Source organism: Haliotis cracherodii, unplaced genomic scaffold, assembly GCF_022045235.1.
Source record: "Haliotis cracherodii isolate W230 unplaced genomic scaffold, xgHalCrac1.p SCAF_38, whole genome shotgun sequence".
NCBI classification, from domain to species: Eukaryota; Metazoa; Mollusca; class Gastropoda; order Lepetellida; family Haliotidae; genus Haliotis; species Haliotis cracherodii.
This window is the reverse complement of record NW_027266295.1, coordinates 616,339-688,427: the sequence shown is the minus strand read 5'-3', so window position 1 is coordinate 688,427 and position 72,089 is coordinate 616,339. Positions and strand designations below refer to the sequence as shown.

The 72,089-nt window shown below is 40.5% G+C and overlaps 1 protein-coding gene across 1 annotated transcript; it reads left to right on the top strand.

Annotated features, from left to right (window-relative positions):
- The first annotated feature begins 17,618 nt into the window (after nt 1–17,618).
- Nucleotides 17,619–44,823, top strand: LOC139477938 (atrial natriuretic peptide receptor 1-like). Its single transcript, XM_071260386.1, has 17 exons — nt 17,619–18,255; nt 19,161–19,523; nt 21,866–22,017; nt 24,385–24,519; nt 28,243–28,378; nt 29,007–29,101; nt 30,995–31,113; nt 32,933–33,044; nt 33,676–33,744; nt 35,085–35,165; nt 36,174–36,278; nt 37,663–37,734; nt 39,551–39,713; nt 40,959–41,108; nt 41,926–42,094; nt 42,428–42,580; nt 44,688–44,823. The coding sequence occupies exons 1-17, from the start codon at nt 17,619–17,621 to the stop codon at nt 44,821–44,823; spliced, it is 2,847 nt and encodes a 948-aa protein (XP_071116487.1).
- The last annotated feature ends 27,266 nt before the right edge of the window (nt 44,824–72,089 follow it).

The following is a 72,089-nucleotide window of genomic DNA, read 5'->3' as shown; positions in this document are numbered from 1 at the left end:
GACGATCAGAAACAATAAATAAAGTTCACTCAATTGCTATGACATAAAACCAGTCAATTATAATATATCTGAGCTATGGTTTAAAAGGGTATATGATAAAAATGTTTGGTGGAGTTTTGTTCATGACCTACGACGCTTGCTCTCACTCAGGGAACAACACTGGCATCGGTATAAACATACATGCAATGTCAGAAGTGAGTGAGTGACTGGGACAGACAAACCAAAGGTTGATATAACGACCAACGTCTCTGATTTCTGACACCAAATTGAAATCGATACTTAAAGAACTACATTGTAAAATCAGTAAATAACCCACAAGGACAACACACAATTAACACATTGTATGAAATACACAGGTTTGGGGGTTCTGTCATACAAGGCATTACCATGGGTCGAAATATGTGGCAGCAGCAACTAAATGATAGGCTATGTTACTAAAAGTAAAACTCCCCAATATCTGGTATTGTCTCAGTTGAACAGCATTAATGAGGTACGTGGTCATCATAACTATGCTTCTTCTATTCGTTCCATATTATTTTCTCACGGATTTGGAGTAGTTTGGCTCAGTCAAGCTGTAGGCGACAAACCATCATCCATAAATAGTTTTAAAAACGTTTTGATAAATATGTTTTACCAATCATGGAATAGAACTACAATTTCTAGTTCTAGGTACATCCTGTATAAAGAGTTTAAAGTCTCCTGGAACCAGAAAAATACCTTTCCATTATTATTTAAATAAAGTATCGAAATGTTATGATAAGGCTCAGAGCCGGGCTACTAAGACTTAAGGTAAACGAAGGTAGATGGGCTGATATTGATTTACGTTTACGGCTCTGCCCCATGTGTGAAACAAGTATAGATAATGAATATCATTTTACTTTAGAATGTTAATATTACAACAATATTAGACAACTGTATTTACCAACAACTGTTTGCCATAATCCAAATATGCATAAATTTAAAACGCTGCTGTCATCTTCAAGCAAACAATTACTTGGAAAACTATGTAAATACCTGTATTTTTACATCTATGAAAGAAGACGTAATTATGAAAAGTCAGTAAATCTGTAAATTTGTACCTGACATTACCTTTTTTTTCATGTACCACACAATTTTAAATGTATGAATTGTATATGGACTAGTGGCCTAAGTACAAATAAAAGACTTCTTCTTCTTCTGTTCGGGTCATGCTGAAAGCAAGCAGAACAATTGGGTGTTTTCCGATAGGTATCACGTCCGCATGTAGACATTGCAAGTCAAGTCGGAGAAGGCAGGCCTCGAATCGCTCTTGTCTCCATACTTCTAAAGGCACAGACAGCCTTCTAGAAACTGCTGCCTCGAAGCGTCTTGAAAAGTGCAGTTTGACGGTGGTCGATGACTGTCGGTAAGCCATCTCCCCTCAACATGTTAATTGAACATATTACTCTACAGCTATAAAATAAATATCAGAACAAAAGTGTAGGAACAAATCAATAAGTGTAGTCATACTGTGACTGCAAGTGGGTATATTTAGCAGTGCGTGCATCTTGAACTAGGCCAATAATGCTTTAAGTACTACATGTGGCCAAGGGTTCTTGCAACGTGGGTGTGCGTGGCCCCCATCTTGACCATCCCAATTGCTCGCTCACGTCGTTCTGATGTTAGTCTTGGCATTTATAATGTGGATGTTTGAAATTGCTACTGTGGAGTTTATACCCCTGTGGCACGTGCATTTCTATCAGCAGTGACATCACGTGATTTTACATTTTTCGCATTTTATCAAAAACACGTGCGCATTGCCGGTAAAAATTACAGGTACAACAACGATGCGTTTGGGCTGTGTGTTTGTGTCTATTTGGGTTTGATCCAGTACAACTAATTTAAAATCACATTATTTTCAAATGTGCAAAGTTTCTTTTTGCGGTTCAGATTACTTTCGTCTAATATTATTCTCCCTGATGTAAACTACTTAGTCACACTAATATGGTAAATAATTGCTAGGCTTATTGGAAGCGTCCATCTGAAATTACATGGAAACTAAACCTACAGGTCTTTTTGAAGAAAATTAGTATTCCGACGGTGAACTCTATATCGATTTACGAACTGCTTAAACACCCATCTGTACCTGTGTAAATAAAGAAGGTCCGATTCTTTGATTCGAGTAATCTCTACAACTATGGCAGAATAGTTTATAATACAAATATTCTTTTAATTATTCCAGGCACGGTTCGAATGTAACAGTGTGTTAGGAAAATGTGTCCCCCACTTTTTAAATTACAGGACATTTGAATTCCAGATCAATGTAGCCATGGGTATATGGGTGGGAAACATAAGGGAAAGGGATTCCGTCGTGAAATATGTACACTGGATCTCTACATTATGTTGTACATACATATCAGCTAGCCACCACAACTACATATTGTGTGTTAACAGGCACAAAATAAACTCTACCTCTCAGTTGTTTTTATGTTTGAATTTCAGACATAGGTTAGAAGATGTCCTGGGGCCTTTCCCAACCCTACTAGAAATAAGTCCGCTGCTAGAAGCCCGAGGTTACTATGTGACGTGTAGTTGCTGTCCAACATATGTGGGCATAAGACCGTCCGGTCCTATTCTAAGCCCTCGAGAAATAAGTCCGCTGCTTTAGGCCCGAGGTTACTATGTGACCAACATCTCCGGTCCTATTCTAGCCTCCTTTAACTTTCAGAATGGGTAGGTCCGACAAGCACATACTATGCCTTCAGACAGAGCTTAAAAACTGAGGAACAAAATAAACTATAATATTGATTTTATGATATGTTCGACGTTCACTTGAAAATATCTTCAGTTAGCGATATTATGTCCACACCATCAACTGCACTGACCCACAGTCAGCATTTATAGAAACTGCTACGTGAATTTATTTTTAAAATACAATGTGATTTCAAACATTTTAAAATTAAGCAGCTGATGGGTATCTTAAATATATTATCTTTGGAAATCAAAACATTTGCCTTTTTTGGCACAAATTTACAACGTTTCCAACATGATAGGGGTCAAGTGGTTGCAAATATTATCTTCTACCCCAGTCTTCATTAAAGCAATTTATTTATTTACAAAAGTATGTTGGTATGGGGTTTTGTATGAGACAGGCTATTTTTTTCAGTCAGCGATTCAAGGCATGCATGTAACCTTTTTTTCTCTGAAAGGAGGATTCAATACTTTTTTTTACCAATAACACATTAATTTCCATCATCCAGAATGTCCAGTGAAGGATTTCCTTATATTTTGTTGCACTTGTAGGGATTCCGGGTACAAATACACGCACCCAGGAGACTGTGAATGTAGTTAGTGTCGACTTAATGGATCGGGTGGTCAGGCTTGGTGACGTGGTTCATTTCATGTAATCGTACCCCAGTTGTGTCGACTTAATGGATCGGGTGGTCAGGCTTGGTGACGTGGTTCATTTCATGTAATCGTACCCCAGTTGTGTCGACTTAATGATCGGGTGGTCAGGCTTGGTGACGTGGTTCATTTCATGTAATCGTACCCCAGTTGCCTGCATTGTCATGATGTCAGTCACCGGATTTTCTGGTCCAGACTTGCATATTTACAGATTATTTATAGAGTGAGTGAGTCAATATATAAAGTCACATCGGTGGTTTTAAAGCCATATCGTGAATAATTGGGATATAGCGGCGTTAAACAACAAACAAAAATATTATTTTTGGGTAAACGGAGATGAACTATTTATTTCCAATATTTCTAGAACCAAATTATATTTGTCCACACCAATATCTGAGGCCGACGCTGTACCCCATACGCTATAATCACAACCCACTCTTGTCAATCCCCTGAAATCATTATGTATACTTGTTAGGATGATATCGATTTTGATCTGGAAGCGGCACGATTATTTCTCACCTGAAGAGGTCTGACAATCTCTGTACTGCCTCATCAAAGGATGTACCGTGGTCAGTTTGCGGTAAGTGTTGATTTGTCTCCCCGAGTAGGAGGGCGTGGTCAAGGAAGCCTTGAAACGTGTGTCATACAGTCGCGTTATGTTGACCACAACGACACAGGGCGTCGTGTGCATACCACGTCGTTGCACCCCCACAACTACAACGACTTCATGGAAGAAGTAAAGGGCTGGACTACACACACGTGAAAGGAGACATCATATGATATTGACCATCTGTGATGTGGAAGTTGTTAAATTCGAACAAAATGAAATTATCTCTGTGTCTGTATGTTTCTACGTTATTATGGCCTGTGATCCATTCTGCCATCTTTCAAGCCAAAATTTGCTCCATCGTCGTCAACAACACCTTCCTCCCCTACGACATCAGACGGGCTGGCCCGGCTATAGATATGGCGCTAGAACATGTGCGACGTATCTACGACGGCATCATTGACTTTTCTTTCGTCTTCCGTGACGGCGGCAGCGTGTGCGGCCCCGCCGTTGTCGGCACCGAGGCAGCTGATGTCTACCACAACGGGGCTCCAACGGTATTCATTGGCCCAGGTATGGGATGATCACAATTTGAATGTTTCTTGTTTAACGCCGCACACGGCAATATTCCAGCCACTTGACGGCGGTCCGTAATAATCTAGACCAGATAATCCAGTGACTGACATCATGAGCATCGATCTACGCAGCGGGATACGATGACATGCGTCAACCCAGTCAGGCTGGTCACCCGATCCGGTTAGTCGCCTCTTGCGACAAGCAATTGTGGTTGAAGACAAGTTCTTATCTAGAGATTTGGATTGAGATGTGTTAATAGTTTCATGTAGGGCTGGGACGAGTCCAGATTTACTACCCGGGTACCCACTGTTGGCTGCAAAAGGTAGGTACAAAATGTCCGATTAGAAATAGTCTGACCGTAGCCCTGGCAAAATGTATTTAGATACATGTATGTATAAAACGATCTGGTCATACATAAACTCTGAAGTTGGCCGAAGTTTTATCTTTATTCAAACATATATAAGTCATGAAGAAACGCGAACATAAGTGACTTGTGTAACCATGTAGTTATAGTGATGTTTTGTCATGAAACAATACATCACGTGACTAACCACTGGTCCGGGTAGTCTTGTGGGTACCCGGGTCCTACTCAGTACCACCCGTTCCGAGTATCCGACTTACCCGTCCCAGCACTGAGTGAGTGAGTTATCTAAAGTTATATCGGCAATATTTCAGGAATAATGTGGCTTGAACAAGTTATACAATATTCATAAAAACTGTCGACGAAGGACAGTATTATAACGAGCAGTATATCACAGAGACTTAAAATTAGTTGTAGAACATTACAAATATCTGATTATTAGGATGCGACATGACGGGGCTATAGATCGCCAGCAACAAGATTAAAATCACCATACAGTCCCAGCACTTGTATCGTGCATTATCATACCAGCATCATTTGGTTCATTTGAAGACACGAATGTGTGTAAGGTATACATAATATTAGTTCGAATTAATGAAACTAATTGTAATGCCCTTTAAAGCCCCATGATATTTCCGCTACAAGTTAGCTTGCATGTGTCTGTACCCGGTCCTGGCCGCGTGGTCTATGTCCACACATTCCCCTGTGAGGAGGTGTGTAAACTGTTTAAACGTAAAGCTTGTCACATGTGTCTGTACCCGGTCCTGGTCACGTGGTCTATGTCCACACATGCCGTGTGAGGAGGTGTGTAAACTGTTTAAACGTAAAGCTCGTCACATTTGTTTGTGTATTCAATCATGTTTTGTTTGTTTGTTGTTTAACGACGCACAAAACAATATTACAGCTATATGACGGCGGTCTGTAAATAATCGAGTCTGGACTAGACAATCCAGTGATTGATATCATGAGCATTGATCCACGCAATTGGGATACGATGACATGCATCAACCAAGTCAGCGAGACAGACCACCTGATCCCATTAGTCGCCTCTTACGACAAGCATAGTCGCATTTTACCACAAGCAAAGGTTGCTGAAGGCCTATTCTTTCATGTATCTTCACGGGGAGTAAACAATCATATGTTTCAGAGTATTTGTCAATTATGTTTGAGTTTACAATCAATACTTGTCATTTATTGTGATATGTAAATATAAAACATCTCATGGAAAACATACTGTAACTTAAATGGTGAATAATAATATTGAAATCGCATTAAAAGAGAATAGATACATGTTATCCTGTGTATAGATGCTCATGATATCAATCACGGGATTGTCTGGTTCAGACTCGATTATTTACAGACCGCCGTCATGTAGCGTGAATATTGCTGAGTGCGGCGTTGAACAAAAACAACAACCCAAGTTTTACTTGCATCACATGTTTTAGACTAGTTGACTTATATCATTTGTCTGACCAACATTCATCGTATCCCTCAATATGAATTTGACCAGCCAATGGTTTTCTGCCATGATGTTAAATCTTATGACAGCATACATCTAATCCAGTTGAGCACTGCTGCGTGCCAAGTAACTGCATTACGACATCCTCCTCTTGTTTGAGCAGTGGTGGGTTTTTAATTTGGAGTCAAGCAGTCTAACTTCATATAATTTTGCATGTTGTCAGCGAAAAAATCATTTATTTAAAAATGCAACAAAAATCGTTCTGCACCACACCACCAAAGACAATAAATTCCATCTTGGCTTCAATTATAACCTGCTTTGTTTGGGAACGTACCATTGGTTGGGTGTCTTTAGTGTATTTTCTGACAAGAGGTAAGATTTTAGTCAGGGGTCAAATTTCGTGACCTTTTGGTGCCCTATGTAAGTACTGTGTTGTATTACCCACCAGTGTGTAGAGCATCCAGCTACCGACATGTTGAGAGGTCATACGTCACTATATGACATATGCTTGTAAAGTTATTTCATTTTTTAGTTTCCCCTACCCCGAAATCTGGTCCCGTGGATTCGACTCAGGGGTCCCCCTTTATGTGGTGAATACTACCACTAAGCTGTAATGTATGTGCTATTCGCGTCAGTGGCGTTAAACCTTAAAGGAGGCGCTCCCGTAGTAATGTATGTGCTATTCGCGTCAGTGGCGTTATACATGTACCTTAAAGGAGGCGGTCCCGTAGTAATGTATGTGCTATTCGCGTCAGTGGCGTTAAACCTTAAAGGAGGCGCTCCCGTAGTAATGTATGTGCTATTCGCGTCAGTGGCGTTAAACCTTAAAGGAGGCGGTCCCGTTGTAATGTATGTGCTATTCGCGTCAGTGGCGTTAAACCTTAAAGGAGGCGCTCCCGTAGTAATGTATGTGCTATTCGCGTCAGTGGCGTTATACCTTAAAGGAGGCGGTCCCGTAGTAATGTATGTGCTATTCGCGTCAGTGGCGTTAAACCTTAAAGGAGGCGCTCCCGTAGTAATGTATGTGCTATTCGCGTCAGTGGCGTTAAACCTTAAAGGAGGCGGTCCCGTAGTGATGTATGTGCTATTCGCGTCAGTGGCGTTAAACCTTAAAGGAGGCGGTCCCGTAGTAATGTATGTGCTATTCGCGTCAGTGGCGTTAGACCTTAAAGGAGGCGGTCCCGTAGTAATGTATGTGCTATTCGCGTCAGTGGCGTTAGACCTTAAAGGAGGCGGTCCCGTAGTAATGTATGTGCTATTCGCGTCAGTGGCGTTAGACCTTAAAGGAGGCGGTCCCGTAGTAATGTATGTGCTATTCCCGTCAGTGGCGTTATACCTTAAAGCTCTGCACGCTAACGTCGAACCCATTCGACAGAGGTGTCCATCCCCGTGCATCTGATGTCGAACCCATTCGACAGGCGAATAGCATAACAACACCCCAAAATAAAACTCGCCATATCTATTTACCAAGAAGGCTTTGCGTAACATTTAAATTACGTATGACATGCATAAATGCTCAGCTTGCTCAATATCAAAACGTTCAGTCATTTATTTACCTCAAAAAGAAAATATCGCGAGTTAAAAAAGTTTCGGCCAAACTTCTCGGCACACATCTACCAGGAACGGCCATTGTTGACTTTTGGCACTTCACGTTGAGTGGCATGCAGTCCGATATTTTCTTTATAATTTCATCATTTTTCCTATTTGATCATAATTTTTTGTTTGCTGACGAAAGGAAAACACTCATGTTCCTTTATTTCTAAAAATTAGCAACTTTCGGTGTAATTAATTGTAAACAAAAACAATCTGAATCGTAACATCATCGATTGGATGGAACTTGTACGATCATGGCAACGGTAGTAAACAAACAACTCCACATGCATAGTTATCCCGTTAGACTATTACAATCATTTTGTTACATCTAACTTAATTTTCTAGAATTATTGACACGCATGTATAAATCTTTGTAAAAAGAATTTCATTTTTAAAGAGTTTGCAAATGATTTCGTTTGATAAATTTTCCGACACATTGCCAAGCCGACAAACGTCAGTGATACGTTTGGGCGTGGCCTAACTCGCGATTTGTTGAGTCGAACAAAGTCAACAAACACTGCGAAAAATGACAAATATTGGATGATACGCAAAATCTGAACTGATATACATTCTAGGTAAACCATTCAATAGCAAAATAATGCATTTTACGAGAAATAATCAAAATACTTGCAATTTTAGCTATCATTTCTGAAACCGGAAGCACGTACCGCATGTGACACATGGAAGCAAAATATGCAAAAGTTGGTAAGCTATCATAAAGAAATTCCGAAATAGATTCCAATTCAAAAGAAAATACATAATTTACTATTTTTCGTCAACTATTTACTATTTATTGATCTGGAGAGCAGTCTTCACTCTTATTTGTTTCATATTTCTTCGTGATTGTCGCCATAAAATGTGTAAGTCTCAATCCGAAACTGTAATGGATTTCACGCTCGATGATTTTAATTTTAAAACATTTTCTATAAACGAGCGCAACGGAGAGCGATCCAACGTATTGATATGCCATAATAATAACATAATATTGTTATTGGTCTAACATTACAAAAAGAACAATTTAAATATTAAAGATGTTGTTGAAAACTTTCTGAGAACCTCCCGTCCTCTGAACCGATAACATTTTGGTACACAACGAGGTAGTGTAAATATATATAGATTCTAGGCTCCTATTTATATATATGTGTGATTTTGTACCCAAAACAAATTAAATTGTACCCAAAATACTTTGTGAATTTGTACCTAAGAAAATAAGACAATAGATCTATAATTATATTTATGTTTTAATGTAGATGAACAGAACACATAATAAAATATTTCATCAAGTTCCAAATATGATTATGACTGTGATCCTTGAAATTGATTGTTTAGTTTTGAGAGAAAACTGACGTCTTGTCACTGAAGGAAAGGCCAGTTAAGTTGGTTAAACCTAAGTTAGAATGAATTGTTTTGATAGGAAAGTGATATTATGTTAAGTTTAAGACACCAAATTAATGTATATCTTTGAAATAATTCTAGGTAGATCTACAAAATCACATACCCATTTGGGTAACAAATTACTAGAAATTTTGGGTACAAAAGTCACCACTGTACATTTCAACTTATTTTCGTGAATCAATGGGATAAAAAAAATTCGTCTGAATGATTCCTTTTCTCATTTTTTAAGACAAGAATTTGTTTTACATAACAAAACAGGCAGATCTACACGGATCACGTTTAGTCCTAAAAATGTGAAAAATATGGACACCTCAGAAATGAGGGCTTACAAGGTTATAATTCTACCTAACTAGTCACATGGTTTCACTTAGATCTAGGTCTATCTAAGAAAAGTCCTTATGAAAATCTGTTTTTATTTTTTTTATGACACTTACATTTCTGGCACTTAGACAAAGAGTATTCAAGGAAAGACAGATATCTTTTTGAATGAAAATATGACTTTCCTTTATAATTCTTTTTTCATGATGACAGGGGAACTTTTATACACACCAGCTGAGGAAGTTGTGATACTGTGATTGCATACAAAGAAAAAACAGTTTGGAAGCAGTACTTGTATCTATAAAATAGACCACATAAGGTGAACAAAAGTAATGGATTGGCTGACTGGAAAAAATACATCTGGCAAGGGTAAACATGTACACAGGCATGTTTCTTTTCATTCCAACCAGAAGACTGAGATAGCATTTTCTAAGAAACCTATGGCAAACTTACCAGCTTATGTGCCACCATGGTTCTTGTGATTAAACAAATAAAAATGTCATGTACTGTTACAAGTACTGTTACTGTAATTAAATTAAATTAATTCCTATTAAATTATATTTCAGAATTGTTTTATTTGGAAACAAACCACATAATGCACAAAATTAATGTCCATATGAGTTTAGTATGTATATGTTAAGGATCTGATTTAATCATTATTCATGGAATACTAACATTAAAATGATGACATCAGAGAGTTACTTATTCACATAGTTGATTTTCAGAGTGCAAGATAATAATTGTTGAATAAATATGTTTAAACTAAAGATAATAATTGAAGTTTGATCAGTTACACTGTGTTGATGCAAAGACTAATATTTACTGTCCCCACACACCATCATTGTGGGAAAAATAACTATTAAATATAACTTAAAATTTTAAAACCTGTAAAAAGCTGTAAATAATTAAACAATTACAAATCTATCATCAATGCGCAACCATGGTGGTCTTCATATTTTTGGAATAAATTTAGAAATCCTTCGTGAAACTGTTCTAAAATCATACTAGAATCTATGAATGTATTCCCGAAAGGAAACCTATCCTAAATGTAATGTGGAACTAACACCGAAAATATGTACGTAGAATTTTATTGCTTATATATACCCTATCATTTTCAGCAACGCGGGGATGTTATTTTGAAACACGTTTTGTCAACCCCATTTTCGCGCACCTGTTGTTGAGGGTGATCTTGCTGATCGACGATATCCATAGACGTATTACGTGGGATACACTTGTTGTAGTGAAACTTATCAGCATGTACATCGCAGAAATATGAATCATGTCCCATTTATATTCACAACATTGAATGGTGATTCTTAAATATCAACAGAAGTTCAAATAAAAGATACCGAGAAACTTGCATGTGGCATGTTGATTTATCGTCTACCGTTTCCGGGTCACGGGAGCATGCAAGGTCAAACGGATTAACTAATACGCGAATTATATCGTCAAAGTCACATTTTTATTTCATGTTAGTGGTGATTACTGATACTGTGTATCGACTTATATTTTTGCTGTATGTGATAGGCGAACTATTTAAAAATTTACTGTAATTGTTTTGTTTCGAAAGCTTATCAGCAGACTACCCCTGTCTGTGACATCACATCCGGTGACCTTTGCACTAATTGAAATAGTGCTGTCAGAATTCACGATCTTTATTTTCATTTTTCTCTCGTCATATTTATTGGAATAAGACGAATAAAACATTCTTCGATTGAGAAGATCGTCAACTTTCGCCAAGTTATATTTATAAAGGCAATGTAAACTTTGTTGATATTAAAATAGCAATAAGTTATGCGGAGGTCGGGCGAAGCGCGCCATGTTTGATTTTAGGACGTCTACTAGCATCATGACACGGGTTGTTTATTTCTGTATATCGTAAATATTCAACCAAAACGCTTGAAATTAGGATTAGTCAATATTTATAAGTCATTAATTGTTTCCTGCAAATTTTATAACATGACACGTCAGATTAACCCGAATATTCGTATTTCTGCAACCGACATGATGACCTCGAAAATTAAGTTATTTTTCTGTTTAACGTTTAGATAATAAATTCACTGAAATGGTTCATAATTTACCATCGCGCTGATATATGCCGATTATAAATCCCGAATTTTTACTCAATTAAAATTATGATATCGGAGATATGATTATTGAAATCAATTTGCAAAAATGTTACGATATTAGAGGGTTCCTAGCATGAAATGCAAACCACCTTCAATAACGCAATTCAGGTAAGTTCAAGAAAATTAACAAATTTTGTGTTCGCTTTGGTCTTAACCTTGGTATGATTGAAAACACCAGGATATTTTTATATAGAATTGTGTAGTTTTCTATCGGGAATAAATGTGCAAAATATTTCTTCAATTGGCCCTTGATTAATGAGGCACCGACTGTTTGAAATCACCCACCCTCTTTAGAGCGCCTTATGCTAAAATTAATCCAGCAGGCAGGGGTAAGAAGTGTGAAAATAATTCAGCAGGCTAAAGGTTAAAGGAGGCGGTCCCGTAGTAATGTATGTGCTATTCCCGTCAGTGGCGTTATACCTTAAAGGAGGCGGTCCCGTAGTAATGTATGTGCTATTCGCGTCAGTGGCGTTATACCTTAAAGGAGGCGCTCCCGCAGTGATGTATGTGCTATTCGCGTCAGTGGCGTTATACATGTACCTTAAAGGAGGTGGTCCCGTAGTAATGTCTGTGCTATTCGCGTCAGTGGCGTTAGACCTTAAAGGAGGCGGTCCCGTAGTAATGTATGTGCTATTCGCGTCAGTGGCGTTAGACCTTAAAGGAGGCGCTCCCGTAGTAATGTCTGTGCTATTCGCGTCAGTGGCGTTAGACCTTAAAGGAGGCGCTCCCGTAGTAATGTCTGTGCTATTCGCGTCAGTGGCGTTATACCTTAAAGGAGGCGGTCCCGTAGTAATGTATGTGCTATTCGCGTCAGTGGCGTTGAACCTTAAAGGAGGTGGTCCCGTAGTAATGTCTGTGCTATTCGCGCCAGTGGCGTTAGACCTTAAAGGAGGCGGTCCAGTAGTAATGTATGTACTATTCGCGTCAGTGGCGTTAAACCTTAAAGGAGGTGGTCCCGTAGTAATGTCTGTGCTATTCGCGCCAGTGGCGTTAGACCTTAAAGGAGGCGGTCCAGTAGTAATGTATGTACTATTCGCGTCAGTGGCGTTAAACCTTAAAGGAGGCGGTCCAGTAGTAATGTATGTGCTATTCGCGTCAGTGGCGTTAAACCTAGAACACTAAAGGTAGATATTGAGCGTTCATTACAAACGCTGCTTAATCCGAAACCTCAAACTAAAAGACATTTACAGATGGTACATGTTTTTACCCTATCTGGTGCTCGGCATTAAGGGGCTAAAACAAGGACTGGTCGGCTCAGTGTCAGTTTACGTGTGTGAGAGGGGTATTCATGTTACACTGCGGCATGGTACCTCCGCGGACTAGCACTGTAAATTCGGACTGGTACAAACACGCGCACACACACACACACACACACACACACACACACACACACACACACACACACACACACACACACACACACACACACACACACACACGCACACACGCACGCACACGCACACACACGCACACACACACACACACTTGTGTATGTACGTCGTTGTATAATTGGAATAATTCTGAAACACGACAATAAAGCCTTGTTCACCTCACCTTAACAATATATTGTTTGTTCGTGTCCCTACACAAAGGTAGACAACAACAAATATGGAGCAAGGTAAAACAAAGTATTGATGTTTCTCCCGTACGGGGCTGTGTTTAGTCTCATATTCAGTGTTGTGTTAATACGGCAATGTGTGTCCTGTACATATTACTGTTTAACACATCTTACATATACCTTTAGATCATTAATGTGGCAGAGCAATAGACTTAAAAGCCTCTAAAAAAACTATTGTTTGATGTCTGTATTGAACAACACTGTGTTACAAACTCTAACGTCAAGAAGTACTTTTGATATAACAGTTTTTACATTAAGTTTGCGTATTAACCGTTTTTGTAAAAGAATACATTAAGAGTAGCAAACGGAAACTTCAATGTAGAAACGATTTTTGAAACATTTAAGGTTAATTTCTCTCTTATCACCCCTTACATGTTCTTTATTTTTCTTATAAATGAAGTTTGATTGGATAAATAAGGTTCGTTTGGCTATTATTACATTTTATATAGGTTTTGCTCATTTTCCCATAATTATTTGTACATTCTTTTATTCTTCTGCCAATTTAGTGTGCTTTCTCAGCAACTACAGATAGTAGAACCATCAAACTGAAACACTGCACCTTTTATATTCCAGCTACTGCTAAAAAACGACCATCAGATCGTTGTTTGCAGGTTTTCCTTAAGTGGTCATAACTAACAAGTCATTTAGCTGATTCTTTTCAATCCTGGTATGCAAGTTGTTTTCAATATGACTTTATTTTCGGAAACACTTTGCTTCCATGGCAACGGCAAGGTGACCTCTACAAAGCTGATTGATTGATATTTAGAGATTTCGTTCAAATTTTGCATTAAGATGCAATGTATTTCAGGTCTCAACGGAATATGTTTTCTTACAATGGCAACATAAAGGAGGAATCTGATTTGTCAAAATGTAGATGTCTAGCTTCCTTCAAAGATACTTAGAAATATTTTTGGACAGAAAACACACAAAAATAGGTTTCTGTTACAATGACAACGAAATGTATGCATCGTTTAAAATTGTTATTAGCTACAGGGGGCAAGGGTGGCCCAGTCGTCTAAGGCGCCGCGATTAACTGTGCAGAGTTGCGTCCCCTGGGCACGCTAGAAATCTATGATTGTGGGTTCGAACCCCGGTTCGCCCCGATTATGTTTCTAGGTTTGTGAGTACCATACCCGTGCTCGTGGGTTCCAACGAAGTGGTAAACGTCTGATACATGCAACACTTTGGGATGTCCTCCCACACGCCGCGATATAACTGGAATGTTGTTAAAAGCGGGTTAAACTCAACTCACTCCCTCAATTATTGGCTACATTTTGAGGCCACAAGCTCTACGATGACAATGCAACAGTTCGCCGAATGGTCAAAATGTGGATATGTTCCGATTTCCTATTACCATGCCCTCTGAAATGAGTCCTCTGATTGGTCGACCAGTAGATAATTAACCCTATTTAAAATTATTCTCCAAGGCTTATAGGTGTTCTTTATGCAACTAGGTGTGGATGATCAGCACACGATCCATGTACTCTATACAGGGCATATGCCTGATATTCTGTTTGCGCTGTTGTCAAAAAGTTGGGCACTCACTGTTTGAAGGTTTAAACTCCCATGAATTCAAACAAAGTGAAGGTTATTTATGATGTCACTATTCTTTGAACACACAATGCCATTTAGAAAGTGATCCAATGTAACAAAGGTTATATTTGAGATAACACTCTCTGAGTAAAGTACAGATTATCTTTCTTTTGGGGTTGAGCTCCGTCCGAGATTCTAATCCACACTGCCAGAGTGAGGCACCTAATCGCAAGCATACAAAGTCAGCGATCTAACCCACTCAGCCACCGTGGCTTCCACAAAAATAAAAGTCCGACAACGTGTAGTCTAGATCACATACTGTGTGTACCCCTCTGACATGATTTTTATGAAATGTTGATAAGAAGTTTTTTTCAATATCGCCAGGATGACAATGAGTTTAATGTCCACGAAAAAGACCCGAACAGATGCCCTGGGTATCAATATCGATAGCATTGTGGGGACATTTTGGCTTCCCATGATCAATGTTTGTTTGTTGTTTAACGCCGCACTCAGCAATATTCCAGCTGTATGACGGTACATGATCAGAGATAACACTAGAATGTATTGTGTGAGCCGTAGTAAATTCCCGTCACAGATACAGATACGGTGGCTTCGAGTACTGTTGAACCTGGCAGAGTTATGCCTCATTTTCTTTGTGCCTGTTTACATCTCTCCGCCATGTTGTTACACAGCGGAGATTTCATTGTCGCTTCATACGACAGGTAAGTTTTCCAATCGAATGATTTACGTCATACATAACAACATAATTATAAATATATATGTTATTATGTTGTTCGGATATATAAATCCTTATCTCTCAAGGATCTTTTAATAATATGAATTGTCATTTAATTATTGGGTTTTTAAAAAAAGTGAAATTGTATAATAAATTTTGATAACATGTTTTGCATAAAATAAATGACCTTTTAATATTGGTAGAATGAATTTATATCTGAGTTTGTTACTGGCTGTATCCTCAATGGGGGCTGATGAAGTGTAAAATTATTGTACCCCTGAGAGGATATCGTACGTTCATGTCTCTTAAAGACTATTTCCGCCTACTGCTCATTTAAACGTAGAATATTTGTAATTTTAATTGTGGCTAACTTTGCGTACAGTCGCCAGCTACTGAAGGGATGATGTAAAGTCCCCATGTCCCCAGCATGGCGGTCTCCCTTCAGTGGCTGATCTATCTACAGCCCGTTCTTATCTTGTGTTGCTATGTTAAACGATTTTTTATGATTCCATACCAGTTTTATATCTTTTTCTGTGATAAGTCTAGTTATTTAACTGTCCTTCGTTGGCAGGTTTTGATATAAGTTTCAGTGTATTTGTTATGTTTCACCCTTGATAGTCACGCTATGTCTGAAATATTACCGATGTGACTTTAAACTCACTCACTCACTCACTCGTTCTGATACAAGGCACTATTTGGATTCCTCACATAAAAGCTGTCAAAAAACGTTTCGGTACATAACCCGTGCAAAAAAGAAAAACCTCTCTACATTTTAGAGTTTAGCCACCAAAACAGAAACTTTGACAACATTTGGGACTTTCTGATTTTGAAACCCTATTTTTTTTAATTTACAGCATATGGTAGAAAATCCAATGCTATACAACTCTGTAAATTGCAATGTCAGACGTTGACCCATTTATCAGATCTTATCAAAATGTGCTTCTGAAAAATAACGCGGAAACTAGGGTTTCAGCGGTTATATAGTGAATCATAATTGTCCAAGTTTGTATTCAGATATGTGGCGGGTTCCGAGTTGTATTCATTTCGCTGCCGTGTGGTGATAAATTGTATACCACTTTTGTTCGTACAACTAATTGCATACAAGTTGTACCAACTAGTTGTATCGTGTGATTGCCCTTTACCCTACTTAGGGTTACTACACACGTCCTCTGCTTGCCCTATATGTAAGTAAAACAGTCATGTAAAATAACAATGTTCAATCTCATCAAGCCCCAGTCGTTGTTTAAATGCTATTTTCGGTGTTTCCTGAATTGTCACCGACAACCCTTTCACAACAATGAAGCAAGCCAATGTCGCTTCCTCCAGTTTCTGTGCTAACCCCAAATAGATCGCGAATAATCTTCTCATGGTAGAATAGGGATAAACATTCTGTGTTTTCAATCTAAACCCTCTAAACTGAACATTTTAAACCTAACGCGGCCTGTTCGGTTTCGAATTCAATACAGAGGGTTAAATCTAACCTTGCTCTACATTGAAACCACCGGACGCTTATCTGCTAAAGTAAAATCGAATCGGTCAATCCTCACTGAGTCATACTATAATCCAAGACGTAAACCCACATTCACAGTAAGTTGTCTAATCACCCATGTGATTGATCCTGGTGACGTACTTCATATAAATCTATAGTATTATTTCCAGACCCGTGTATCTGCTCCCCTCTCATTGTTCAGTTTCTCGTAGTCTTCTGTCTCTCTGGATCCCCGTGTCTCTGACAGAGGAAATCTTCTGTGTTTTGTTATCTTTGGTAATGAGCTATCTAAACTCATCACAACGCTACAAGCCTATTGTAATTGTCACACAAGAAGTGTTGACGCTGGATAATGAGGAGTCCTCGGTCAATGAGGACAGGTCATTGATGCTTAAAGCCAGCTGCTAATATACAGATGGTTCGTTCTGGTACGTTGTTACATCTCATACTAGCATCAGTCGTGATGAAAGAGCGCTTTGATTATTTCTGATATATCACATGATGCAGGTATTAGATGGTTGCCAGGTTGATGACGGAGAAAAGTCCGCTGTGATGCAGGTATTAGATTGTTGCCAGGTTGATGACGGAGAAAAGTCCGCTGTGATGCAGGTATTAGATGGTTGCCACCTTGATGACGGAGAGAAGTCCGCTGTGACGCAGGTATTAGATGGTTGCCACCTTGATGAGGGAGAGAAGTCCGCTGTGACGCAGGTATTAGATGGTTGCCAGGTTGATGACGGAGAAAAGTCCGCTGTGATGCAGGTATTAGATTGTTGCCAGGTTGATGACGGAGAAAAGTCCGCTGTGATGCAGGTATTAGATGGTTGCCACCTTGATGAGGGAGAGAAGTCCGCTGTGATGCAGGTATTAGATGGTTGCCAGGTTGATGACGGAGAAAAGTCCGCTGTGAGGCAGGTATTAGATGGTTGCCACCTTGATGAGGGAGAGAAGTCCGCTGTGATGCAGGTATTAGATGGTTGCCAGGTTGATGACGGAGACAAGTCCGCTGTGATGCAGGTATTAGATTGTTGCCAGGTTGATGACGGAGACAAGTCCGCTGTGATGCAGGTATTAGATTGTTGCCAGGTTGATGACAGAGAAAAGTCCGCTGTGATGCAGGTATTAGATGGTTGCCAGGGTTATGAAACCTCCGCACAATTTGGCGCTGACAAATCCAGAAACGTATCACAGCACATCTGATTTTTGAACCCAGCATCCTGTATCTGGCACGGCTTAGAGACACAACTCGGCACAGCGAATTGTCGCTCCCCAAAATACTGGTTCCTTTTCCTTATTGTGTTGTTAATAAACAGTTATTTTGAAGGCATCCATAACCCCTGTATGTTATATAAGTGGAGTATTAGTAGGGGTATCAATAGGTTTTGAGCCCAGCACAGTTCTGAAATATTTTCGTAAGTTTTAATTTTTTCACATAGTCCCCATGCAGTTCAAGATACTTGTTCTCTCCAGAACTTGCATTGTCTTTTGTACAAGGTCCAACCCTAGTGTGTGAGCCAGCCCTCAGTAGAAGCAACCAGTTCTTGGTCCTCGTTAAATCGTCAACTTTGAAAACAACAGACAAACATTAGGGTTCGTCTTCGTCATACGTCATATATGCCAAGTGCATGTATAGGGTAAGACGGAGACAGGTATGCTGACATAAGGAGCGTCATTATTTCATAGGTTGGCTTTTAAGCCAATTGTAGCAATATTCCTGCAAAATCACAATCTGTGGCAGCACAATTTGTTGCGGACTTGTTCAGTGAGTGAGTGAGTGAGTGAGTGAGTGAGTGAGTGAGTGAGTGAGTGAGTGAGTGAGTGAGTATTGTTTTACACCGCTTTTAGCAACATTCCAGCAATATCCAGCAATATCACCAAACAGTGGCTTCGCATTCACCCATGTTGGTAGCCGTACTCCGACCGTCGTGACGGGAACGAAACAACTAGAAGGCTATCCACCGCCCATCGTCACCAGGACTAACATGGGTGCAGGGTGTATGATATCTGGTAGTGATGTTCTCCATGTTTTCCACCGTTTCACAGGATGCAGTCTGGCTGTGGAGCCTCTGAGCTACATGGCAGCCAAGTGGAACATCCCTGTCATCACTCCGGCAGGCTCCGCGGGGATCCTGGCAGACAAAACCCTGTTCCCGACGCTCACCAGACTCTCATTCGGGATGCAGGAGTACGCGGAGATATATCTGCACGTGCTTCACATGTACAGCTGGAAGCACGTGGCTCTCGTCTATGACAAAGATGACGTCTTCTCCGGCATCATTGGCGCAACATTCTACAACATTTTCAGATCGACTGACCTTGCACTTGCTCATCATCCCGTTAGGTCAAGGTCGTTTGGTGCAGATGATTATCGGGAAGTGTTACAGAAGGCGAACCAGGAGGCGAGAGGTATGTTATATATGAACTACATAAGCGGTAACCTTTGTAACCTTGGCTGAATGTATTAAAACTCCGTTATCACATAGGATCTACATTATAGCACAATGGTAATGTGCAAATTGAGGAAATACTGTGGCTGGCTGGTTGGTTGGTTGGTTTGTTGTCGCAATATTCTAGCTCTAAGAAGTCAATCCAGTGATTGACATCAAGAGCATCGATCCACGCAATTGGGATACGATGACATGCATCAACCAGTTAAGCGAGCCCGACCACCCGATCCCGTTAGTCGCCTCTTACGACTAGCATAGTCGCCTTTTACAGTAAGGGGGGGGACAACTGGACTAGCCGCGCCCCCTGTATTAATAAGTACATAGAGCTTATCACGCGTGTGTGTTTGGGGATGGTATCCTACATTATGTATAAACATTGTATTTAGCGAGCAGTTGCGAACTACGTAATGTTTCCTCGTGATGTACTGTATTTACCATCCTAAAACACGTACGCATGATAACCACTTCATCAAATTTATAACGTCATTCTTAAATTCCCTCATCCAAAAGAATATTTATCATCTCTTAGCAACGATACCTAGACATTGCAAGTTTTTTCCGATTGTGGGCATCTATGTATAATGTCAACACTCAGTGATTAGTCAGTTGGTCAGTAAATATATCAAAATAGATTCACATCAAGCAGTTTAACATTCTAGAAAAGACTCCGCAAGTCTAAAACAGATGACCACCTCGCTAACATTGCTTCGAAATCTATGTTTGCAAAACTGACTACACGTTATAAAGATCTCATCTGTGCCTTTCTTAGACACTGATTATGGATATCTTATATACACTATAATCTTTGTAATGGTAACAATTATCTCAGCAATGTGTCCTCAAATCCGATGGCTAATTGTGGCACGATCGGCGATAGACACGCAAGGCGACGCCATGAGTGACGGTGTGTTCCCACTTGGTATTGATTGTGGAAACTTATGGATATGAACCATATGAACCTGAACTAATATATATTTATTTATGTACCAGTTGCAATATGTCTGGACATGACACTCACTATGCCTGCAGCAGTCTATAGTCTGGAACTAATATTGTCTGAATCCCCATTGTTAATAAACAATATGAACCTGAATTGATATATATTTATTTATGTACCAGTCACAATATGTCTGGACATGACACTCACTATGCCTGCAGCAGTCTATACCAGACTCTAAAACTAATATTGTTTTAATCCCCATTGTTCATAAACCATGTGCACCTGAACTAATAATTATATATTTATTTATGTACCAATTGCAATATGTCTGGACATTGTTCGAGGTCTAGCACCACCTGGCGACAAAGGGAGACCACCCATGTACCTCCTGACTTTCTTATATTTACATATTTATCTGTGAATTACCCCAACGCTAGGGTACCGGTTTTACCCTTTGGCTCTACCTAGCCAAGAATCTTACACACAGAGATGTTAGTCATGCAATCGTTTCAGCATATAGGATACAGATGAGTTTGATGATGGGGATGCAGGAGCATCCACGTCAGCGAGCCTGACCAACCGATCCCGTTAGTCGCCGCTTTCAACAGGCATAGTCGCCTTTTTACAGCAAGCATGGGTTGCTGAAGACCTATTCTAATCTTCACGGGTCTATAATTACAAAAAATATGCAACCCAAACATTTCTCATTTCCCCTTTAACATTAATACGAACTTATTTTTGTTCTTTACAAATATTAATTTCTTGCATTTAGCGGTTTGGTTTAACTTTATGTGGTCATGGTACCACACGAACGTTTAAAAGTGAAAAATAATTATTTCAAATTTCGTTTGTCGTAGAATTCATATTTGTATGTTGGAATAGTATGTTAAATGTCTTAGCATCATTCGAGTGCAACCTTCGATAGAAAAGCTTGAAAATAACGAAAAATAGTGTATTGATTGATAAAATAGGCAAATTCCGCGATCGTTCTGCAATTCTGCGGTTGGTCATATTCTCTGCAAATCTTTCCACGAGAATTCGGAGAACTTGATTGTTCGATACAATTACATGATGAACAGAAATCCTTTACCCCAAAATCTGCATCCGGGTATGTGTAGTCCATGTAAAGTATTGGATTTAATAGTCTAAGACCTTCAACGGGTCCAGGCTGTTGCGTGTCACTGTCACCCAGCAGTGTGAGATGTTGCTCATGCAATCAGTCACCGGTTTTCTTGGACGATTAATCACAGGCGGCCGCGATGCTGAGTGCCTTTCGCTGACTGTATGGCAAGAGTGTAATCATCCAATTCATATCATGAGGTAACCTGCACCCGTCCCCATTTGACTCTTTGCTTTTACAGTGATCATCCTCCTGGCAGCTCCTGCCACCATCCGGGTCTTACTCCTTCACGCGCATGCGCTGGGATACACGACTGGGGAGCATGTGTTCCTATCAACTATTCCTGTTGACAAAAAGTTGGATATCTGGCAGAGGAATGATGAAAATGACGAGGTATGTAGGCTCAGAGAACAAGGCACCGCCCATTTCATATCATATTCATAAGTGAGGGGGGAGGGAGAGGAAGGCTGGGTTAATTTTGAAAACATATTGAAAACATATTGAAACAAATGACTAAAAAATGAATAACAATTGAAGCAGGGACCAAAATAATATTCTGTTTCAGACAGAACTTTTAGTCCCTCCAGAATAGCTAATCGACCCGTGAAGACCGGGTCAGAAAAGCTCTTCAGCAACCCATGCTTGCCGTAAATGGCGACCATGCTTGTCGTAACAGGCTTTTTAGGCGATTGACGGGATCAGGTGGTCAGACTCGCTGACTTGGGTGATGCATGTCATCGTATGCCAGTTGTGTGGTTCGATGCTCATCATGTCAATCACTGGATTGTCTGGTCCAGACACGATTATTTACAAACCACCGTCATATAGCTGTAATACTGCTGAATGCGGCGTTAAAAAACAACCAACCAAACAAAGAATAGCCAATGATTAGTTCCAATGTATTTTAACTGGTTTGCGATTATCATGTTTGGTTTCAAACCAGAGCATTTATGGGGCTCAGATGAGTCAAAATACAATGGCCACATTGTCGGAGCTCTTATAAATATCTGACAGATGTCGGAGATCTAAGACGCCGCTAAAGAACATGCTGATGTATGCCTCGCGAGCGTCAGGATAGACTGAAGATGGGTTGGATACCGAGATTCTCTTAAATGCCGTAATTCACTGTGCAGAGTAACGTCCCTTGGTCGTGTCAGTATCCGTGGGTTCGTATCAGCGGATCATAATTATGACCCCTGGTTTGTCATCTCTATACCTTTCTGTGGGTTCAACCAAAAGTTGCAAATGCCTTTGTCTCTGTGGTCTAGTGGGTTAGCGTCTGTCCGGAGAGCGGAAGGTCGGGGTTCGAACCCCGTCAAGTATACCAAAAGATTTGTCTATAAAAGCAGTGTTCGGCTCGACTCACTATACTGTATCTGAGTGAGGTGTCTATGTTAAACTGCGGTATTGCATCTTAGTGTGCCAGCACTAGACCCGTGAAGATCCGGGATATATTAGGTCTTCAGCAATCCATGCTTGCCGTAAAAGGCGACTATGCTTGTCGTAAGAGGCGACTAACGGGATCGGGTGATCAGGCTCACTGACTTGGTTGATGCATGCCATCGTATCCCAATTGTTCATGATGTCAATCACTGGATTGTCCGTCAAGACTCGGTTATTTACAGATTATTCATATAGCTGGAATATTGGTGACTGCGGCGTTAAACAACAGACAAAGAAAGGAATTGCCAGCCACACACACACACACACACACACACACACACACGCACGCGTGGCTCCAACTAGTGCCCGGATGACCGTGTCAATCGTGGCGGAAGTCGTGGAGCGTTGCAGACAGACAGACAAATTGTATTTAACATAAAGCCAATTGCGCAAAACACATACAGTATACAATAATTAGCTGTGATGTATCTGGAATATTCTCTGCTGTCATTTTGCCCTGATCACTTCGCTTTTCTTGCCCGGACCAGCTTCAATAATGTGGAGGCCGTCAAACTGAGTGAGTGAGTATAGTTTTACGCCGCCTTTAGCAATATTCCAGCAATATCACGCCGGGGAACAGATTGTACCCATGTCGGGAATAGAACCCGAGTCCTCGGCGTGACGAGCTAACGCTTTAACCACTAGGCTTCCCGACCACCCCAGCTGACAAACTGCTACCTGTAGCCTAGAACACACGTATACTACTGAAAGGATGTTTCAGAACACCCGGTATTATGTCATGTGGCTGTCGTACATCTGTCATGGCTGGCGGGTATTGCAAGTCAGAGCCTTCTGATTGTGGGAGTTCTTTTTTTTTTTTTGTTGTTGTTTACTGTTTGTTGTTTAACACCGCACCGCAATATTCCAATAATCGAGTATGGACCCGACAATCCAGTGATTGACATCATGAGCAGTGATCCACGCAATTGGGATACGATGACATGCATCAACCAAGTCAGCGAGTCTGACCACCCGATCCCGTTAGTCACTTCTTACCACAAGCAAAGTCACCGTTTTCGGCAAGCATGGGTTACTGAAGACCTATTCTACCCCGGATCTTCACTGGGAGACAAGCATGGGTTGCTGAAGACCTATTCTTACCCGGATCATCACGGGGAGACAAGCATGGGTTGCTTAAGACCTATTCTACCCCGGATCTTCACGGGGAGACAAGCATGGGTTGCTGAAGACCTATTCTTACCCGGATCTTCACGGGGTGGGTAAATATGAATAGCTACATGGTTAGCTGATTTATTGAAGACCATCTGAAAATAATATTTCTAATCCGATTATTTGTTCCTATTGTATTTTGTTCAGATCGTTAAAGGGGCTTGTCGAACTGCTGTCTTCATCGCACTCAGTGAGAGCTTCGACTTGGATTACGTCACCTTCAAGAAGAACATTGTGGAGAGAGCACTGAGAGACTACAATCTAGACTTTGGGAAAGCCGAGGTAAATACTAAAGTGAGGTGCAAAAGAAAGTTTACCTAGCTCGTATTCCTGTAATTGAAAATTGAGAGAACTGTCGTCAAATTTGATTGTCTATCTAACTATCTCCAATTCCTGCAACAGTCTATACAATGTAATCGGTAAGTGTTTAATTTTGTATAAAAATACGTTGGTTTAAATTCTCAACCACATGACCCCATCAATGTTATACATGTTTAGTGTGCAGACAAAAAGCAGATGTATTGATTTTTAAAGATAAGAAGTCCAAAAACCCACCAGCAGTAACTATTATGCGAGGTTTTGAAAAGATTAAAATAGATTATATTTTAAAAGTTAACATACTGTAAAACTATTAGTTTAGTGCCGACTGAGAGCCAGTACATGCCATTGTTTGGACATGATATCGTTACATTAAGTCGATTTCAATCGGAAATCAAATAAATGATAAAATTAACTGTGAGGCAAAGATTCTGTTCATCCTCAGCTGAGACCAGAAAAGTCTAGTTTTGATAGATATAAGGTATACTATACACGTAGGAAAAGTGGCCTAGCAATCTAAAATACCGCAATTTGCCGTGTGATGTAGAGTTGCGTCCTTTGGTCATGACAGGATGCGCTGAGTGTGGGTTCGAATCAGTCATTCACGTTAGGATTATTGTATTGTCAGCTCAAAACACTTTCTCCTGGTGTTCAAGATCCACTATCTGTGTTATTTCGGCCTTATCCATCTTCCTGAGGCAAGGGCGTTATCTTACTATAAAGTCCAGTTTCCACCCTTGCGGAACTAGGCTGGAATTCCGGAGTTGACTGGATTAACGAGTGTATTCAAAGTACAATCAAAATCGCGTAAAGAACTAGACATCCGGTTCGTTAACAACATGCATTTCAACACGCAGATTTTGGTCGACTGCAGGATTTGCAAAGCATGTGTACCGTCAACTTGGTGTGGACATATATTTTGCAAATCTTTTTAATCAAGGTGCTTCAGTGATTTGATGGACTTTGCTTGGTAAGACACATTTTATTACACTATAGATCTTAAATATTGATCAGATCGTCTTGACAGGGCGCCGCCATTTTGTTTGAAGAAATGCAAGTGATGTAAGAAATGGATTCTGATTGGTCAATAGTGGGATATAGAAAGGACATAACTCGTAATAACTACGATCGAGCCTGGACATTTTTATGGCCTTTCCTCCCAGCTGCCACGCCGTGATGTAAAGTAGCATTGACCCTACTCGCTCATTACTGTACACACGGCCTTGGGTTGATGGCAAAACACGAAGTTCTAATGGACAGCAGAAATAAACGTATTGACCAAACAGAGAAACGAGAAATTAATACAAATAGGAGTGCCCACATAATGTGTGTTGTCTTCATTAATCACGACACAGCCATGTAACAATATTAGATTTCGATATGTTGGTAAGAGTGTTCCATCTGGCAAAGGTATGGTTGAATGGCAACATCATCAACATTTGGCCTGATGGACTTCCCCAGTGTATAATGGTGGTGTCGTGAGTGTTTAGGTAATATTGGAACAGCGTGCAGCTTAATGGGGGACAGGTTTGTTTTTGCATTGTGACTGAGATATTAAACACCCAAGGCACAGAAGATACTTCACCCAACCTAACCTGCATTGTCGCACCAGACAGAATGGATCCGGAAGCCAGGCTCCGTTATTTAGTTGATGTGTGTCGCCGTGAGTATGAGTATGGGTCAATGCCCCCTTTAGCAATATTCCAGCAATGTCACGGTGGGGGAAACGTAATATAGGCTTCACATATTCTACCCATGTTGGGAATCGAACCAGGTCTCCGCATGACGAGCGAACCCTTTTACCACTGGGCTACCCAAGCGCCCCAGTGTGTCATCGTATACCCATGACGGGATCCAGATTCGTTTCTATACAGACGGATATGGAATACCAGAAGGGAAGTTGTCGCATTGTCGTGCTCTGGTTAATTTTGACACTTTGTGCTTGTATTTGGCCTATTGATGAGTGCGGCGGTAACAGACCAGCCTTGATGACACAGACACGCACATATATGTGCTGACAAGAATCATAATCTGAGATTTGATGTATGTTTACTAGAATTTATACTCATATTTTTTGTCTGTTTGTTTGTTGTTTTACGCCGCACTCAGCAATTTTACATGAAAAATAATCTGTAAATGGTCTGTAAAATAATCGAGTCAATCCAGACAATCCAGCGATTGACGTCGTGAGCATCGACGCAATTGGGAAACGATGACATGCATAAACCAAGTTAGAGAACCTGACCACCTGATCCCGTTTGTCGCCTTTTACGGCAAGCATATTTGACTTTTACGGCAAGCATGGTTTGCTGAAGACCTATTCTACCCCAGATTGTCACGGGACTTAGCGTCATATACATCTGGTATATAAGATTTTGTTGTTTTATCATTTACAACCTCTGTTCATCATGAGATCCAAGCACGACGAGAGGCGGTCGGGTAGCCTAGTGGTTAAAGCGCTCGCTCGTCACGCCGAAGACCTTGTTCGATTCCCCATATGGACACAATGTGTGAAGCCCATTTCTGGTGTCCCCTGCCGTGATATTGCTGGAATATTGCTCGTTTGTGGAACTCCCTAACACTGCCATGACAACATTATCATGAAGTTTGTGGAACTCCATAACACTGCCATGACAACATTATCATGTAGTTTGGGGAGCTCCCCAACACTGCCATGACAACATTATCATGTAGTTTGTGGAACTCCCCAACACTGCCATGACAACATTATCATGTAGTTTGTGGAACTCCCCAACACTGCCATGACAACATTATCATGTAGTTTGTGGAACTCCCCAACACTGCCATGACAACATTATCATGTAGTTTGTGGAGCTCCCTAACTCTGCCATGACAACATTATCATGTAGTTTGTGGAACTCCCCAACACTGCCATGACAACATTATCATGTAGTTTGTGGAACTCCCTAACTCTGCCATGACAACATTATCATGTCGTTTGTGGAGCTTCCCAACACTGCCATGACAACATTATCATGTAGTTTGTGGAACTCCCTAACACTGCCATGACAACATTATCATGTCGTTTGTGGAACTCCCTAACACTGCCATGACAACATTATCATGTAGTTTGTGGAACTCCCTAACACTGCCGTGACAACATTATCATGTAGTTTGTGGATCTCCCTAACACTGCCATGACAACATTATCATGTAGTTTTTGGAACTCCCTAACACTGCCATGACAACATTATCATGTAGTTTGTGGAGCTCCCTAACACTGCCATGACAACATTATCATGTAGTTTGTGGAACTCCCTAACACTGCCATGACACTGCCCCATGACTTTCTCTTGCTACGTGGTACAGTCGACTTAGGCACCGGGATTAGCTGTGCGCAGTTATGTCCCTTAGGTGTGCCATAAGCCGATGATTGTGGGTTTGAATCCCAGATTCACCCTGACTAAGTATCTAGGTTTGTCAGCACCATACCCACACCCGTGGGTTTCACCAAAGTAGTAAACATCTGAGACCTGCATCACTTCAGGATTTCCTCCCTCATCAAGCCAACACGCTCTGATATAACTTGAATACTGTTCAAAGCGTTAAACCCCACTGACTCTCTCATTGTGTTTATTGCGGTAAATGATTGTGTAGTTTTGGTTAAGGACATAACGAGTGTTATACATGTATTTCTGACATCATATACTCCATGTAATATTTCAGCCAACCGTTTTGCTGACTGGATTTTATGACGCCATCATGATCTATGCTGACGTCATCAACGAGACGCTGGCCCAGGGAGGTGACCCGACAGACGGAAGTGACGTCACGCGTAGAATGTGGAACAGAACTTTTAATGGTACGTCCTCTGAATCCTTCAACTTTCCTTTCATTGGGAACTGATCAGTTTGATATCATTATAACAGTGTCGTACCATGGTAAACATGTGGAGGTCATTTACAAATTTGACGCTTCATTGACAAAACGTATGTAATCACATCTTTGGAAAAGATTAAGTTTGCAATTTTCGCCACAATTTTACAGTTATCGCATAACACACAACTGTTAACGGGTATCTTAGAAATCTTATCTTTGAAAATTTACATTTCAGATATGAGATATATCATTGAAACAATATGTTGTTAGACAAAATTACCCAGTCACAGATTACTTTTTGAAAATTGGTGCAAGAATGCGTGATGGTTAAATAGACATAATCAACAGTCAATTATTATTATTATTATTATTATTATTATTATTATTATTATTATTATTATTATTATTATTATTAACAATAACAGTCAGTCCAGACACACATACACTGGCTAAGCACTGCGAAATCACATTGCCTATTAATATGAAATAATTATCAAGACAAATCGCCATCACAAGAACAAAGGTATTCATCAAGTATCAATGCTCCTATTGAATACAAACTAATACACCAGCGAACTTTGATAATCGTTTTTTATTTGTCCCTGTTCCAGGAATTGGCGGCCGTGTTTCCATCAACGACAACGGCGACAAATACACTGACTTCAACTTGTTCGGTATGCAAGACACAACGAATGGGATTTTTGAGGTGTGTATTGTTTACATCTAGGTCTTGTCACGTGTGTTGTCTTCGACGTCGACAGTTTAATCACAAATACAGAAGGACATTTCCATCAGTGTACAACTGAGATAGATTACCTGTGTGAGTACAACTGAGATAGATTACCTGTGTGAGTAGAACTGAGATAGATTACCTGTGTGAGTAGAACTGAGATAGATTACCTGTGTGAGTACAACTGAGATGGATTACCTGTGTGAGTACAACTGAGATACATTTCCTGTGTGAGTACAACTGAGATAGATGACCTGTGTGAGTAGAACTGAGATAGATTACCTGTGTGAGTACAACTGAGATACATTTCCTGTGTGAGTACAACTGAGATAGATGACCTGTGTGAGTAGAACTGAGATAGATTACCTGTGTGAGTAGAACTGAGATAGATTACCTGTGTGAGTAGAACTGAGATAGATTACCTGTGTGAGTACAACTGAGATAGATGACCTGTGTGAGTAGAACTGAGATAGATTACCTGTGTGAGTACAACTGAGATACATTTCCTGTGTGAGTACAACTGAGATAGATGACCTGTGTGAGTACAACTGAGATAGATGACCTGTGTGAGTAGAACTGAAATAGATTACCTGTGTGAGTAGAACTGAGATAGATTACCTGTGTGAGTAGAACTGAGATAGATTACCTGTGTGAGTACAACTGAGAACAGAAAACGTTAACGCCAGACAATAATATTGTCGGCCAGAATATTCCACTAGGTGTAAATGCCAAACTTGAGGTGAATATTAGATGAATGGATCAGAGGATCAGTGATGACACCAAGTGTTCCCAGACTAAGTAAGCATGTACGGCTCTAGGCCCAAATAGAACACATATGAGACGTCTACCTCTTGTTGAAACGATCCATTAGTTTCACAAATGGACACTCTTTCCGCCGACATTCTCTTGATCCCACATTTCAATTAACGCACATTTGACGCATGTATTTTATATTTGGACACATCGCTACTACTGATACTACTACTACTACTAATATTACTACTACTACCACTACTACTACTACCTCTACTGCTACTACCTCTACTACTACTACCTCTACAACTACTACTACTACTACCTCTACTACTACTACTACCTCTACTACTACTACTACTACTACTACTACTACCTCTACTACTACTACTACTTCTACTATTACTACTACTACTACCTCTACTACTTCATACTACTACTACTACTACTACTACTACTACTACTACTACAGATAATATTGTGCACATTAATAACGCGCCAAGTCCACACTCTAAAGCATGTCAAAGCTCAACATTATTACCGAGGTTGATCGATCAGTGTGCACGGGATTTACATTCAACCGTGAGGCGGCAGAAAGTGAACAGCCACAGGACGATCTCAACCTACCGGGTACCCATTCATTGCCGGATGAACAGAGGCGTATTTGGAAGAAAGTCACTTGCCTTTGGGGACGCCACATGTTCTACATGTATTCTGGCTCCTCATAGAACTCGGCCACCTGTTCCCCTGTTGAAGATTGAGAGTGTGAGAGACTGAGAGAGTGAGTGAGTGAGTTTAACGCCACTCCCAACAGTATTCCAGTTATATCACGACGTGTCAACTTAATATGGCAGTTCTAAGAAAGTGATGCAGGTCTCAGACGTTTAATTACCACTTTGGTAAAACCCATGAGAAACTGTATGGTGCTGACAAACCTAGAAACATAATCAGGGCGAACAGGGATTCGAAACCATAATCGTAAACTAGCGCGTCCAAGGGACGCAACTCTGCACAGCTAATTGCCGCGCCGTCGACGACTTTGCAACCCGTGCCCCCTCCCCTGGAGTATCATGCAAACACTGTACTGTTATTCAGATGTTCAGTTTGTATATCCAGGTTATAGGCGAGTACGATGGCAAAACCAAGATGTTTAGTTTCCGGCCTGGGATGTCTATCAAGTGGGTCGGTTCCGGTCCGCCACCGGATGTACCTGAATGTGGCTTCCGGGAAGACAGGTGCGCAGCAACGGGTCAGTATGTATATGTATACGCAGGCCTACCTGTTTATGGTAGTCTCCTTAAAACTACGGGAATTTACACCTCTTATCCTCCTTGTAAACGGAATTTCTAGCAACGAAATAACCGCTTGCATAATTATAAATGCTCGCTTCGGAGAAACGAATAATTTTTAACATTGGTCGTTTCTCCTTGAAATGAAGAAACTTTTGAGCTGTACTTCGGTATGAGGATGTTGTTGCATCTTAAGCTGGTTCCAGTTCCGTAATGGTGTCAAATGCCAATGACGTCATCGACAATGACTTTCTGAGGCGGATTAAGGCCGCACTCAGCCAAAATCCAGCTATGAGACGACAGCCTTTAAATAATTAAGTCTCAACCAGACAAACAAGTGGATGATATTATGAGCAACATCCCATCCTTTCTATAATGTAAAACGTCAACGCCAGAGAATAACTAGTTTCGTTTCAGAATCCATTGGGCGAAAAGTCCAAATGGCGGTGACAGTTATATGTTTGAATCACTGAAACCGTGGTGGCACCAGGTGTTCGCGAAACCACGAACAGTTGCACAATAACAGATTTGTTTGTTTGATGACATGCATCAACCAAGTCAGCCGACCTGACCACCCGATCCCGTTAGTCGCCTATTACGACAAGCATAATCGCCTTTTACGGCAAGAATGGGTTGCTGAAGACTTATTCTAACCGAGAATGTTCACGGGTCGCACAAGAATATATATTGTATGTAAACTCTGTTATTAACTGAATTATTAATTTCATTTCAATTAAATCATTATATTTTTTTTATGTAGAAAACAATTTCACTCTGTCCGTGGGTCTTGGAGCAGGGTTTACCTGCATAGCTGTTGTGGCTCTCAGTCTGCTTCTCCTTATATACAGGTACAGTGTTGGGTCTGCGCTTGCTAGTTTGTTTTACGCCGCACTGATCAATATCTCAGTCATATCACGGCGGCCTGTAAAGAATCGAATCTGAAGCATGCAAACGAGTAGTTGATATGATGAACAACGTGTAACGTCGTCTGGATACGCAATAAATTGTGTAACCGAGCCTGCTGTGACGACCCATTTAGTCGCCTCGTACGAAAAGGATATGTTTCTCGGGACGAATAATTCTAACCCGGTATCCCCATACGATGTATTAGATTGGGGTGAAAGGCGACTATGTTTGTCGTCAGAGGCGACAAACGGGATCGGGTGGTCAGGCTCGCTGACTTAGTTCATGCATGTCATCGTATCCAACTTGCGTGTATCGATGCTCATGATGTCACTCATTGGAGTGTCTGGTCCAGGCTCGATTATTTACAGACAGCCGTCATATAGCTGGAATATTGCTGAGTGTGACGTTAAACAACAAACAAACAACAACATGATAAGGGTTGAAATGCACCTTTTACATCTTTATTGTTGAATTACTAGGAATCTTTGATAGGAATATTTATGTTATGAATATAACTGAATAATATCTAATCATTTATACGATATGTTGTTTATCATTTGTTAATATTCGTATTTAGTTTTGTTTGTTTGTTGTTTAACGCTGCACTCAGCAATATTCCAGCTATATGACGGCGGTTTGTAAATAATCGAGTCTGGACCAGACAATCCAGTGATTGACATCATGAGCATGGATGTGTTAGGTAATTCTGTTCTGCGTAATATGAACGTTTTCGTATCTACATTGCTACAGTTCAAGCAAGTAAAGTCGTTACTTTGGTGTTGTACATAAAACTAGTTGAGTTATCCCTCGAAGTATTCCTTGCTCTGATACCCTGCGTGCGCACGTCTTCTTGTTACAGGAAGTGGAAAATTCAGTCTCAGCGCGACCTCTGGTGGTGGAAAATTGAACTGGATGAACTTCAAATAAAGGAACGAAAACTCGGCAGCTCGGTTTTCAGTGTCATGTCACAGGTATTTGTGTGACTGGAGGTTTACTGAACGTGTCACAGGTATTTGTGTCACTGGAGGTTTACTGAACGTGTCACAGGTATTTGTGTCACTGGAGGTTTACTGAACGTGTCACAGGTATTTGTGTGACTGGAGGTTTGCTGAACGTGTCACAGGTATTTGTGTGACTGGAGGTTTGCTGAATAAACTTGGTGTCCTGAAAAATATGTGATCTAGCATGAATAAGAAAGAAGATATACAAAATTGTATGTCTAGAAGTAATGAACCACAACATATTCCTTCTCTTAGAAAAATCCCACGTAAGCTCAGAGTATTTAATGGTAAGGCGGTGGTTAAAACGTTCGGTCGTCGCTCCGGAGACCTGTACTCGATTCTCCTCTTGAGTGAAGCCCCCTTTTTTAAAATGTAAGCAAAAAACGGGGGGTAAAGGGGGTTGTATTTTAAAATTATAAGCAAATGGACGGGGGTAAAGCCAATATCTGGCGTCCTCTCTTGTTTAAATGCTCTAGCCGTGTTACACTATCAGCTGCCCTTGTAACACATGTTGATGTTTACGTAGATGAGCGTTACAGCGAGAGATCTAGCCGTGTTACACTATCAGCTGCCCTAGTAACACATGTTGATCTTTACGTAGATGAGCGTCACAGCGAGGACGGACCCATCGACCCATGACGAAATCAGCGGAGACATCGCGGTATACAAGGTAATGAAGTAGTAGGTGGATAACTTGATTCCTCTGAAGTCTATATGGAACATCACACTATACTACAGTAAATAAAAGCTGTAAAACATTTCCGTAATCAGAGCAAGTCTCTGCTGAAGGTAGAGTCCATTGTACGAACCCGACTGAATAATAAGCATGCGTGTATTAATCACTGACAAATTGTGATGGTACCAGGTGTTCTGCCCAATCCGTGCTACTCGTCACAAACACATACACAGGCAAATCAATTGTCTACTTCAATACGTGAACAGACCATACAAGCCCAAATACGGAATTGCATCATTTTTGTCAACAGGTATTCTGCCCAATCCGTGCCACTCGTCACAAACACATGTACAGGCAAATCATTTGTCTACTTGAATACGTGAACGGATGATTCAAGTCCAAATATGGAATTGCATCATTTCTGTCAATAGGTATTCTGCCACATCTGTGAGACTTGTCACAAACGCATGCACAGGCAAATCAATTGTCTGCTTGAATACGTGAACAGATTATACACGTTCTAATATGGAATTGCATCATTTTTGTCAACAGGTATTCTGCCCCATCCGTGTTACTCGTCACAAACACATGCACAGGCAAATCAATTGTCTACTTGAATACGTGAACAGACCATACAAGCCCAAATACGGAATTGCATCATTTTTGTCAACAGGCATTCTGCCCCATCCGTGCTACTCGTCACAAACACATGCACAGGCAAATCAATTGTCTACTTGAATAAGTGAACAGATTATACCAGTCCAAATATGGAATTGCATCATATTTATCAATAGGTATTCTGCCCCATCCGTGCCACCCGTCAGAAACACATGCACAGGCAAATCAATTGTCTACTTGAATACATTTCGCAAATGTTAAACCGATATTACACTGACATTGCACCGACATTGCACCGACATAACACCGATCGTATTTGTTTATTTGTTTGTTGTTTAACGCCGCACTCAGCAATATTCCAGCTAATCCAAATAATCGAGTCTGGACCAGATAATCCATTGATTGACATCATGAGTATCGATCCACACAATTGGGATGCGATGACATGCATGAACCAAGTCAGCGAGCTGACCACCCGATCCCGTTAATCGTCTCTTACGACAAGCCTAGTTGCTGATATTGCACCGATATTACACTGTTATTTCACGACATTGCACCGATATTTCATCCAAATGTATATTTCACGAATTTTCTGTAAGGATATACAAATAGAATGACATCTTTACCGTTCTGTTAAAAGGATTCGAGTCGCCTAATTCTATTTGTCTGCAATGTGATTGACTGTTATCTCTTGCTGACCGAGTTGTTTGTTGCAGGGTATTCCTGTCCAGTTGAAGCATCTACACTTCAAGGATGCCCTGCAGATGAACAAGGAATTCCTCCACGAGTTCAAAATGGTACGTGATGATGCTGATGGTGAGGTTGCAGGTTGATGGAGAGGGGTAGTAGGTGGTGGAAGGTGTTGATGAAGGATTAAGGCCGGTAGTAGGTGGTGGAAGGTGTTGATGAAGGATTAAGGCAGGTAGTAGGTGGTGGAAGGTGTTAATGAAGGGTTAAGGCCGGTAGTAGGTGGTGGAATGTGTTGATGAAGGATTAAGGCCGGTAGTAGGTGATGGAAGGTGATGATGAAGGGTGAAGGCCGGTAGTAGGTGGTGGAAGGTGGTGATGAAGGGTTAAGGCAGGTAGTAGGTGGTGTAAGGTGTTGATGAAGGGTTAAGGCAGGTAGTAGGTGGTGGAAGGTGGTGATGAAGGGTTAAGGCCGGTAGTAGGCGGTGGAAGGTGGTGATGAAGGGTTAAGGCCGGTAGTAGGTGGTGGAAGGTGGTGGTGAAGGGTTAAGGCAGGTAGTAGGTGGTGTAAGGTGTTGATGAAGGGTTAAGGCCCGTAGTAGGTGGTGGAAGATGTTGATGAAGGATTAAGGCCGGTAGTAGGTGGTGGAAGGTGGTGATGGGTGGTAGAGCGTGGCTGTGGCGAGTGATGAGAATGGAATTGTTCCTGTAATAATAATCTGACATGAAAGGAAATTTACCACGAACATTTGGGTGACGTTACCGCCAACAAATCACCCGTTACGATTCGGGGTGGAATAGGTCTTCAGCAACCCATGCTTGTGCAAAGGCGACTATGCTTGTCGTAAGAGGCGACTAAAGGGATCGGATGGTCTGACGCCCTGGCTTCTTTGACTCATGTCATCGTGTCCCAATTGCGTGGATCGATGCTCATGATATCAATCACTGGAATGTATGGTCCAGATTCGAGTATTTACAGATCGCCGTTATACAGCTGGAATATTGCTGACTACGGCTTTAAACAACAAACAAACGAAAACAAACAATCCTGAAATTCCTTACAAAGGAAACACACGGATCGACACCAACTGTATTCTACATGTGCATTTTCTTGGCAGATTCGGGATGTGAACCACGCCAACTTGGCCCGACTGTATGGGGCGTGTTTGGACGCCCCCCGCAAGGTTTTGGTTGCAGAGTTCTGTCCCAAGGGAACACTACAGGTCAAAACGGTTCAATCCCTAGTGACCCCATGAGGTCAAGGTCATGTTTGACAAACAATCTAATTCGTTTTAACCTTATTCGGTAAACACTTAAATATCTCATGGACCAATCGCCGTCTAATAAAAATCGTACAGAGAGACTTACTTATGTTATCTTATCAATCAATTTGCGTTTTTCGGTTCAAATTTCACTTCAAACATGGTAGGGGTCTGGTGGCTGCAAACTCATTTCGTACCCCAGCCTTTATTGATACAGTTTATAGCTAAAATGGATAGAATTATCATTAAACCGCCCGCATATTATCAGAAATGAGCGGGCCACTGTAACTTGATAATGCCCTCATATTGCTTGACGACGGGCCATTATCACGCCCGTTGTTAGGTGACGTCATGGTATAGGATCGGTGACGTCACGTTCAATAGTGACGTCACCTGGTTTGTTCTATGACGTTTCCATATTTGTAAAAGTGGGTCAGTGACATTCGTGTTGATTGCAGTCAATGTTTCAAACCCGATATTGGTGTTTCTTTTTATTTGATAAAAAAATCCATCCATTTTAGCTAGAACTTCGTCGGGCAGTTAATGATAGCCTCGGGCATCTGCAAATGATAATGCCCTGAAAAACAGCGTTTCTCTTATGTTATTTTTATACAAAATCACCCAGCCACAGATTACGCTTTACAAACTGTTGCAGGAATGAGTGGTGATTATACAGACATGATCAAACTGCTCAACAGCTCTCTCAATTTTCAAATTCGGTATACTTTCTTATGCCTCTCGGTTGATGTCACAATATCTGTTGTCACTTGTGATGATAACGTGTTATATGTGTTAATAAACTTCCAGCAAAAAAATGTATACACTCACGTGTGATGGTGGCTACAAATGAAACAACTGATTTCTCGATCGCGATGTATTTATATGTGGGTAACATAGTAACTGTAATATGAGCACCTTAAGTTTGCAGTGTTTCGGCGACTGTTTTCAGTCGAGTAACGTTTTGAAAACGTTTATAATTTTTAAGTCAAGTTCAGTTTTCACGTGTACCCCTCGTACGTAAAGATTCTGAGCAATATTTAGTCATAGTATTCTAGGATTGGGGACGGGGAATGAATGTTGTTTTACGCCACTGCAGGCAAAACTGTGTCTCCTTAATTGATGGGGAAAAAACAGTGGTTGATAGAATGAGGGACGATATTGGCCGTCAATACGATAACAAAGTCATAGTCTCCCAGTGTGACAACCGATCCTCGTTTCAGTCAGCACGTTTAACACGCAAGATGTTCTTGAGACTCATTCTGCCCCGGGATCTCCCGTGTTGGACTTAACTTGTGTAAACATCCGTATCCCCGGGACTGACCACTCCGTGTTTATGTCCCCACAGGATCTTCTAGGCAACCCCCAGATTAAGCTGGACGCTCAGTTTAAATTCTCTCTGACAATTGACATCGTACAGGTGAGTTAACGCCGAAACAAACTAATCATACATTGGAAATTAGAAATCAAGTATTATACCTGATTTGCCGTTTCTCTTAACGTGACTAAAATATTTCTGGCATTTGAATTTTCTGATATAACCCCTTTGGTCTAAGCGTTCGTCCTTGCTAGAGTCATTTTCGCAGAAATATCACTTGTTCATATCTGTCAAGTAGTTGCGTCCCCTTGCCGTCAAGGATCTGCTGCTCATGGTTTCGAATGTAAATTCTCCTCCAATACAGGTACTGACTATACCATTACTCGGAGTTTTAACTGAAGGGGTAAGAACATTAAAGAGCCATTTTGAACAATTACAAACATTTGTTTATTTGAGTAATGTTTATGTGAATACTTCTACCAGGCAGTCTCTAACTAATGTATTGTAATCACCAGTTGCCATGCAAGGTTTTTGTCCGCGTGAGGCCAGGGTTGTGAGGACTTCGTGTGTAACGTGGTGTTTTAACATTCAACACTTATGCCCTGATTGAACTTTGGGTTCTCAAGACTTTCGTCAACTGGTCAGTAATTCCTGGTCACATTACTGTATCTACATTGTGTCATCCTTTGATCGGGGGCACGGGTGGCCCAGTCGTCTAAGGCGCCGCGATTCGCTGTGTAGATTTGCATCCCTTGGGAACGCCAGAAACATATGATTGTGGGTTCGAATCCCGGTTCGCCCCGATTATGTTTCTAGGTTTATCAGCACCATACCCGTGCTCGTGGAATTTCACCGAAGTGGTAAACGTCTGAGATCTGCATCACTTCAGGCTTTCCTCCCACATTAAGCTAACTTACTCACTCACTCATCATTTGATCGTGTGAACCTTGTGCATTAGCAACTTGTCTGAATTACTCATATTTAGTGTCATTTTATTTAAATTCCAAGAGTCAATATACTGTAATTATTCGGAATATATATGTTAAGATTCAATATTGACATTCAACAGGAAACGTTATCCTGGCCATGATGACCCTCCAACCCCCCCCGCCCCTCCTTCAGGAGAAAGAAAAAAAATCAAGCTACGTGTTAATCGGGAGACTATATCCAAAGATGTAAAAATGTTTTCAACTCAATAATTCAAGTAATATTTGCATACTGAATTAGCAAAATGCGACAGAAAACGCACCATAATGGAAAACTTCTGAATCAGTTGTGTTCCAACTAGGAACTATCAAGGTCAAAATCGAAGAAAATAATAGGATTCAGACTCACGATCATGTATAGGATCTGGCGGGAGTGCAACTGGCCGAGTTTCCGTCGTTTATCGCCCCCTTTGTACCTGGTCAAGACTAGAGTTGTCCATATCCGTGAAGATCCAAGTTAGAGTAGGTCTTCAGCCGTAAAACCCATGCCGTAAAAGGCGGTTATGATTGTAGTGAGAGGCGAAAAACGGGATTTGATGGTCAGACTCGCTGACTTGGTTGCTGTATGTCATCGTATCCGAATTGCGTGGATCACTGCTCATGATATCAATCGGTTGATTGTCTGGTCCAGACTCGATTATTTACAGACCGCCGTCATATAGCTGGACTATTGCTGAGTGTGGCGTTAAACAACAACAAAGAAACACAGAAAAATATAAGTTATCGGACTTATTTTTAGTGGATGCCTCGGTGGCTGAGTGGGTTAGATCACCTATTTTTGTGCTGACTCAGCCCCAAAACGTACAGGAATATGTACTTCACTAAGAAAGTGTAATTCCATGTATAACATTTGTTACATTTGAACACTTTCTATAATGCATTGTGTATTGATAACGGACTTCCACAATGTACACACTTTTCGTGCTATACAGGGGATGTGCTTCCTGCACGACAGCCAACTACGTCATCACGGCCGTCTGAAGAGCAGCTGCTGTCTGATAGACAATCGCTTCACTGTCAAACTGGCTGACTTTGGCCTGCCGACGTTGTACAACAACATCGCCGTTGATAGAACATCCCAGGAATACATTAACGGTGCGTCAAATGAAGGAATGTGTCCATACCTGTTTTCTTACGAACAGGATAGGGTTGTCTGGATACAGTTTTTACATAACCGAAAGGTATCATAGAACATACCCGTCAAGGTGGGATGTAAGAACGAAATCTGCACCCTGACCCGAGTAACATCCTCGGTTATCCAGGGTGTAATGTCTGCATTATACTATCATTAATACCCTGGACTCATGTGGCGTAAAAGCTGAAGTGACCTCACCACCTCAATTTCTCTTACGAATAAGATATACATGATTGTTCACGTTGTTTTAATCGGCGCGTCTTTTCACAATCTAAGCTGTGGTAGAAATGGTCTTCAGCAACCCATGCTTGTCCTCAAAGGCGACTGAGGGGGTCGGGTGGTCCGGCTCGCTGACTTGGTTGATGCATGTCATCGTATCCCAGTTGATTGGAACAATACGCATGATGTCAATCACTGGATTGTCAAGTCCAGACTCAAGTATTTACAGACCGCCGTCATATAGCTGGAGTATTGCTGAGTTCGGTGTTAAAGAACAAACAACATTAATAAAAACAATGGAGTGGATATGCACTGCACTGGATCACCGAGGCTGCTTGAGTGAGTGAGTGGGCTAGTAAACTGCAGCGCAAAAGAAAGTGTAAACCCTTGTTTGATGGTGGATAAAAATGAAAAAAAAAGAAATGGTCATTCGATTAGAATGTAGTTGATACGGGTAGGCGATGTCGCATCATATCAGTGGGTATATCACAACGGTCACGTTATGTTTCAAGGTTTGTCAGCACCATACCCGTGCTGGTTGGTTTCACAAAAGTGGTAAACGTCTGAGACCTGCATCACTTCGGGCGATCCTCCCACATTAAGCTGACACGCCGCGATATAACTGTAATACTGTTAAAAGCGGCGTTAAACCCAACTCACTCACTCACTCACTCGCAACGGTCACGTGCACATGACGCCTCAAGGTCGCGATTTCACTAAACACAGTGATAAGCAGAGTGAAGTGAGAATGTTCAAGTGTCTACTTTCTTTTGCCAGTCAGTTTCCACTTGGTTCAAGACCTACATTCTCCTTGTTTATGCCATGCATAGATAATGGTCACTTAAATACCATTGGGTGAGAGTGAATGTGTGTTCCTTTATAGTTGAATTTGATTATTGTCTAGGCTAACAGATAATTCACACTATCGATCTGCATGGAATAAATCGTGTTTAATGTTGTACTCACATGATTTCTACAATTAACAGAGTGCTTGTGGACAGCACCGGAATTGCTACGGAGTGACGTTGCTATGGCAACCAAAGAGGCGGATATGTACAGCTTCGGCATTGTACTGCAGGAGATAATCACGCGAGAATCTCCTTTCTTTAAGGAGACTTTGGATGTGACTGTGTCAGGTACTATCTCCCTATAACCATTAAGTGTGGTATACGATCAGTGTGTGTGTGAACAAGAATGAGCCTTTAGTTGACACCTTTCTATATCCAACTGTGACCTCATTTCTTTTGAAGTGAGGTGAGGTGAGGTGAGGTGAGGTGAGGTGATATATATCCAGTATAACTGCACTTATATAGCGACGTGCGTGCAGGTGTTGGGTGGTGTGTGTGGCTGCTTGTACTTGTCCGGACGGATGCCGATTTAAAGTGCTAACCCACTGAGATGCCATCCTGCAGTTTAACATTGATACCCCACTCAGACACAGCTCTTGCTCTATCCCCTTAATGCCGAGCGCCCGGCAGGAAACAACAAGTACCATCTTTAAATGTCTTTTGGTGAGCCGTTTCGGATAAAGCAGCGTTTGTAATGTGCGCTCAATAACTGCGTGTGGTAAATCCGGAAAATATTTCTTTTAGTTTTCATTTAGCGTCGTTTTCAAACTCTAACCAGACGCTTTGTGTGAAGATGCTGAGTGAGTGAGTGAGTGAGTGAGTGAGTATAGTTTCACGACGCTGTGTACAGTGTTACAGTTATATCACGAGAGTGGGGTGGTTCTTACAGTGTGCGAGGAATTGAATCATGCGTCTTCAGGGTGTATCCTTCTAGGCTGAAACACAAGACGTTTTAAATTGATTAATCGTAATTCCAGCATGTGATCAATGGACATACAGCTAAAACAAACCGACAAACAAACACACCCGTAAACGAGCCAACTAAACCGTTGTTAGTTTGATGCCATCCTCAGTCTGATCTCGCTGGGCTGTGCCTTCCTTCCAGAAATACTTGTGAAGGTCATCAAGGGAAGTAACCCTCCAATGCGGCCGTGCTGTGAAGTTCCTCACCGCCTATCGGAGCTGCATGAGCTGATGAAGAGTTGCTGGTCAGAGGAGCCAGCGCACAGACCCAGCTTCATTACCATCCGGAAAGACCTCAAGAAAATCCTCGCGTGAGTCAAACCCATTCCGTGGTGAGGTCGGTGTGTGATCGTTCTACCCTTGTGACCGGTGTATGGATGTCAACTTCTTTAATATTAAGAACACAACGTTTCGGAGCATATGCTTACTCCTTCATCGGGTAAATGAATGCCCTAATGCAGAGAGCATGTGTCTGTTGGCTTCCCCTGTTAGTTTCCACCCCTTGTTATCTTATTAATTTTGTTGTCCGTACATATTGTTATGCTCTCTGCCTCATAGCATTCATTCAGAATATTTAGGCTACAAACTTGTTTTAATCAGTAAGCGGTTAGGTAGAACACTACACGTCTGTGTGGTGTTTGCAGGCGTTTTGGCGAGTCCGGGAACCTGCTGGACACGCTACTGAGACGCATGGAGCTGTACGCCAACAACCTGGAGAAGCTGGTGGAGGATAAGACGCTGGAGTTGCGAGAGGAGAAGAAGAAGTCGGAGGAGTTGCTGTATCAGATCCTGCCCAGGTAAACACGTGTCTTGTCCTCCAAGGCAGAGAGACACGAGTTCATATCGTCCAGGTAGATAAACACGTGTCCATATCTTCTAGGTCGATAAAGACGTGTCTTGTCGTCCCAGGTAGATAGACACGTGTCCATATCATCCAGGTAGATAAACAAATGTCTTGTCCTCCCAGGTAGATAGACACGTGTCCATATCATCCAGGTAGATAAACACATGTCTTGTCCTCCAAGGTAGATAGACACATGTCCATATCATCCAGGTAGATAAACACGCGTCTTGTCCTCCAAGGCAGAGAGACACGAGTTCATATCGTCCAGGTAGATAAACACGTGTCCATATCATCCAGGTAGATAAACACGCGTCTTGTCCCCCAAGGTAGATAGACACGTGTCCATATCATACAGGTAGATAAACACGTGTCTTGTCCTCCAAGGCAGAGAGACACGAGTTCATATCGTCCAGGTAGATAAACACGTGTCCATATCATCCAGGTAGATAAACACGCGTCTTGTCCTCCGAGGTTGATAAACACGTGCCTATATCGTCCAGGGAGATAGACACGTGTCCATATCATCCAGGTTGATAAACACGTGTCCAGAGCTTCATAGTAAATACGCGCGTGTCTAGTCTTCGAATTACCCAGGTAGTCATCTCAGATAAAGATGTATCTAGTATTTACGGGTCGATAAACACGTGTATATTCTTCCCAGGTAGATATATGACAACATGTCCAGTCATCTCAGATAAAGATGTATCTAGTATTCAAGGGTAGATAAACACGTGTATATTCTTCCCAGGTAGATGATAACATGTCCAGTCATCCCAGATAAATATGTATCTAGTATTTACGGGTCGATAAACACGTGTATTTTCTTCCCAGGTAGATGACAACATGTCCAGTTATCCCAGATAAAGATGTATCTGGTATTCACGGGTAGATAAACACGTGTATATTCTTCCCAGGTACATGTAGATATATGACAACATGTCCAGTCATCCCAGATAAAGATGGATCTAGTATTCACGGGTAGATAAACACGAGTATATTCTTCCCATGTAGATGGCAACATGCTTCGTCTCCGCAGATAGATAAGGATCATAGATATGTACAGTATCTGGTCTTCACGAGTTAGATAACCATACGTATAGACAGGTGTATACAAAATAGACATATCTGTCCCGGGGCTATCAACATGTCATTCAGCAGATCATGGCACTGTGCCGTTAGTTAGTGAGATAATGTTTAACGTCGAATCGGCATTATTTCAGCAATATAGCGCCTATGACAAATTTAGCTAGACCAGCTGGCCGGGGATGATGGGGTTCTACGATGCCCCAGCTTCCTTCACGATACCTCGGCAGGATTAACGTCATCACTTTAGCTACTGATGATTGGCACTGTGGAAATGTTCGACCCTCTGGTGGTAGCAATCACTGATGTAAACGCGAACAAGAATTAACGAAATAACAGATTGAATATTCAAAGTGAAAAAAGAGATATATTGTAATTTCCAACCTTTTTTCGCATCGCTAACTCGGTCATAAACTAACGAGCAAAAGAAACGTTACCAACCACCATGGGATGTCCATGTAAAGCTGCCCAGTGATAATTCCACCCACAATCATCCGAGCTGTCTTGTGAGTGATTGAGTATGTTTTACGCTGCTTTTAGCAATATTCCAGCAATATTACGGCGGGGGCTTCACACATTGTACCCAAGTCGGGAATCGAACCCGGGTCTTCGGCGTGAAGAGCGAACGCTTTAACCACAAGGCTATCCGACCGCCCTTCACGTCTAGAAGGCAACAACGTGATTGCTGCTCCTGATACTGCAGTAATCTAGACTTGCTAAATGTTATAGACTTGCATGGGCGGTATTGGATATATTTGTGTCAGATTCTGTGTGACTAATGATCTGGGTACTATAGCACGTGCATTACTCAACAAATTGCTTTGAATCTGTTTTGGATCGATTGATTTTCGACTAGTTTGAAACACTATTCGGGGTTTGGACCCAAACTGTCAAACCAGTTCTGTTGCTCATCACTTTATGTTCTGTGTTTTGTGTTACGCACTTCTTACATACGTTTATTTTCCAATCTGTCCCAGGTCTGTAGCTGAGAAGTTGAAGCGAGGCCTCAGAGTGGAGCCTGAGGAGTTCGAGTGTGTCACCATCTACTTCAGTGACATCTGCGGCTTCACCACCATCTCCGCCAGGTCAACACCCATGCAGGTGAGACCTTGAGACACGACATCACGGGGACTCCATATAACTCCCCAGTACCCATGCAGGTGAGACCTTGAGACACGACATCACGGGGACTACACATACTCCCCAGTACCCATGCAGGTGAGACCTAGTGACACGACATCACGTGGACTCCATTCATCCCCAGTACCCATGCAACACAGACCTAGTGACACGACATCACGGGGAATCCATATAGTCCCCAGTACCCATGCAACATAGACCTAGTGACACGACATCACGGGGAATCCATATAGTCCCCAGTACCCATGCAACATAGACCTAGTGACACGACATCACGGGGAATCCATATAGTCCCCAGTACCCATGCAACATAGACCTAGTGACATGACATCACGGGGACTCCACATACTCCCCAGTACCCATGCAACACAGACCTACTGACACGCCATCACGGGGACTCCATTCATCCCTAGTACCCATGCAACACAGACCTAGTGACACGACATCACGGGGACTCCATATACTCCCCAGTACCCATGCAACACAGACCTACTGACACGACATCACGGGGACTCCACATAACTCACCAGTACCCATGCAACACAGACCTACTGACACGACATCACGGGGACTCCATATACTCCCCAGTACCCATGCAACACAGACCTACTGACACGACATCACGGGGACTCCATATACTCCCCAGTACCCATGCAACACAGACCTACTGACACGACATCACGGGGACTCCATATACTCCCCAGTACCCATGCAACACAGACCTACTGACACGACATCACGGGGACTCCATATACTCCCCAGTACCCATGCAACACAGACCTACTGACACGACATCACGGGGACTCCATATACTCCCCAGTACCCATGCAACACAGACCTACTGACACGACATCACGGGGACTCCATATACTCCCCAGTACCCATGCAACACAGACCTACTGACACGACATCACGGGGACTCCATTCATCCCCAGTACCCATGCAACACAGACCTACTGACACGACATCACGGGGACTCCATATACTCCCTAGTACCCATGCAACACAGGTGGCGCATCCTGAACGTGTCTATAGCCTGGAGTAGAGCCAGCGACATTAGGGCGATCTGCTGGGCGTGTTTGTTTCCATTCCTCTGTGGTAAGCCAGACACGACCATGTACGCGTCTCCGATAGTCTCCACCTGAAGGAGAGAACGACACGGGGAGGTGACGTCATCAATCACGAACAATGGTGTTGCTTTCTGTCTGAATTCAGTAGCCAGAGATAAATGCCATATACAATACTTTATGTATTCAGTAGCCAGAGATAAATGCCATATACAATACTTTATGTATTCAGTAGCCAGAGATAAATGTCATATACAATACTGTCGTCATCAGTCACGAACAATGATGTTGCTTTCTGTCTGAATTCAGTAGCCGGACATAAATGCCATATACAATACTGTTTTCAAACAATATCGTCTGACACGAACAATGGTGTTGCTTTCGGTCTGAATTCAGTAGCCAGAGATAAATGCCATATACATTTCTTTATGTATTCAGTAGCCGGAGATAAATGCCATATACAATACTTTATGTATTCAGTAGCCGGAGATAAATGTCATATACAATACTTTATGTATTCAGTAGCCAGAGATAAATGCCATATACAATACTTTATGTTTTCAGTAGCCGGACATAAATGCCATATACTATACTTTATGAATTCAGTAGCTAGAGATAAATGCCATATACAACACTGTTCTCAAACAATATCGTCTGATTCGGACCAATGGACATCATCGGGACGAATTTAGGATTCGAACCATCTTGGCCGGATCCTTGTAGGGCGAAGCGAGGGAACTCTGCAATATTCTTACAGTGCCTTAGACCACTGGGCCACCCGTGTGTCTGTCTTTTATTAGCGGTTGTATTTGAATCTGCCCAGCTGATATTTATGTCAAAGGTTCAAGCTTGGATTCAACCTTTCACGAAACTGTTTTATCATATGTTTACTTACATGAAACATATTTAGATTAAAGGTAAATACGATTCCCCATTGTCAAAGATATCTGGCGTGGGAAATTCCAGTAAAGTGGTGATCTAGATATATTCTAATCTAAACAGACAAAGTCGCCAAGCAAATTCAACAATGAAAGATAAATGCATCCGGTGATTCGTTTCCGTGGGTGATTCGTTTCCGTGGGTTATTTTCTGGTGCTGATCATGACGTTTTATATATTAGTATATTGTATATCTCCATGGTCAAACATACATGTAACAAATAATACATGTGTGATACACATTCGTTAATTGTTACATGGTTTGGATTGTGGTGACAAGTGCGTACCTTGTAAACGTCGTAGGCGTCGATGACGGCGTCAAAGCATAAGTAGAGGTCGTTGAGGAGATCCACCACCTGGAGACAAACACATTACAGTACGATTATCCACGGCAACACCTACATTGTGGGCGTATTCATCATGCTGTGATTGTTTACAAGTACTATTGTCTCTTTGCAGAGGTCAAGTGTTTAATCTGGAGGAGTACGAATGCCATTTTTAAAGATTTAAATTTTATGTTATAGAAATGTTCCCCGTGTGAGAGGTAAAGACAATATGGAGTCCCCGTGAGGTCATGTCACTAGGTCTGTGTTGCATGGGTACTGGGGAGTATGTGGAGTCCCCGTGAGGTCATGTCACTAGGTCTGTGTTGCATGGGTACTAGGGAGTTATTTGTAGTCCCCATGATGTCTTTACACAAGGTCTGTGTTGCATGGGTACTGGGGAGTTATGTGGAGTCCCCGTGATGTCGTTACACAAGGTCTGTGTTGCATGGGTACTGGGGAGTATGGTGAGTCCTCGTGATATCATGTCACTAGGTCTGTGTTGCATGGGTACTGGGGAATATATGGAGTCCCCGTGATGTCATGTCACTAGGTCTGTGTTGCATGGGTACTCGGGAGTTATGTGGAGTCCCCGTGATGTCATGTCACTAGGTCTGTGTTGCATGGGTACTGGGGTGTTATGTGGAGTCCCCGTGATGTCGTGTCACTAGGTCTGTGTTGCATGGATAATGGGGAATTATGTGGAGTCCCCGTGATGTCGTGTGACTGGGTCTGTGTTGCATTGGTACTGGGGAGTATATGAAATCCACGTGATGTCCTGTCACTAGGTCTGTGTTGCATGGATACTGGGGAGTATGTGGAGTCCCCGTGATGTTGTGTCAGTAGGTCTGTGTTGCATGGGTACTAGGGAGTATGTGGAGTCTCTGTGATGTCGTGTCAGTAGGTCTGTGTTGCATGGGTACTGGTGAGTTATGTGGAGTCCCCGTGATGTCGTGTCAGTAGGTCTGTGTTGCATGGGTACTGGGGAGTATATGGAGTCCCCGTGATGTCGTGTCAGTAGGTCTGTGTTGCATGGGTACTAGGGAGTATGTGGAGTCTCCGTGATGTCGTGTCAGTAGGTCTGTGTTGCATGGGTACTGGTGAGTTATGTGGAGTCCCCGTGATGTCGTGTCACTAGGCCTGTGTTGCATTGGTACTGGGGATTATGTGGAGTCTCCATGATGTCGTGTCACTAGGTCTGTGTTGCATGGGTACTGGGGAGGGTCTGTGTGTGATGTTTAATTTCTCAATACAGGGTCTGTGTGTGATGTTTAATTTCCCTCTACAGGGTCTGTGTGTGATGTTTAATTTCCCTCTACAGGGTCTGTGTGTGCGGGGGTGGTGGGGCAGAAGATGCCAAGGTACTGTCTGTTTGGGGACACCGTCAACACAGCGTCCAGGATGGAGTCTCACGGGGAGGGTGAGTATGGACGCCTGTAGAGAGACATCAGGCATCTCAAGGCCATCTAACATCCGACGATATGAAAATCCTCACTCCTAACATTTCCAAAATATATAAACCTTGAATAATATTATTACCGAACGTTTTCAAATATTGAAATATTGAAATCCTACACACTAACTTTGACGCTTTGATTAAAAAGAAAAAAATACAATCAATAGATAATATTCTTGGAAATTACGACAATTTGGAATCGTGTATATTCCCTGCGCTCTCCAAGCTTTAAAAGGTTATTCTATTACTGTGATAATAAACCGAAAAGACACGTCTATGAAACAATCCCAGTGGGCGAACCCAGACGTTAACATGTTTGGCGTTGTTGATATAAACTGCCGAGCAAAACACAATCTTCATTCATCCTTGATGGTGGCAAAAAAATGAAACAAACAAGAAAATGGCTATTCCGTGTTGACATATTTGATTCGGCTATCATAGTTTTCAGCCGTGTAACGTTTTGATAACGTTTGATTTCGTTTAGTCAAAAGTCCAATTTCTTTGTGCATACTTTCTTTTGTCCGGCAATGTATGTCGCGTATATCAACATTTTATTTTTTAAATTTGGAAATGTCACAATGTTGTCATTGGATGATTCCACACTCTACTCATCAGTAACGTGTTTGGAGTTAAGGGACCGAATATTAATATTGACAGAATATGTTTTCGGTAACCCCTTCTAGACATACTGCTTTGTCTCTGGATCGCCTCCTTGGTCTAGTGGTAGAGCCTCTACCCGGAGAGTTGAAGGTCGGGGGTTCGATTCCCGGCCGCGTCATACCAAAAGATGTTAAAAGACGGTACATGTTGCTACCCTGCCTGGCGCTCGGCATTAAGGGGCGAAAAATAGGACTGGTCGGTTCGGAGTCAGTATACTGTGTATCTCAGTGGGCTAGCACTATAAAATCGGCATTAGTCCGGACTAGTACAAGCAGCCACACACACAAACACGTGCATGCACGTCGCTAAATAAGTGCAATAATCTTGGACACAATGTTAAAGCCCATTTCACCTCACGTCACCTTTAACTATCCACAAGTGATATATTGTCAAGATATCCATCATTTCTAGCCAACAATTCTTGGGCCAAATCATATTTGTCTGATATTTTCTTAGAACGTTTTTTTTCCGAGACAATCCCGGAACCCCCTGGAATATCCAACTTGTCGGCTCTTGAGATTTACAGCTGTAAAGTTATTATAAGGTACGTAATAGGAACATTAAGAAGCACACGAAAAAATCCCCAGAAGCTGTCATGGTCTTGTGTCTTTAACGCTAATATGGAACTGTTTCTATGCAGCTCTGAAGATCCACATGAGTGACCCAACAAAACAAATATTGGACGACTTTCCCGCCTTTAATATTCAGAAGAGGGGCGTTATAGAGGTGAAGGTCAGTATGCCCATTTTACAAGGTGTACCAGACAGTACGCCTCCGGTTTTCGTCAATGGAGGTTGTAGGTGGTCCGGTGGATCGGAGTGTCTGGTCCACTGGTCCACTGGTCCCGGCATACCAAAATACGTTAAAAAATGGTACAAACAGAAATATGTGTTGAATGACCCGTGTACATCAGTGTTAAACCAACCAACCCCACCCTTCCCCGTGTTATGCATTCAAAAATTCATCGTCCAAAATACACGAAAAGATATCTGCTAGGATATCACTACAAGACCATTTCTTCAAAGACGACGACAAAAGATCCAGAAGACAAAAACATTTTATACATAACCAATTTTATATTATGGTTAAAAAAAATAACTGAGCCGTAAACTGTAGTATAACACATTTCCCATAAACATCCCTTAAAACATTGCTACCTTGTGTTTCTTGTTCGGGTGAGTGACTGAGTGAGTTTGGTTTTACACCGTTTTTAGCAATATTCCAGCAATATCACGGCGGGGTACACCAGAAATTGGCTTCACACATTGTACCCATGTCGGGAATCGAACCCAGGTCTTCGGCGTGACGAGCGAACGCTTTAACCATTAGGCTGCCCAACCGCCCCTTCGGATGAGTGAGTGAATGAGTAAGCACGTGTGTGGCATGAATGGCAATATTGCAGCAATATATGCAAAGATAGTTGGTAATCGACCGTCTGTCCATCCCTCTCCAGAAAGAAAGATCTATTTAAGCGTACGTTTGATTGCAGGGTAAAGGTCCGATGTCCACGTTTTGGCTGCTCTCATCTTCTTCCTAGTCACATGACACTGACGGGAGGTGAGGTGCCCTTGGTTACGAGGACACATGTTCATCAAGCGCACAGGAAACTCCACCATTACTGCTTCAAATGACGATAGATGTCATAAAATTCGTGTGTGTAGATCAATACCTGCTGTGTCCGGGATGGTATCAATACCTGCTGTGTCGGGGATGGTATCAATACCTGCTGTGTCCGGGATGGTATCAATACCTGCTGTGTTGGTGATGGTATCAATACCTGCTGTGTCCGGGATGGTATCAATACCTGCTGTGTCGGGGATGGTATCAATACCTGCTGTGTCGGGGATGGTATCAATACCTGCTGTGTCCGGGATGTTATCAATACCTGCTGTGTCCGGGATTGTATCAATACCTGCTGTGTCGGGGATGGTATCAATACCTGCTGTGGCGGGGATGGTATCAATACCTGCTGTGTCCGGGATTGTATCAATACCTGCTGTGACCGGGATGGTATCAATGCCTGCTGTGTTGGGGATTGTATCAATACCTGCTGTGTTGGGGATGGTAAAAATACCTGCTGTGTCCGGGATGGTATCAATACCTGCTGTGTCCGGGATGGTACAGTGTGGCTTAACTTACGTATGGGTGCCCTTGGGTTGCCCGAAACTCCGCCTGCAGAACGACGCCAAGCTGGGCCACGTTGGCGGGTGCTGGGTCTCTGGCTTACAATCTCCGCCCGTGAACATCCTACAGTTGCTCTGTTGGAGGACATTGTTATAATATGTTAAAAGCCTTGGATGAAAAGGGTAAATATTGCCATTTATTTTATGCCATTATACGATTATAAAATCATTACCTGTCCTGAAAAATATGTATCTGAACTTTAGGATAGAACTTTGAGAAGATCTTTGCGTAAATAACGTAAATCATTACATAATTTTAATGTTAATAATCTCAGAATCAAAAATGTACAAGTTAAAGAAAGTAGTTTATGCCGTTATTGTAAAGAAGGCTATGTTGAGGATGAGTTTCATGTACTTCTCATTTGTAAATATTATCAGCTTCTTAGAAATAGATACCTCCCTATCATTTCAACTATGTACAAAGATGAACAACTGATGAAAAATTTGTTGAACTCCTGCAATGCGAAAACAATAACATCTCTCTCAATATTCCTGGAGAAGATTTTTTGAAATTAGACGTTAATATTTTATGTAAACTTATTATTACCTACACGTGACTGTACAATGTTGATAAAATAAAACAACACTTCTGTACTATAGGTCATGTGGCCTAAAATATCGAATAAACTTCTGTCTGTCTATTGGGGAGCTGTCAAGAGACTTGACAATGTCTGTATGCCTTCTTGTCGGAGACCTGGGCACAATGTGGTCTGGCATTGTCATCTTGCGGTTTAACATTTCTGCCGATAATTCTAGCCAATGGAAAAACGACAGGACGCAAAATGTCGTCAACATATCACTGGCCAGTCAAATGTCCAATCAAAATAACCCAAACCACGATAACCGAACTGGTGCCCTGCCCTGACATCGCGGTCGCCACTACGTTGCCAACAACATGTTCTAACTTCTGTGAATCGGAGGTAGAACCTTGATTCGTCTCTCAACATGTTGTAACGCAACTGGCGCACATCCCGTCCCTGGTGTTACCTCATCCTCCCCAATCTTTGCCGCCTGTGGTAAGCTGTTAGGGTAACCCCGCTCACAGAACGCCCTGCTTTCAGAGGGTTTTTAACAAATTTTGAAATTTGCCTTCCTGTAACTGTACGGAATTCACTTTTGATAACATAAACAGATTGGAATCTATTGCGTAGTGCGATTCATGTAATAAGACAATCTTGTCTGGGTGTCGATTTTGAGGCCCGCCCACCCTCAGGACTTAATGAAACCCGCCCGTTTGATGGTACCCGTCTGGCCGTCGAAAAATTAAGATTTTCGATTTTCCATACTTTTGGGCAACTTGGTATATTTACGTCCCTACCCCACTCTTTACTGTCATGGCACTTTTAAGCGCCTGCTTAGCTCAGTTGTATTTCAATCTTGGTACAGAGATAAATCTAGTGGTGACCTGGTGCCGTTTGGTAGTTTGGGAACTTTTAAACAAATATTTCTATCACAACAATTTACAATTTCCGGATATATCAATGACTTTATCTCCTTGTTGATTTGCGAAACATTTCAGCCAGTTTGGGTTATCGAGGTCCCCTCTATCGTACCCACAACTCGCCATTTGTCTGCTCATTGATATCATGTCTCGGGGGCGTGTTAAGCGTATGCTTTACTCAATTCCGTTAGTGATTGTGAGTTCCCCAATGGCCTCTGTATGCACGTGCATAACGTGTTGTTTATGAAGGATATCAATTCACAAATATATGGACGATTGTCTGCTGAATAATTATTTAACTTGACATGTCACAATCGGTTCTTCCGCCAGTGATTATGGCACCAGTGGCTTGATTTGGGACAATTGATGATTGCCACAGACTGTAGTACTGGCTATATTATATATAGACTGGGTGGATGTACATTAATGTTCAATTAATACCACGATATGACACCTAGCTGTAAGAAGAATGTATTTAAAGGAAGCCACGGAACGACAACTAAAGACAGGAAGACCTAAGTAACACGTGACTAAGTGCACACAGCGGAATACACTGCACATAATGCCGGTGTTATAGCCATCAGGTGAGAAATCTGGTAACCTTGATAATGACTCAGCATGTTGGTATGAAAAGCGCTTGGAATGGCCACTCGATGACAACCTTTAAATACCGTACATTTTATCTTCAACATCTGTGGAAACCGATGTCGTGCCAACACATCATAGGCACAACATTCCACGTGTTATTGTGACTGTGTTTCCTCCAACGAGTGATTAGCACGATACAAAATAAGAAAAACGACTGACTCTGAAATGTGATGGATCTCATCTACATCTTATACTCGGACGCAAAGGGTTGGCGATAGTCTTGTTTTGCATGCACAAATTGAGAAATCCCTCAAAACAATGTCAGAGGCGTAGTGTCGCTAAGTGGTTAAAGGGGTCGATTCCATAAATGGGTACGATGTGTGAAGACAGTTTCTGAAGCATCTGTTATAGCAACGTAAACCAATACTCACTCACTTCAGCAAAGAAATGAATCATGGTTCCAGCCAGAGTTACAGATCAGAACACAGAACAGAACACCAGAACCCGAAACTAACGGGGCTTTCATTACAATGACCTGAACCTTGACCTGGCAGTGAGAAGACTTAAAATGACATGTAAATGTTAGCTACATATTCCAGAGTGAGTGAGTGAGATATTATTTAAAGTCACATCGGCAGTATTTCAGCCATATCGTGACACATATGTCAGACACAGTGACATTTGAGAGACATGTACCACTTGGTACATGCATTGCACAGGAAGAGTAGCCTTTGTACATGTATGTGATAATAATTCCTGCGTTAATATATCCTCGACAACGCTTTAGCTCTGAACTGCTAAAATATTTCAATTACTTGTTATTGTTTTCGAAATTTCGAGTTATTTTTCTCGTTACTTCGAATATATTGTTGTAATTTCGGTTATTCTATTCATATTTCAAGTTTATTTTAAAAATCGAGATTTAATTTTTTTTAAATAGATTGAAATTACGAGAAAATTATTGACAAACAAATCTAAGTAACGAGGAACAACTCAATATTTGTAACGAGAAATGTCAATTTAAATAAATTATAAATATGCTCCCAATGTGGCACCAGTAGGGTTTAGATAAGAACTGGTACCGTTGCAATAAGTTAACATTTTTCAGCCTTATTGTTGTACCGTCCAGATCTCTGTTGAATGTTTCTTTGTTTGTTGACAACATTTGTGAAAAATCGTTTTTGAGATTGTTATTGATAAATAAATATTAATGAAAAAATAAACCGAATCCTTTGTCTTGTTTGTGTTTTTTATTGTTTAACGCAGCACTCAGCAATATTTCAGCTATATGACGTAGGCATGTAAATAAGTGAGTCTGGACCAGTCAATCCAGTGATCAACGCCGTCACGGTCTGATGACACGTAATGAACCAACTTTTGGTCACCTCATACGACCAGCACAGTTTACTTGGAACAATTCAAACCCGAAATCCCCACGGACTGATTATTGTCAAAGAATGAAAAGAATATATTTTCTAATACCCCTCGTTATTATCGGCATTGAAATTATTAATCTTTCCCTTGCTGTTCCTTAAATTTCTGAATTGGTTCCTACTTGGAAAGTTAAGATAATGTTTCACCTATTTCGTGTACGTTAACCTCCTTGAGATGAATACTTGGTTTCGATCCTTCTCTTTAATGTTTATGTTCACATGTTTCCTCAGTAAGCCTACTTTCAATGTAATTTGTATTCATGTCAATGTTCCCGGTCACCTTTAAGGAATTGTTTAGATGTATCATATTTCCTCGTGATTATGCCGCAAAAAAATACTGTCATTAGTGAGTTTCATACAATGGTCTCATTTCTCAATGACCTTGGAAATTAGTTTCGTTTTGCAGTGGGAAGGTCAAAGGTCATGGTCAAGAACATGACTCAAAAGATTGTCGTTCCACTTATGACAACAGTGTTAATACACATATCATTCAGCGTCGTGTATACATTCTCGATAATGGAGTTCTGCTTTGAAAAGGTTAAGGTCAAAATAAGTTAAAGGCCAAGGTCAGCACTTGTAAAACATGGTATTATCTTTGTCAGCTTCTGGGGCATCGCCAACGATCTACAGGCGTGAAACTGAAACTGCAAGTATCGTTACATGGACTAGCAATCTAATGTTATGACGTCAAAGTTCAGGGTCATAATTGACGTCATTGTGGTATGGGTTGTATCTTTCGTTGTGACCTACAGTTGTATATGTGCTAACTTAATATCTTAACTCATTTCATCCAAAGCACAATGAGTCCCTTTGGACCATATTTTCAGACATTTGTCAACCTTCGCTTTGAACCTGAAACACCCTTCGTATTGTTGCTTCAGTAGTGTTTGACATATACCATGTAGGCATCTGGTTTTCATGCCACATGTCCTAGTATGGTGTTGAAACGTGTGTAGCAAATCTGGATGCTCTATTTTAATATCTTAACTCATTTCATCCGATCTGAAAAGTGTCCTTTCTGACCATTTTTAAGTCATTTCGACATATTTGCTTCAAACCTAAAATCACCCTTCGTATTGTTGCTGTCGTAGCGTTTGGTACAAAACACCGAATAATGTTATATTAATTCCAGATATAATAGGATAGAGTTGGAACATGTGTAGCAAATCTGGATGCTCTAACTTAATATCTTAACTCATTTCATCCGATGTACAAAGAGTCCCTTTGGACCATTTTTTCAGACATTTGTCAACATTCGCTTTCAACCTGAAACACCCTTCGTATTGTTGCTGTCGTAGCGTTTGACATACACCATGTAGACATCTGGTTTTCATGCCACATGTCCTAGTGTGGTGTTGAAACGTGTGTAGCAAATCTGGATGCTCTATTTTAATATCTTAACTCATTTCATCCGATCTGAAAAGTGTCCTTTCTGACCATTTTTAAGTCATTTCGACATATTTGCTTCAAACCTAAAATCACCCTTCGTATTGTTGCTGTCGTAGCGTTTGGTACAAAACACCGAATAATGTTATATTAATTCCAGATATAAAAGCATAGAGTTGAAACATGTGTAGCAAATCTGGATGCTCTATTTTAATATCTTAACTCATTTCATCCGATCTGAAAAGTGTCCTTTCTGACCATTTTTAAGTCATTTCGACATATTTGCTTCAACCCTAAAATCACCCTTCGTATTGTTGCTGTCGTAGCGTTTGGTACAAAACACCGAATAATGTTATATTAATTCCAGATATAATAGGATAGAGTTGAAACATGTGTAGCAAATCTGGATGCTCTAACTTAATATCTTAACTCATTTCATCCGATGTACAAAGAGTCCCTTTGGACCATTTTTTCAGACATTTGTCAACATTCGCTTTCAACCTGAAACACCCTTCGTATTGTTGCTGTCGTAGCGTTTGACATACACCATGTAGACATCTGGTTTTCATGCCACATGTCCTAGTGTGGTGTTGAAACGTGTGTAGCAAATCTGGATGCTCTATTTTAATATCTTAACTCATTTCATCCGATCTGAAAAGTGTCCTTTCTGACCATTTTTAAGTCATTTCGACATATTTGCTTCAAACCTAAAATCACCCTTCGTATTGTTGCTGTCGTAGCGTTTGGTACAAAACACCGAATAATGTTATATTAATTCCAGATATAATAGGATAGAGTTGGAACATGTGTAGCAAATCTGGATGCTCTAACTTAATATCTTAACTCATTTCATCCGATGTACAAAGAGTCCCTTTGGACCATTTTTTCAGACATTTGTCAACATTCGCTTTCAACCTGAAACACCCTTCGTATTGTTGCTGTCGTAGCGTTTGACATACACCATGTAGACATCTGGTTTTCATGCCACATGTCCTAGTGTGGTGTTGAAACGTGTGTAGCAAATCTGGATGCTCTATTTTCATATCTTAACTCATTTCATCCGATCTGAAAAGTGTCCTTTCTGACCATTTTTAAGTCATTTCGACATATTTGCTTCAAACCTAAAATCACCCTTCGTATTGTTGCTGTCGTAGCGTTTGGTACAAAACACCGAATAATGGTATATTAATTCCAGATATAATAGGATAGAGTTGGAACATGTGTAGCAAATCTGGATGCTCTAACTTGATATCTTAACTCATTTCATCCGATGTACAAAGAGTCCCTTTGGACCATTTTTTCAGACATTTGTCAACATTCGCTTTCAACCTGAAACACCCTTCGTATTGTTGCTGTCGTAGCGTTTGACATACACCATGTAGACATCTGGTTTTCATGCCACATGTCCTAGTGCGGTGTTGAAACGTGTGTAGCAAATCTGGATGCTCTTACTTAATATCTTAACTCATTTCATCCGATCTGAAAAGTGTCCTTTCTGACCATTTTTAAGTCATTTCGACATATTTGCTTCAAACCTAAAATCACCCTTCGTATTGTTGCTGTCGTAGCGTTTGGTACAAAACACCGAATAATGTTATATTAATTCCAGATATAATAGGATAGAGTTGGAACATGTGTAGCAAATCTGGATGCTCTAACTTAATATCTTAACTCATTTCATCCGATGTACAAAGAGTCCCTTTGGACCATTTTTTCAGACATTTGTCAACATTCGCTTTCAACCTGAAACACCCTTCGTATTGCTGCTGTCGTAGCGTTTGACATACACCATGTAGACATCTGGTTTTCATGCCACATGTCCTAGTGTGGAGTTGAAACGTGTGTAGCAAATCTGGATGCTCTATTTTAATATCTTAACTCATTTCATCCGATCTGAAAAGTGTCCTTTCTGACCATTTTTAAGTCATTTCGACATATTTGCTTCAAACCTAAAATCACCCTTCGTATTGTTGCTGTCGTAGCGTTTGGTACAAAACACCGAATAATGTTATATTAATTCCAGATATAATAGGATAAAGTTGGAACATGTGTAGCAAATCTGGATGCTCTAACTTAATATCTTAACTCATTTCATCCGATGTACAAAGAGTCCCTTTGGACCATTTTTTCAGACATTTGTCAACATTCGCTTTCAACCTGAAACACCCTTCGTATTGCTGCTGTCGTAGTGTTTGACATACACCATGTAGACATCTGGTTTTCATGCCACATGTCCTAGTGTGGTGTTGAAACGTGTGTAGCAAATCTGGATGCTCTATTTTAATATCTTAACTCATTTCATCCGATCTGAAAAGTGTCCTTTCTGACCATTTTTAAGTCATTTCGACATATTTGCTTCAAACCTAAAATCACCCTTCGTATTGTTGCTGTCGTAGCGTTTGGTACAAAACACCGAATGATGGTATATTAATTCCAGATATAATAGGATAGAGTTGGACCATGTGTAGCAAATCTGGATGCTCTAACTTAATATCTTAACTCATTTCATCCGATGTACAAAGAGTCCCTTTGGACCATTTTTTCAGACATTTGTCAACATTCGCTTTCAACCTGAAACACCCTTCGTATTGTTGCTGTCGTAGCGTTTGACATACACCATGTAGACATCTGGGTTCCATGCCACATGTCCTAGTGTGGTGTTGAAACGTGTGTAGCAAATCTGGATGCTCTATTTTAATATCTTAACTTATTTCATCCGATCTGAAAAGTGTCCTTTCTGACCATTTTTAAGTCATTTCTACATATTTGCTTCAAACCTAAAATCACCCTTCGTATTGTTGCTGTCGTAGCGTTTGGTACAAAACACCGAATAATGTTATATTAATTCCAGATATAAAAGCATAGAGTTGAAACATGTGTAGCAAATCTGGATGCTCTATTTTAATATCTTAACTCATTTCATCCGATCTGAAAAGTGTCCTTTCTGACCATTTTTAAGTCATTTCGACATATTTGCTTCAACCCTAAAATCACCCTTCGTATTGTTGCTGTCGTAGCGTTTGGTACAAAACACCGAATAATGTTATATTAATTCCAGATATAAAAGCATAGAGTTGAAACATGTGTAGCAAATCTGGATGCTCTATTTTAATATCTTAACTCATTTCATCCGATCTGAAAAGTGTCCTTTCTGACCATTTTTAAGTCATTTCGACATATTTGCTTCAAACCTAAAATCACCCTTCGTATTGTTGCTGTCGTAGCGTTTGGTACAAAACACCGAATAATGTTATATTAATTCCAGATATAATAGGATAGAGTTGGAACATGTGTAGCAAATCTGGATGCTCTAACTTGATATCTTAACTCATTTCATCCGATGTACAAAGAGTCCCTTTGGACCATTTTTTCAGACATTTGTCAACATTCGCTTTCAACCTGAAACACCCTTCGTATTGTTGCTGTCGTAGCGTTTGACATACACCATGTAGACATCTGGTTTTCATGCCACATGTCCTAGTGCGGTGTTGAAACGTGTGTAGCAAATCTGGATGCTCTTACTTAATATCTTAACTCATTTCATCCGATCTGAAAAGTGTCCTTTCTGACCATTTTTAAGTCATTTCGACATATTTGCTTCAAACCTAAAATCACCCTTCGTATTGTTGCTGTCGTAGCGTTTGGTACAAAACACCGAATAATGTTATATTAATTCCAGATATAATAGGATAGAGTTGGAACATGTGTAGCAAATCTGGATGCTCTAACTTAATATCTTAACTCATTTCATCCGATGTACAAAGAGTCCCTTTGGACCATTTTTTCAGACATTTGTCAACATTCGCTTTCAACCTGAAACACCCTTCGTATTGCTGCTGTCGTAGCGTTTGACATACACCATGTAGACATCTGGTTTTCATGCCACATGTCCTAGTGTGGAGTTGAAACGTGTGTAGCAAATCTGGATGCTCTATTTTAATATCTTAACTCATTTCATCCGATCTGAAAAGTGTCCTTTCTGACCATTTTTAAGTCATTTCGACATATTTGCTTCAAACCTAAAATCACCCTTCGTATTGTTGCTGTCGTAGCGTTTGGTACAAAACACCGAATAATGTTATATTAATTCCAGATATAATAGGATAGAGTTGGACCATGTGTAGCAAATCTGGATGCTCTAACTTAATATCTTAACTCATTTCATCCGATGTACAAAGAGTCCCTTTGGACCATTTTTTCAGACATTTGTCAACATTCGCTTTCAACCTGAAACACCCTTCGTATTGTTGCTGTCGTAGCGTTTGACATACACCATGTAGACATCTGGGTTCCATGCCACATGTCCTAGTGTGGTGTTGAAACGTGTGTAGCAAATCTGGATGCTCTATTTTAATATCTTAACTTATTTCATCCGATCTGAAAAGTGTCCTTTCTGACCATTTTTAAGTCATTTCTACATATTTGCTTCAAACCTAAAATCACCCTTCGTATTGTTGCTGTCGTAGCGTTTGGTACAAAACACCGAATAATGTTATATTAATTCCAGATATAAAAGCATAGAGTTGAAACATGTGTAGCAAATCTGGATGCTCTATTTTAATATCTTAAATCATTTCATCCGATCTGAAAAGTGTCCTTTCTGACCATTTTTAAGTCATTTCGACATATTTGCTTCAAACCTAAAATCACCCTTCGTATTGTTGCTGTCGTAGCGTTTGGTACAAAACACCGAATAATGTTATATTAATTCCAGATATAATAGGATAGAGTTGGAACATGTGTAGCAAATCTGGATGCTCTAACTTAATATCTTAACTCATTTCATCCGATGTACAAAGAGTCCCTTTGGACCATTTTTCAGACATTTGTCAACATTCGCTTTCAACCTGAAACACCCTTCGTATTGTTGCTGTCGTAGCGTTTGACATACACCATGTAGACATCTGGTTTTCATGCCACATGTCCTAGTGTGGTGTTGAAACGTGTGTAGCAAATCTGGATACTCTTACTTAATATCTTAACTCATTTCATCCGATCTGAAAAGTGTCCTTTCTGACCATTTTTAAGTCATTTCGACATATTTGCTTCAAACCTAAAATCACCCTTCGTATTGTTGCTGTCGTAGCGTTTGGTACAAAACACCGAATAATGTTATATTAATTCCAGATATAATAGGATAGAGTTGGAACATGTGTAGCAAATCTGGATGCTCTAACTTAATATCTTAACTCATTTCATCCGATGTACAAAGAGTCCCTTTGGACCATTTTTTCAGACATTTGTCAACATTCGCTTTCAACCTGAAACACCCTTCGTATTGTTGCTGTCGTAGCGTTTGACATACACCATGTAGACATCTGGTTTTCATGCCACATGTCCTAGTGTGGTGTTGAAACGTGTGTAGCAAATCTGGATGCTCTTACTTAATATCTTAACTCATTTCATCCGATCTGAAAAGTGTCCTTTCTGACCATTTTTAAGTCATTTCGACATATTTGCTTCAAACCTAAAATCACCCTTCGTATTGTTGCTGTCGTAGCGTTTGGTACAAAACACCGAATAATGTTATATTAATTCCAGATATAACAAGATAGAGTTGGAACATGTGTAGCAAATCTGGATGCTCTAACTTAATATCTTAACTCATTTCATCCGATGTACAAAGAGTCCCTTTGGACCATTTTTTCAGACATTTGTCAACATTCGCTTTCAACCTGAAACACCCTTCGTATTGCTGCTGTCGTAGCGTTTGACATACACCATGTAGACATCTGGTTTTCATGCCACATGTCCTAGTGTGGAGTTGAAACGTGTGTAGCAAATCTGGATGCTCTATTTTCATATCTTAACTCATTTCATCCGATCTGAAAAGTGTCCTTTCTGACCATTTTTAAGTCATTTCGACATATTTGCTTCAAACCTAAAATCACCCTTCGTATTGTTGCTGTCGTAGCGTTTGGTACAAAACACCGAATAATGGTATATTAATTCCAGATATAATAGGATAGAGTTGGAACATGTGTAGCAAATCTGGATGCTCTAACTTGATATCTTAACTCATTTCATCCGATGTACAAAGAGTCCCTTTGGACCATTTTTTCAGACATTTGTCAACATTCGCTTTCAACCTGAAACACCCTTCGTATTGTTGCTGTCGTAGCGTTTGACATACACCATGTAGACATCTGGTTTTCATGCCACATGTCCTAGTGTGGTGTTGAAACGTGTGTAGCAAATCTGGATGCTCTTACTTAATATCTTAACTCATTTCATCCGATCTGAAAAGTGTCCTTTCTGACCATTTTTAAGTCATTTCGACATATTTGCTTCAAACCTAAAATCACCCTTCGTATTGTTGCTGTCGTAGCGTTTGGTACAAAACACCGAATAATGTTATATTAATTCCAGATATAATAGGATAGAGTTGGAACATGTGTAGCAAATCTGGATGCTCTAACTTAATATCTTAACTCATTTCATCCGATGTACAAAGAGTCCCTTTGGACCATTTTTTCAGACATTTGTCAACATTCGCTTTCAACCTGAAACACCCTTCGTATTGCTGCTGTCGTAGCGTTTGACATACACCATGTAGACATCTGGTTTTCATGCCACATGTCCTAGTGTGGAGTTGAAACGTGTGTAGCAAATCTGGATGCTCTATTTTAATATCTTAACTCATTTCATCCGATCTGAAAAGTGTCCTTTCTGACCATTTTTAAGTCATTTCGACATATTTGCTTCAAACCTAAAATCACCCTTCGTATTGTTGCTGTCGTAGCGTTTGGTACAAAACACCGAATAATGTTATATTAATTCCAGATATAATAGGATAAAGTTGGAACATGTGTAGCAAATCTGGATGCTCTAACTTAATATCTTAACTCATTTCATCCGATGTACAAAGAGTCCCTTTGGACCATTTTTTCAGACATTTGTCAACATTCGCTTTCAACCTGAAACACCCTTCGTATTGCTGCTGTCGTAGCGTTTGACATACACCATGTAGACATCTGGTTTTCATGCCACATGTCCTAGTGTGGTGTTGAAACGTGTGTAGCAAATCTGGATGCTCTATTTTAATATCTTAACTCATTTCATCCGATCTGAAAAGTGTCCTTTCTGACCATTTTTAAGTCATTTCGACATATTTGCTTCAAACCTAAAATCACCCTTCGTATTGTTGCTGTCGTAGCGTTTGGTACAAAACATCGAATAATGTTATATTAATTCCAGATATAATAGGATAGAGTTGGAACATGTGTAGCAAATCTGGATGCTCTAACTTAATATCTTAACTCATTTCATCCGATGTACAAAGAGTCCCTTTGGACCATTTTTTCAGACATTTGTCAACATTCGCTTTCAACCTGAAACACCCTTCGTATTGTTGCTGTCGTAGCGTTTGACATACACCATGTAGACATCTGGTTTTCATGCCACATGTCCTAGTGTGGTGTTGAAACGTGTGTAGCAAATCTGGATGCTCTATTTTAATATCTTCACTCATTTCATCCGATCTGAAAAGTGTCCTTTCTGACCATTTTTAAGTCATTTCGACATATTTGCTTCAAACCTAAAATCACCCTTCGTATTGTTGCTGTCGTAGCGTTTGGTACAAAACATCGAATAATGTTATATTAATTCCAGATATAATAGGATAGAGTTGGAACATGTGTAGCAAATCTGGATGCTCTAACTTAATATCTTAACTCATTTCATCCGATGTACAAAGAGTCCCTTTGGACCATTTTTTCAGACATTTGTCAACATTCGCTTTCAACCTGAAACACCCTTCGTATTGCTGCTGTCGTAGCGTTTGACATACACCATGTAGACATCTGGTTTTCATGCCACATGTCCTAGTGTGGTGTTGAAACGTGTGTAGCAAATCTGGATGCTCTATTTTAATATCTTAACTCATTTCATCCGATCTGAAAAGTGTCCTTTCTGACCATTTTTAAGTCATTTCGACATATTTGCTTCAAACCTAAAATCACCCTTCGTATTGTTGCTGTCGTAGCGTTTGGTACAAAACACCGAATAATGTTATATTAATTCCAGATATAATAGGATAGAGTTGGAACATGTGTAGCAAATCTGGATGCTCTAACTTAATATCTTAACTCATTTCATCCGATGTACAAAGAGTCCCTTTGGACCATTTTTTCAGACATTTGTCAACATTCGCTTTCAACCTGAAACACCCTTCGTATTGTTGCTGTCGTAGCGTTTGACATACACCATGTAGACATCTGGTTTTCAGGCCACATGTCCTAGTGTGGTGTTGAAACGTGTGTAGCAAATCTGGATGCTCTATTTTAATATCTTAACTCATTTCATCCGATCTGAAAAGTGTCCTTTCTGACCATTTTTAAGTCATTTCGACATATTTGCTTCAAACCTAAAATCACCCTTCGTATTGTTGCTGTCGTAGCGTTTGGTATAAAACATCGAATAATGTTATATTAATTCCAGATATAATAGGATAGAGTTGGAACATGTGTAGCAAATCTGGATGCTCTAACTTAATATCTTAACTCATTTCATCCGATGTACAAAGAGTCCCTTTGGACCATTTTTTCAAACATTTGTCAACATTCGCTTTCAACCTGAAACACCCTTCGTATTGTTGCTGTCGTAGCGTTTGACATACACCATGTAGACATCTGGTTTTCATGCCACATGTCCTAGTGTGGTGTTGAAACGTGTGTAGCAAATCTGGATGCTCTATTTTAATATCTTAACTCATTTCATCCGATCTGAAAAGTGTCCTCTCCTACCATTTTTAAGTCATTTCGACATATTTGCTTCAAACCTAAAATCACCCTTCGTATTGTTGCTGTCGTAGCATTTGGTACAAAACACCGAATAATGTTATATTAATTCCAGATATAATAGGATAGAGTTGGAACATGTGTAGCAAATCTGGATGCTCTAACTTAATATCTTAACTCATTTCATCCGATGTACAAAGAGTCCCTTTGGACCATTTTTCAGACATTTGTCAACATTCGCTTTCAACCTGAAACACCCTTCGTATTGTTGCTGTCGTAGCGTTTGACATACACCATGTAGACATCTGGTTTTCATGCCACATGTCCTAGTGTGGTGTTGAAACGTGTGTAGCAAATCTGGATGCTCTTACTTAATATCTTAACTCATTTCATCCGATCTGAAAAGTGTCCTTTCTGACCATTTTTAAGTCATTTCGACATATTTGCTTCAAACCTAAAATCACCCTTCGTATTGTTGCTGTCGTAGCGTTTGGTACAAAACACCGAATAATGTTATATTAATTCCAGATATAATAGGATAGAGTTGGAACATGTGTAGCAAATCTGGATGCTCTAACTTAATATCTTAACTCATTTCATCCGATGTACAAAGAGTCCCTTTGGACCATTTTTTCAGACATTTGTCAACATTCGCTTTCAACCTGAAACACCCTTCGTATTGTTGCTGTCGTAGCGTTTGACATACACCATGTAGACATCTGGTTTTCAGGCCACATGTCCTAGTGTGGTGTTGAAACGTGTGTAGCAAATCTGGATGCTCTTACTTAATATCTTAACTCATTTCATCCGATCTGAAAAGTGTCCTTTCTGACCATTTTTAAGTCATTTCGACATATTTGCTTCAAACCTAAAATCACCCTTCGTATTGTTGCTGTCGTAGCGTTTGGTACAAAACACCGAATAATGTTATATTAATTCCAGATATAACAAGATAGAGTTGGAACATGTGTAGCAAATCTGGATGCTCTAACTTAATATCTTAACTCATTTCATCCGATGTACAAAGAGTCCCTTTGGACCATTTTTTCAGACATTTGTCAACATTCGCTTTCAACCTGAAACACCCTTCGTATTGCTGCTGTCGTAGCGTTTGACATACACCATGTAGACATCTGGTTTTCATGCCACATGTCCTAGTGTGGAGTTGAAACGTGTGTAGCAAATCTGGATGCTCTATTTTCATATCTTAACTCATTTCATCCGATCTGAAAAGTGTCCTTTCTGACCATTTTTAAGTCATTTCGACATATTTGCTTCAAACCTAAAATCACCCTTCGTATTGTTGCTGTCGTAGCGTTTGGTACAAAACACCGAATAATGGTATATTAATTCCAGATATAATAGGATAGAGTTGGAACATGTGTAGCAAATCTGGATGCTCTAACTTGATATCTTAACTCATTTCATCCGATGTACAAAGAGTCCCTTTGGACCATTTTTTCAGACATTTGTCAACATTCGCTTTCAACCTGAAACACCCTTCGTATTGTTGCTGTCGTAGCGTTTGACATACACCATGTAGACATCTGGTTTTCATGCCACATGTCCTAGTGTGGTGTTGAAACGTGTGTAGCAAATCTGGATGCTCTTACTTAATATCTTAACTCATTTCATCCGATCTGAAAAGTGTCCTTTCTGACCATTTTTAAGTCATTTCGACATATTTGCTTCAACCCTAAAATCACCCTTCGTATTGTTGCTGTCGTAGCGTTTGGTACAAAACACCGAATAATGTTATATTAATTCCAGATATAATAGGATAGAGTTGGAACATGTGTAGCAAATCTGGATGCTCTAACTTAATATCTTAACTCATTTCATCCGATGTACAAAGAGTCCCTTTGGACCATTTTTTCAGACATTTGTCAACATTCGCTTTCAACCTGAAACACCCTTCGTATTGCTGCTGTCGTAGCGTTTGACATACACCATGTAGACATCTGGTTTTCATGCCACATGTCCTAGTGTGGAGTTGAAACGTGTGTAGCAAATCTGGATGCTCTTACTTAATATCTTAACTCATTTCATCCGATCTGAAAAGTGTCCTTTCTGACCATTTTTAAGTCATTTCGACATATTTGCTTCAAACCTAAAATCACCCTTCGTATTGTTGCTGTCGTAGCGTTTGGTACAAAACACCGAATAATGTTATATTAATTCCAGATATAATAGGATAAAGTTGGAACATGTGTAGCAAATCTGGATGCTCTAACTTAATATCTTAACTCATTTCATCCGATGTACAAAGAGTCCCTTTGGACCATTTTTTCAGACATTTGTCAACATTCGCTTTCAACCTGAAACACCCTTCGTATTGCTGCTGTCGTAGCGTTTGACATACACCATGTAGACATCTGGTTTTCATGCCACATGTCCTAGTGTGGTGTTGAAACGTGTGTAGCAAATCTGGATGCTCTATTTTAATATCTTAACTCATTTCATCCGATCTGAAAAGTGTCCTTTCTGACCATTTTTAAGTCATTTCGACATATTTGCTTCAAACCTAAAATCACCCTTCGTATTGTTGCTGTCGTAGCGTTTGGTACAAAACATCGAATAATGTTATATTAATTCCAGATATAATAGGATAGAGTTGGAACATGTGTAGCAAATCTGGATGCTCTAACTTAATATCTTAACTCATTTCATCCGATGTACAAAGAGTCCCTTTGGACCATTTTTTCAGACATTTGTCAACATTCGCTTTCAACCTGAAACACCCTTCGTATTGTTGCTGTCGTAGCGTTTGACATACACCATGTAGACATCTGGTTTTCATGCCACATGTCCTAGTGTGGTGTTGAAACGTGTGTAGCAAATCTGGATGCTCTATTTTAATATCTTCACTCATTTCATCCGATCTGAAAAGTGTCCTTTCTGACCATTTTTAAGTCATTTCGACATATTTGCTTCAAACCTAAAATCACCCTTCGTATTGTTGCTGTCGTAGCGTTTGGTACAAAACATCGAATAATGTTATATTAATTCCAGATATAATAGGATAGAGTTGGAACATGTGTAGCAAATCTGGATGCTCTAACTTAATATCTTAACTCATTTCATCCGATGTACAAAGAGTCCCTTTGGACCATTTTTTCAGACATTTGTCAACATTCGCTTTCAACCTGAAACACCCTTCGTATTGCTGCTGTCGTAGCGTTTGACATACACCATGTAGACATCTGGTTTTCATGCCACATGTCCTAGTGTGGTGTTGAAACGTGTGTAGCAAATCTGGATGCTCTATTTTAATATCTTAACTCATTTCATCCGATCTGAAAAGTGTCCTTTCTGACCATTTTTAAGTCATTTCGACATATTTGCTTCAAACCTAAAATCACCCTTCGTATTGTTGCTGTCGTAGCGTTTGGTACAAAACACCGAATAATGTTATATTAATTCCAGATATAATAGGATAGAGTTGGAACATGTGTAGCAAATCTGGATGCTCTAACTTAATATCTTAACTCATTTCATCCGATGTACAAAGAGTCCCTTTGGACCATTTTTTCAGACATTTGTCAACATTCGCTTTCAACCTGAAACACCCTTCGTATTGTTGCTGTCGTAGCGTTTGACATACACCATGTAGACATCTGGTTTTCATGCCACATGTCCTAGTGTGGTGTTGAAACGTGTGTAGCAAATCTGGATGCTCTATTTTAATATCTTAACTCATTTCATCCGATCTGAAAAGTGTCCTTTCTGACCATTTTTAAGTCATTTCGACATATTTGCTTCAAACCTAAAATCACCCTTCGTATTGTTGCTGTCGTAGCGTTTGGTACAAAACACCGAATAATGTTATATTAATTCCAGATATAAAAGCATAGAGTTGAAACATGTGTAGCAAATCTGGATGCTCTATTTTAATATCTTAACTCATTTCATCCGATCTGAAAAGTGTCCTTTCTGACCATTTTTAAGTCATTTCGACATATTTGCTTCAACCCTAAAATCACCCTTCGTATTGTTGCTGTCGTAGCGTTTGGTACAAAACACCGAATAATGTTATATTAATTCCAGATATAATAGGATAGAGTTGGAACATGTGTAGCAAATCTGGATGCTCTAACTTAATATCTTAACTCATTTCATCCGATGTACAAAGAGTCCCTTTGGACCATTTTTTCAGACATTTGTCAACATTCGCTTTCAACCTGAAACACCCTTCGTATTGTTGCTGTCGTAGCGTTTGACATACACCATGTAGACATCTGGTTTTCATGCCACATGTCCTAGTGTGGTGTTGAAACGTGTGTAGCAAATCTGGATGCTCTATTTTAATATCTTAACTCATTTCATCCGATCTGAAAAGTGTCCTTTCTGACCATTTTTAAGTCATTTCGACATATTTGCTTCAAACCTAAAATCACCCTTCGTATTGTTGCTGTCGTAGCGTTTGGTACAAAACACCGAATAATGTTATATTAATTCCAGATATAATAGGATAGAGTTGGAACATGTGTAGCAAATCTGGATGCTCTAACTTAATATCTTAACTCATTTCATCCGATGTACAAAGAGTCCCTTTGGACCATTTTTTCAGACATTTGTCAACATTCGCTTTCAACCTGAAACACCCTTCGTATTGTTGCTGTCGTAGCGTTTGACATACACCATGTAGACATCTGGTTTTCATGCCACATGTCCTAGTGTGGTGTTGAAACGTGTGTAGCAAATCTGGATGCTCTATTTTCATATCTTAACTCATTTCATCCGATCTGAAAAGTGTCCTTTCTGACCATTTTTAAGTCATTTCGACATATTTGCTTCAAACCTAAAATCACCCTTCGTATTGTTGCTGTCGTAGCGTTTGGTACAAAACACCGAATAATGGTATATTAATTCCAGATATAATAGGATAGAGTTGGAACATGTGTAGCAAATCTGGATGCTCTAACTTGATATCTTAACTCATTTCATCCGATGTACAAAGAGTCCCTTTGGACCATTTTTTCAGACATTTGTCAACATTCGCTTTCAACCTGAAACACCCTTCGTATTGTTGCTGTCGTAGCGTTTGACATACACCATGTAGACATCTGGTTTTCATGCCACATGTCCTAGTGCGGTGTTGAAACGTGTGTAGCAAATCTGGATGCTCTTACTTAATATCTTAACTCATTTCATCCGATCTGAAAAGTGTCCTTTCTGACCATTTTTAAGTCATTTCGACATATTTGCTTCAAACCTAAAATCACCCTTCGTATTGTTGCTGTCGTAGCGTTTGGTACAAAACACCGAATAATGTTATATTAATTCCAGATATAATAGGATAGAGTTGGAACATGTGTAGCAAATCTGGATGCTCTAACTTAATATCTTAACTCATTTCATCCGATGTACAAAGAGTCCCTTTGGACCATTTTTTCAGACATTTGTCAACATTCGCTTTCAACCTGAAACACCCTTCGTATTGCTGCTGTCGTAGCGTTTGACATACACCATGTAGACATCTGGTTTTCATGCCACATGTCCTAGTGTGGAGTTGAAACGTGTGTAGCAAATCTGGATGCTCTATTTTAATATCTTAACTCATTTCATCCGATCTGAAAAGTGTCCTTTCTGACCATTTTTAAGTCATTTCGACATATTTGCTTCAAACCTAAAATCACCCTTCGTATTGTTGCTGTCGTAGCGTTTGGTACAAAACACCGAATAATGTTATATTAATTCCAGATATAATAGGATAAAGTTGGAACATGTGTAGCAAATCTGGATGCTCTAACTTAATATCTTAACTCATTTCATCCGATGTACAAAGAGTCCCTTTGGACCATTTTTTCAGACATTTGTCAACATTCGCTTTCAACCTGAAACACCCTTCGTATTGCTGCTGTCGTAGTGTTTGACATACACCATGTAGACATCTGGTTTTCATGCCACATGTCCTAGTGTGGTGTTGAAACGTGTGTAGCAAATCTGGATGCTCTATTTTAATATCTTAACTCATTTCATCCGATCTGAAAAGTGTCCTTTCTGACCATTTTTAAGTCATTTCGACATATTTGCTTCAAACCTAAAATCACCCTTCGTATTGTTGCTGTCGTAGCGTTTGGTACAAAACACCGAATGATGGTATATTAATTCCAGATATAATAGGATAGAGTTGGACCATGTGTAGCAAATCTGGATGCTCTAACTTAATATCTTAACTCATTTCATCCGATGTACAAAGAGTCCCTTTGGACCATTTTTTCAGACATTTGTCAACATTCGCTTTCAACCTGAAACACCCTTCGTATTGTTGCTGTCGTAGCGTTTGACATACACCATGTAGACATCTGGGTTCCATGCCACATGTCCTAGTGTGGTGTTGAAACGTGTGTAGCAAATCTGGATGCTCTATTTTAATATCTTAACTTATTTCATCCGATCTGAAAAGTGTCCTTTCTGACCATTTTTAAGTCATTTCTACATATTTGCTTCAAACCTAAAATCACCCTTCGTATTGTTGCTGTCGTAGCGTTTGGTACAAAACACCGAATAATGTTATATTAATTCCAGATATAAAAGCATAGAGTTGAAACATGTGTAGCAAATCTGGATGCTCTATTTTAATATCTTAACTCATTTCATCCGATCTGAAAAGTGTCCTTTCTGACCATTTTTAAGTCATTTCGACATATTTGCTTCAACCCTAAAATCACCCTTCGTATTGTTGCTGTCGTAGCGTTTGGTACAAAACACCGAATAATGTTATATTAATTCCAGATATAAAAGCATAGAGTTGAAACATGTGTAGCAAATCTGGATGCTCTATTTTAATATCTTAACTCATTTCATCCGATCTGAAAAGTGTCCTTTCTGACCATTTTTAAGTCATTTCGACATATTTGCTTCAAACCTAAAATCACCCTTCGTATTGTTGCTGTCGTAGCGTTTGGTACAAAACACCGAATAATGTTATATTAATTCCAGATATAATAGGATAGAGTTGGAACATGTGTAGCAAATCTGGATGCTCTAACTTGATATCTTAACTCATTTCATCCGATGTAC

Coding starts and splice junctions, on each gene's coding strand:
- LOC139477938 (XM_071260386.1), top strand. CDS start 17,619: ATGCAGGTATTAGATGGTTGCCAGGTTGATGACGGAGAAAAGTCCGCT. Junction 22,018..24,384: donor GGAATGATGAAAATGACGAG/GTATGTAGGCTC, acceptor TATTTTGTTCAG/ATCGTTAAAGGGGCTTGTCG. Junction 33,745..35,084: donor GAGACATCGCGGTATACAAG/GTAATGAAGTAG, acceptor TGTTTGTTGCAG/GGTATTCCTGTCCAGTTGAA.